Consider the following 65455-nt stretch of genomic DNA (forward strand, 5'->3'; position numbering starts at 1 on the left):
TTCAAATATTATCATACATATCATAAAACCAGTATTGTTACTTTTTTTGTAAACTGTAGTGTAAATGCTTCAACATCCAGCTGCACTATTTTTTACCTCATTTGAGCCGCGTCACAACAAAACCAACATAGTGCGTTTGCGACCAGCATGGATCTAGACCAGCCTGATCAGGATCCATGCTGTTCGCTTACAAACCCTATTACAAGTAGAGAAACTGATAGCGAACAGCATGGATCCCGATCAGACTGCTGCGCTGGTCTGGATCCATGCTGGTCGCGTTGGTTTTGTCGTGACACGGCTCATTTATAAAACTTTGCTTTTATAATTATACCCAGGAAGCAAAATATACATACAAACATGTATAAAAATCTTTTTACCTATTTTCTATTATAATCACTTGAGATGCATATATACTAAATAAATATTTAGTTATACCTGTATGTACAATTAAGTGTCTTTACTGAAACCATCCAGTTTAACTGAACTAATTGGTAATAAATAATAACAGCAAACTGAAACACACAATTTAATCCCAGATACAATAAGTTTCAAAAGAGTTATTTTCACAATAGCTTTCACAATAACTATCATCATATATAATATTTTCATTATTTTCACCACTTTGTAATACCAAAAATTAAAATAAAAATTAAATAATTATTTTACCTTTGCCTCTCTGATGGTCCTTCCAACAGCCTCTACAATGATATAAATACATAAAAATGTATATGATTTTAACACGACAGTCTGACATTTACACAACTTTATGCTAGTAAATTACATTGTTCAATACTATCTTGATGCAGCAATGTAAATGCATGTTAACAACAAAGAAACTATTCAGATAAAATTAAAGGTTCTACTGATTATTGATTATTAACAATGAAAGGGACAGATTGCTGATATATCAAATCAGTTTTTAAAGATTGATTCAAATTACAGACAAATACATGTAAGTTTGACTCTTGCAAGCCACCTGAAAGGAAGAAAAAAAAATGCCCCAAAAAATAAGCCTGGTAATCAACAGTTTAGCTGAAGGGATTCATCAGCAAAGCATTTACCCTTCATTCATCTCAGTAATCACTTTTCTTTTCTTTTTTTACAGTAGTCTTGTGGTTGTAATCTACATTTGTATGTGTCCACATAAGACTAAATTGAGACTAGTACTAGACAGAAAAGGTACCCATGTTCTTTCCCTATTTAAAAAGTTGTTCTCAAAATCATCATCTGCAGTTCTATTGGGTACAGTAGTGCGGGCTTGTAAAATCATGTCAGTTAAATTAATGTATTGGCTAGCCTTTACTGTGTGATTAAAATTGCAAAAGTAACATACAACACACTAACCAGCCACAAAATATGGTAGGCTATTCAGTCATCAATGCTAAACTTTCGTGCAGTCACTGAAAAAAGAGGATATAATACAATGTACATATTTTTTATCAAATGATTTGATGTCACATGTTTTCATTTTCTTACTAAAAATAACAATATATATATATAGTGTATTATTGTATACATGTATGTATGATCAATACAGCATTTATGAAATTTTATGTCAATACAGCATTACAAAATTTGTCTAAGTTTTATCATTTTGGAAAAAAACCATAACAGTAGTTAAGGAATGCTCTATCAATGGTCCGTTCTCAATGCTTGATAGCAAAAACAAGAAGATTAACAAAAAATGAAGATTTCATTGAAAGTGCTTTCATGCAGGTACGTATGTTTAATATACGTACCTGATTCATAGTAAAATTTTATGAGACTCGGATATTGACCAAAAATTTTTGTAAGTTCACAAAAGGGCCACATTATTCATAAAAATCTAAATGCATGCCAAGAATATGGGGGCCTTGGATATGACTTCCAATTATGATCCTGATGCTTATATCCAAATTTCAAATGGATGCCTAAGAATGAATGTTGGGGTTGCCCAATTTTCCAAAAATTTACAAAGGCCCTCGATTATACAGAACTGGCATAAAAAATTTTACTATTTCATTTTTGGGCATAATTGAGTCAAAATAATCCCTTAATTTTGAAAAGATCTTTAAAAAAAAACGCTTAAACGTTAGTCCTAAAACATAGGCTAAATTTAATGAAAACTTGCTCCAACAAATTATGGCAACATAATTTACATATTAAAAAAAAATTACTTTTATTTTATACTTTGAAAACAAGTGAATAATTCTGAACGTTTTTTTAAATAAAATAAAAAAAAATCAAATTAAATTTTTAAAAATAAATAAATTTTATTTTTGGGGGAAAAATTTAAAAATTTTTAAAAAAATATTAAAACAAAAAGTAAAGAAAATTAAACCCAAAGTAATCATCCCGAAAAAATTTTAAATTTTTCCAAAAAAATTTTTCCCAAGTTAGAGCCAAAAGAGTTTTTTTAGAACCCGTTAAAAAAGGAAATCCCAAAAACCACTTTTAAAATTAAATTTAAAAAAAGAAAAATTGTTTTTTTTTAATTTTTTTAAAAAGAAAAAATTTTAAACATTTTTTCCCCTGCACCCCTTTCTTTTTAAATATCTTCCGGGTAATTCGTCAATTTTAAACCTGTTTGACCCTTTCCGCCCATTTTTCACCCCAAAAAAAACAAATTTAAATAATCTTTGTCGTCGATTTTTTGGGTGGGGCAAAAACCCCCCAAAAAAGAAATTCTAAATTTGGGGTGTTTTCTCTTTATTACAAGCGTATTAATATTATATTTTTTATGTTTTGTGATAATATTTTTTTCATTTTTTTTTCAATCAAATCATCATATCAAACCCCACTTTTTCAATATGTAAAATTTCCAAACCAAAGTATTTGCCCAAAAAAGGGGGTTTTTGCAAAAAATTTGCTGCCCTTTTTTTTTGTATGGTTTATCTCAACAAAAAAAAAAACTCCTTTTTTTAAGCGCAATGCAAAAAAATTTCATTATTTAAATTTTAAAAAAATCCAACGTCACATTTTAAAAAAAATTTTATTACAAAATAAAAAATTTATTTTCTCATTTTCTCGATTTTTTGTTCAAAAACCCATGAATAATTTAACAGATTTTACCATTTGAAAAAAAATTGGCACCATTTCCCAACCCGGGTAAAAATGTACTTTTTTGATACCCAAATTTTCCATTAAACTTTTTTACCTGTCAAACAAGGTTTGAAACGAGAAAAATTTTTCCTGATTACCGGGTTTTTTTGTTGTTTTTCTTTCCTTCAAAAATCCATTCATATACTTTTCTGAAACTATATCTTAAAAGTCTTAAATTTTTAGTGTGGCCTTCATCTTTAAACGCACTCGTCACAAATTGTTTTAAAGTACCATATACATGTACATGACTTGTATTTAAGCCAAGTTATTACAAAATCTGTCATTCATTTGAATGACAAAGATTTTGACTGGACATGACTATCAATGCACTATCATGCACTATCATGTCATGAATTATGACATTGAAGTATGAACTTGACCTTTAGGCTGCATAACTAAATTTTGTTTACTACATGTCGTCTTAATAAGCAGCATATTTATGAATATTTATTTCTAAGCCCATCCATGAATAACAAAGCTACATGTATACAAAAGAAGAACATGCACAATCATGACATTTGACGCAAAAATGTAATCTTGACCTTTTTTGAACTAGAGACCTCAATAGGTCATCATATTGTCTAACAAAAAATTATGCCATGCTATTTTAAAATCCTTCCAGGAATGACAAAATTGTTTGCTACGAACTTTAAAAAATCATATTATATGACTTTAGAACACAAGTGTGCCATTGTCGTTTGAGCTGGAGATCCGATTCTTGCATACGACACGTATAGTCACCATGTACAACACCCTTATGTCAAGTTATTCTAAAATAACCTAGAAATGACAAACATCCGTACACTTTTACGAGAAAAATATCACGAAATTAGAACAGCAAGTTTGACCTTTGCGCTAGGAACCTGATTCATGCGCGCGACACATTGTCATTATGTCTTACATATTCATGCATACAAACGAAACACCTCGTACCAGTGTACTTCATATTATTTGCAATTATTTTAAAATTCATCCATAAATAACAAAGTTATGGACGGACACAAATAGAAAAATCACAATCAAGTCCACGCCCCAAAGCAACGGCTTTTAGCAGAACAAAGTTGGGTATATGTACTTAACTCACAACAAAATGTTAGAATGTATAGATTCATATAGCCCAATACAATTTATAGAAACAATGCTTTTTTGAGGGAAAGTTGTTGAGTGCATCATGCAGTACTGTACGTGTAGATGGCTAGCGCTACAAAATATGCATGTTACTACAGTTGGCGTCGCGTAAGAAGCGGCTAGAGCGGGGATCGCTTCAAAGAAACGACACGACCGCCAAGTTCCGGAAGCATTAGACGTCAATTAGCAACAAAGAAACCGCGTCCCAACGACATACAATGTATCATCATCCCCAATCAAAATTGTGGCATTGGCGAAAGTCTGTTAGCCGCTTACATTGAAGAGACATCAACTTCAAATTCCTTCGGAGATTCGGGCTCTTTGCCAGACAAAAAGGCCCCTGACATATCGACAACCAATCAAATTTCAGATGAACAATACTTATGTGAATAAGAAAAAAAAAAAAAAAAAAAAAAAATCAAAATATAATCGAAGCACAAATGAACCAAGTCTTTTAAAATGACACGCGTGCAGGATACATTGTGCCCATTAGCCAAAGTCAGGGATATGATTGGTGCTCGTGAGTATTGCCAGTGAAAACGCCATTTGGTTCATATACTGAAGAGCGACTGTTTTGTCCTGATATTTGTAGGGAAATTAATTGATACACGTCGTTTTCATCAGCGTCAACATCAGCGTCAAAAGGGAACAACAGTAGACTCTGTTCTTCTCCATCCAATGGCTTCTCCATCTTTGTTGAGAAACACTAAACATCAGATGTCAATTGTTAGCGCACAATTATTCAATTTTGGGTCCAAAACATTTTGATCTTTTTTAAATAACATTGCATAAAAGTTTTTCTATTTTGGTCTCAAAACATGCATGGCTGATGAAATGTCAGGGTCCGTGCCTACTAAGTTCTGAAAAGAGCGGAAGCCACTTGTAAAAAAGTATATTCATTGAAACACCTTTTGTTTTATGTTTTTAAGTTTATATAACCAGTTTTTATTCTTTCCCTCGATGTATTTAATGATGTTTTTTTTTTCTTCTCAATATGTACTTATAAATACAAACATATTGAAAGTCACTTCAGTTCATTATGGATGCATTATAGGAAAACAGTGAATCTAGTTTTCGGAGGAGCGTATATTTTTCGTTTTGTGAGGTACTAGTATATGGAATGGGTCATGTGTAGTAACTGTAATGCCTGTAGCCTTGGTTAATTAAGGAGTGTAGGACAAAAGCCCTCCCGGACAAAAGCCCTCCCGTCCAAAAATGGCTTTTGTCCGCCCACTGATTTTCACGGGAGGGCTTTTGCCGCCCTGTCTTTTTCACGGAGGGCTTTTGTCCGCCTTGTCATTTTTTTTACGGGACGGCTTTTGTCCGGGAGATCTTTTGTTCGTTTCTCTTAATTAAGATATACATGGCTGGCACATTTACATTTTTGGTATTAGTGTTTGTATTTTATACTATAATGCATCTTATTTTTTGCGTTTTTATATAATCGTGTTTAGCAAACTGAAAATAATGATTATACTTAATATAAAATATTGTTTCTTGCGTAGATATCAGCAGATGTTACACAAAGCATATTATAATGTATTTATTATCTAAATAGTGGACCTTTTAATACTATGCTTCTATACATTGTACAATGAATGACTTTACGTCATGCCAATGACCTTTGTTTTTAAACATGATACAAAGAGATTTCTCCTTTCGTTTTTTTAAAGAGACCAAATAAACGATTGCTCTTTTTGCGGCTTAAAGATCGATCAGCACGACATTATTGTTGTGCTTGTGGTAATTTAGTTCTTTCTATTCGGCTATTTTCTTGTTGGGTGGTTCCAGTATTCCTTACTTGAATACTGTTGAATCACCATTAGGATATGTGACCTGCTTTTTAAATTTGTCTTTGACGTCTTATCTGTGATATGCAGGCTTCATAACCTCTGATCCCCTTTCAAAATTCCATTTTATTTAGTTCCGCCCATTGTTTTCTCGTTTAGGGCAAACAATGGAATGGCACTTACGTGTCACATTGAAGGTTCCATGATAACCGCCAAATGAACACATCTGCGGATGTTTCAAAATTCAAAATTGTACCAATTCATGTTAAATGTTGAATTCTGCTTAAGCCGGTGCTAGGGGGCGTGGACTGTAGTTTGCACTTGACAGTACCGTCCATGAACATGCTCAATTAAACCGAGCCTGCAACATTTTCATTTTTGTCGTGTTGGGCTTTCTTTAGGGATTCTTATTTTCTCTATTTCATCGTCAATCTTTAAGGAGCTTTCTTGGCTATCCGGTTCAGTATTTGTACGGTTTCGAACTTCCGCCTCTCCCCATGGACATTTAAGTTTACAAAATATAAGGTATCCACCTTTAATTCAGTTATTTAATGTACAATATATATTTTTCTATTACCCGAGAATAAATATTGTTTGAATCCCTGAATGAACAAATGAGGCACATTAAAATGATTTATTTGATTTTGTTTTATTTCGTACTTTAAATAAAATATATCACATTTTGTTGGCATATGTAACACAAGACTCAAAAACAATAACGCCCGACCCTTCCCATTTCCGACCACTCGAAATAAAATCTGGACGAACAAAACGTCAAAACAGTGAACAATAAAACAATATTTTAAAAGTGATAATTAGTTGGTCATTCCTGCTACCAACACTGAAAGGTCAGTAAAGCATATATTGAAGTTTGTGAGCAGCATCTTTGCGTTGAAGTCTTTGAATGCTACAGTGATGATAAAGACACGCACCTGCTATCAGAATATAGCGAGGCGTGCACGCACCTGCTAACAGAATATAGCGAGTCCTACACGCACCTGCTATCAGAATATAGCGAGGCGTGCACGCACCTGCTAACAGAATATAGTGAGGCGTGCACGCACCTGCTGTCAGAATATAGCGAGTCCTACACGCACCTGCTAACATAATATAGCGAGGCGTGCACGCACCTGCAAACAGAATATAGCGAGGCCAGCACGCACTTTATATAATAAATGTATATAATTATAGCCTATGTCGTCATCTACGCACTTTTGTGCTTTGAACTTAGAGTCCCTGAAATAATTACAATTCCAAGTTGGAAGCAGGATGGATAACACAAGTTCAAAAAGGAAATATAGACACAGGAACTTGATGATACTGATGATGATGATGCTTTATCTTTCCTAGCTACTCCACCAATCCAATTGCTTCCATCACAACTGAAACAAAAAAGAAAAAAATGACAATTACAAGCTTGACCAGAATAATTATTAACCGGAATGTTAGTAAAAGAATATTCTGCCGGTTTGAATTTTTCATTTGTCGAAATGCATTAAAAGTAAAATGATTCTACCATTCGGTGGTCTTTTAAAAAAAGGATTGAATATTTGGTACTTTTATTCTACCATTTCTAGAACACATTTGCTCTGTATCATGTCAGAGCAGTGATAGAAATAAAATAAAATTATTTTTAGAATGTGTACAATAAATTTTATCATGTCAGAGCAGTGATAGAAATAAAATAAAAATATTTTTAGAATGTGTACAATAAATGTGAATACTCGCTCGGTTGACTTAGATTTCAACATTAATTTTACTGATATTTAATGGGTTGCCACAGTTTTGGGTAATCTCACATGCTATTTTTTATATGAAAATAAGCATAAAGATTGTGACGGACCACGATCCTGATTTTGAAAAATGAAAGGTAAGGAGTGAGATCATACATGAGGCTTGTTAAAATAAAACGCAGTCAGTGTAAAATAAACTAAATTCTCAATAAGCCAAGTTTATATCACAGACCAGTCTAAATACTTCAAATGCATTTTTATTGGTCACCAAGACTATTTAAAGTATTTACCGCATCGTCCGTGTATTTCCATGTTTTATATTGTATGGACGTTGATGTTGAAGTCCCTTTTCTAAACCATTTCCTGAAAATGAAATCAAAACATGTTAATGTTATAACAAGTTATAAACTATTATAATTTACTGAACATGACATGTCATTTTGTTTGTTGGAAAAGTGAGAGAAACACAAATGCTGGTGTTTTAGTTTAACTCGACGAACATTGAATTCTTTATTTTTAAGACTAAAACAATAAATACTTTTTTTTACTTCTGATGATCGTCACCACGAACGTAAAATAGTTTACCAATAAGCATTGAGATAAAACATTCTATGCACACATCAATTATGTGTAACATATAAATGGATAGAGACTATATATATATGATTCTTTATTTCATGATTATTTAACAAACTCTCAAAAACAATTTACTACATTGCAATTTCTTGCTATTATTTCCATTTTATGTTTAGAAAATCATAGATTTGTAACTTCTCGGTACCCCGATTATCTTATATTTTTGTAAAAGAAATTAGTCATCATATAAGAATGTGAGCACGTGTCTCTTAAGAAAAAAGATATGACCATATATCATCACATTGAAACTTAAATTTACTTACACTAAAGCGTTTTGATTGTTTGTCTTTGACAATAAATGCTCAATATATTAAAAAGTGACCTGAAACTTAATCCTTTTTCATAGAAGCGAAATAAAGAGAACTATCGCTTGTTTTTCAAAGCTTAAATCATCAAAATATGTTAAAAGATAGCGTGGCTATTTCTACTTTAAAAATCAGCATTATATTACATACCAATAATGACATTGGATTCTCATCTTATATAACACAAAAATTACAAAGCTAAAATCTATCATTTACTTTTCATACATATTGTATATGAAATTGATAAATTGAAACGTAAATAGAAAATAACCATTTTATGCTAATAATAACTGATAACAATTATGTTTGTAAATATGTTCGCGAGGTTACTGAACCAAACCACTATGCTCATGAATGATCGTTTTAGTCTAATCTACAACTACAACTACAAATATTTTATTGATAAATACAATTTTCAAAACAAATCGGTGACTGTAAATGATTGATGTATGAATTATTTAGATCATACATATTTGCATTTAAAGTGATAACAACAAACAGCTTTGGATATCGACAGCAGACGACAAAATCTTATCCGTGTATTAACCCAAATTTAATTTTAACAACGTCATATATTTGTTTTAGCATTTACAATTAATCGATTTGTTCATTTTTCGCTGACTTGTCGTAATTTTGATTTTACACTATCAATTATAAATGTATTGAAAGTAGAACATGTTCATATTTAGATAGCTATTTTTATTCCAAAAATACGGTAAATTCAATAAATATGCAAACGAACTTCTCAGATATCTATATAAAGTATGACCAGACAGATCGGATTTGTTTAGGGCTAGCTGCTTCATTATTACAGCGCGAGAGTAATGCTTCCGGAAAAATTCAAATTTGTGGCAAGCTGTTGCAGGTAATTGTACGTCGTACAAAAACAAAAATAACATATCATGAGCATGATACGTTGATGACATGACTCTTTATCAGACTCCTCCGGTCTTATTTACAAAATATAATCACATTTCTTCCTTAAACGTCCTGTAACTCAAGTTTTTTTTATGGCTTTATATCATTAATATAATGCTCAAATGAAGATTTATCACTGTTGTAAGTTCCAACAAGGTTAGCTTTTAAAAAAGCTAGTAGCGACTCGCTTCGTAATTTCATTCTAGGGGTGTGTTTAAATGTAAAAATGACAGTTCTGCAACTGAAGAGACTTCAGCGAACATCAAAATAAAAGTGACATATAAAGTTACGGAAGCCAGTTCTCTCAGTTTAACAAAGGGAAATATGAGTATATATGAAGATGCATGTAAACAGATGGAATGAAGTCCCTATGTCTATGCACATTTACTGTATGGCCTGTTGACCTTGACCAAAAAATGTTAGATAGGTAGAATTCATAAAGATGTCTCTTTATACAAAGTTATGTTGTAATATATTATTTAGTATTGGAATGAGTGACAGACACAAGTTCTATACAGGAATATATTACTGAAGAACTCTCTTGGTGTGGGCGAATTTAGATTCATGGGGCATGATTATTTGATTTGTACAAGTTCTCAAGTCTCGTAAATCCCGGTCAAAATAGACCGGGAGAGACCGGAAGCGACCGGACCGGAGAATAGTATATCCCAATAAATACATACACAAAATACCGGAAAGGATAAAATTACCGGAAAAAAAGAAAAAGAAAATATGCACAGAACCAGATGTACACTTATGTTAATTAACCAATTAATTGTTAATTATTTAACTTACTACAGATAAAATAGTTGAAATCGCTAAATCAAAAGTCAGTGTAAATATGATTTATTGAAAGGAATTCATGAAAACAAATATTTTATCATCATAATTATCTTTGCGCTCAAAGCAATACTTGTTCCTTTTTAAAAATGGCGTGAAAATTGAAGGTTTTTTGACGCTATGTAAGATCAAATTTGATTGGCTTAATTATTTTGGATTCCAGCCCAGACAGATAAATTTTGTAGAAAGCTGGAAGCCAAGCTTAGATTAATTTTTTGGATGGATTCGGAGTTTTAGGTTGTTTCTAAGTAAAATCCTAACGTAATACCGGCTCGCCGTGGCGAGCCGGCAAAAGCATTTTTTTGTAAAGATATTACCGAATTTACATTTCATGTTAATAAAGGGAGGTAATTAGAAATTTATTTTCTATAAAGTCCAAGTCAAATTTTTCAATAAAAAATGAATGCATATATTTGCAGTACATATTTTACATATTCTTTGATGTTTGAAAATTGTTTTAGAAGCATAATTATATACAGTACATATATAAAATTTCACTTAGGTGTGGTAACAACCTTAATTACCACATACAGGATCTATATCATATGATTAAAAAGAAGCAAAATACGTTTATGTTATCTTAAAGCGGTACAGCGATCAATATTTTGATAATGCGTCTCTGATTTATATATGTAAATTATCATTTAACCAATCACTTCTAGTTAACTATCTAAATGCGTTTGAATAATCGGTTATTTTCATCTTTTGGACCAACATTTACTATTAATTTAAGAAAGAGACATATTTAAGAAATACTTCAATATACATTGTAAACAATAAATATATAAATGTTTCTTACCTCTTTCTCGCCCAGAGTACACCAAAAATGACTGCTAGTATCAAGATTGTGACGAAAATTCCAATGGCAGCCTTCCCTCCGGCAGATGGACCGGATTTCTTCGTCTTAGCATGATGACTTCCTGCCGTTGTTGTAGAAGAGCTCGGTGATGGTGTTGTCGCACTTGACGAAGGCGTAACTGTTGAGCTTGAAGTTGGTTTGATTGAATCAGAAATAGATGAAGACATTGAAGACGTGCTTGAAGATGATGAACTTGTGCTGGACTCGGTTGATGATGATATTAGATGGCTCTTTCGAGAGGTAGATTTTGATGAAGTTGGTTTAATGACTTCCGTTGAAGACGGCTGTAATATACTCGAAGTTGTTAAAAATGTTGTTTCCGACATAGTGGAAGATAATTGTGAGACAGATGTTACCAATACTGAGCTGGTTGATACTGGTAAAACAGTTACTGATGAAGATACAGCCACTTCGGAAGTTTGTGTAGTATTCATTAAGTTAGAAGTTTGAGACTGAGGTACAGAGCTATTTGTAGATATTTGCGTTGTTATTGGTGATGTACTTATCAGTGATGAAGATGAAGAAAGTGCAGGCGTTTGAGTAGAGCTACTTTTTAAATTACCAGTCTGCGATGCAGCGCTTGTTGCGGAGGAATTTGCCATTACTGACGAGCTCGAATTAACTAATACAGAAGTAGATGCCGATAGAGCAGAAGAAGGCTGAATTGATAAATTTGAAAGCATAACTGACGTTGTGTCTAATATTGGAGATGTCGTAAATCTGGCCAGGGTAGACGTATAAGAGTTTCCTGTATTAGCCACTGCAGTTGATGCTATGACATTTGTTGAAGATGAAAGCTTTAGTGTAGAACTTGCAGATATCATCACAGTTGTTGAAGTTGTTGACGGTCCCAATAGGGAAGCTGTTGCATCTGAAGATGATGTTTCATTGTTGCCATCTCCAGGGGCGATTAAACCTGGATCAGATTGGTTAAGTCGTTAAATTTGTGCTATTTATCATTACATTATAATAACGCAAGAATCATCCTGACATTTTAGACAATTATTAATGCAATTTTAAATGCATGTAAAAAGAATTGCTTTGATATATAATTTTTCATGCTACAGTACACTCAAATAGAATATATTGATTGTTAAATTTCATATTTTAAATGCGGAAGATATTATAACTTAATTTTTGATGATATGAGAAGTTTTAAATTAGAATTAGAAGTTTTTTAAATTAGAAAATACACATACAATCATTGCCAACATACACCATCTTTACACCCCTACCAGTATAAGTATATCTAAATTCACAAATACAGAGGAAAACAAATGCAACAGTACCACTGACGTAAGCCATATTACAAGATGAAATATAATACACATCATGGTCATTTCATTCTACCAAACAATATCTAAGTGCCTAAATACGTGTACCCGGATGCAGTTTTAATTCGTTTTAGAATCCATTTAATTGGCCCGCTTGCTGTTTTAAGCTGAATTGTTATTTCGCAATAGAATAATTATTCAACCTTCAAACACAACATTAATATCATGCTATATTGGCACAGAACGTTTTTTATGAATACAAACGGACGAAAGCTTTGTGTAATACAAATACGCTTTAAGAATATATTAGCCATATTTATCCCAAAACTGGTTCATTTGCGGGTCTTATGTAGAAATTATTGACCTCGATCTAATTAAAAGCTTTGGCGTGTTTGACTTAAATATTTTATTATCTATTATCACGAAATTAAACAAACATGTACAAGTTATAGAATTATTCTACATCTTGAGATCTATAAAAACTCTGTAGATAATAGATTGATTCATGTAACTTGATTTATAAGGTTAAGTAGCATATTAAAAAGTCACTAATATAATTGTCAATTCAAGGTAGACTTTGAGAGAAGCTTTCTCTAATGAATGTTGAAATGCTATATCAGATGTTAAAAATAATTCGGGAAAACTCGATGGCGTATTAAATTAGACGTGCGCAAAAAATCTCGTGTAAAATCGAATGAACATGCATGTGGACATGCGCAGCATTATTAAAATGCTACTTTATATAAAAAAAAATAACCTTTTAACCACACTGTATTTCAATCTGTTTAAAGTCATCACATTTGAATTAAGGTGAAATGTAATTTTATAAATGTTCTTTAAGTTGCTTATATGAGATTATAGAAATATATCATTAAACTATTTAGATTTTTCCCTCGGTCTTACAGATATTATACTCATGACCATTTATGCATAAATTATAGTATTTTATGTGAAGGTAGGTAAGTGATCGATAGATCAATTTCATAATAGTCAGGTTTCATCTATGACTAAACTGACTCATCATAATGGTAGTTGTAAATCAATAATGAGCCGAGTCACGACAAAACCAACATAGTGGGTTTGCGACCAGCATGGATCCAGACCAGCCTGCGCATCCGCGCAGTCTGATCAGGATCCATGGTGTTCGCTATCAGTTACTCTACTTGTAATAGAGTTGGTAAGCGAACAGCATGGATCCTGATCAGACTGCGCGGATGCGCAGGCTGGTCTGGATCCATGCTGGTCGCTAACGTACTATGTTGGTTTTGTCGTGACGCGGCTCATTTATAAAATAGCAAGTTTACGTTAAAGATCCTGTATGTTGTAATTATGGTTGTAATAACTTTTAATAGAAGTTTTATATAAATATTTGTATATAATCATTCTTTTAAACCAATTTCCAAAAATCCAAGAATGAGTTAAATATGTACAGCAAATGTTAATTACACATAATTTAACATTGTAGTTAATTAATTCAGTTTTTATTGTAAAAATTGGCTTAGACTGTATTGATTTTTTTTCTAATTACCTCCCTTTATTTAAATAATGTTTTTTGAAACTTATAATATTGATATATCTTCTTTTGAGCAACAGATTGATAATACCCAACCATAAAAAGTTTGTGTTACAGGATCTTCAAGTAATATCAAACCTTTCAATATAGTATTTTCTTATTATATCAGTATTTTCTAATTATATCATACATTTCGATATAGTTTTTTTAATTAAATCAAATGTTTCGATCATTTCCATATTGTATATTCTAATTAAATAAAAACATTTAGATCGTTTCGATATAGTATTTTGTAATTACATCATACATTTCTTTTTAGTGTTTTCTAATTATATCAAACATTTCAATCATTTCGAATTACATCATCCATTTCGATATATGTAAGAAAGGATAACATTTTCTTGTCACACACTAGTTTGCACAAAGGGCAAATAAAGCAGGAATGTAAGCTTCTTTTCAGTTTTATTTTCAAAATGAGATAATATTTACACGCATTACAAAGAAACAAATGTGAAAGGATTGGTCTGTGGTTTTCACACCGGATTTTAATGTTTCTTAAAGATTTTATGATCAATTTGCTTTTATGTCAACATTCATGATTGTGTTTGTCATAAAATGTTTTATGGTTTATTTGTATATGTATACATGTATAAAAATAAATGACTGACTGTCAGCATGGTTTAACATACATAGTTTACATTTTTGTTAAAGAAGATCATTAAAACGTTTATGTAGAAATGTTAGGTTAGAAGTGGAACACGACAAGGTGATATATACATTCAAGAGTCATTTATTAAGTTGAATCTTCAGAAGGTTGCCAATCATACGTAGTTAATGAATTTTATATATCAAATAATGTCATTTTCTTTCTTTTCTTCAAAAAAAAAAAAATGGCGTGTAATCTGTGTATATATGTATGTTATTTGTTAAATTTAAAAGGGGGTGTGGTTTAAAGTTTTACAATTATATATTATCACGAATATTTATTCAAATATTTTAACACAATTTTTTTATGTTGGTAAATCAATTCATAACTACTATAATGTCATTATGGCCTCAAAAATGGATCAATTTCGCTTAGTTTTCGAAGTTGGTTAATATTCGTTTTATTAAAGAAAATCTGCCTTTAATTAAAGTCATCTTAAACAAAACAGATAATTCATTAACTCGGACGGTACCCGCTAGATTCTCTGTTGAAAAAAGAGAAATCCTTAAAATATTGAACACATATTCAGCACTTAAGATGATCTACAATATAAATTTAGGTACAAGTATCAATATATTTTTACCTGTCAACAGCAATATCACAAGATAAACCATAAAACTTTGAGCTAAATAACGAGTCATGGTCACACAAAGATTCACATATCATTTAAACCATACATCCATAAAATACCCACGTGTCCGCTTTTCTTTACCGAATGTGTTTAACTAAATAAAGGAATGACATATTTGCTGTTTCGCAATAAATTATTCAACCATGTAGACACAACATTTCAACCATGTATAAAATGTTACGAATTATATTAGCCCATAACGATCATTTATAATTGTGGACAAAAGTAATGTATACAGCAAATATGTTTATAAAGAATATATTTGTTTAAAGTGATTCATTTACGAGTGGTATTTACAAATAATTCAATTGCTTTGGCGTGTTTGACAGTAAAAGATGTTGTTTAGTAAATCAAGCGCAACATTTAAACCATGTAAAAGGTAACTATATTAGACCATAACGAACACTTGTACTAGACTAGACAAAAGATTTGTGCGTATTACAAAAAGCAAACAGGGCTCAAGCACAAAATCGATTGGTTTACGCGTTGTACAAAAATTAAGTATTGACCTTGATACAATTTGGCGCTTTCAACAAAAACGTTTTATTTATTTGTACACATATAGTTATATATAAGGGTAGATATCGGATCGATGGGTGCGTAGTTCGACTGTTTATGAAAACGTTTCAAGCGGAAAGCAACTTTAAATGAAATCAATATATAAATCAAAGCACAGATGGCGCTGAATTTGTTTGGGTCTCAGAATGCCACCAATGCTTTCCAGCGTTTTAATTGTAGTAAATTGGCTATAAGACTAATTGCAACACTGATATTCAATCCAATGTTTACTAGTTTTTGACTTAAACAATTTGAAAAAAAAAGAGTTGTCTTAACTGGATTTGAACTCCAGACCTCTCGCTTCCTAAGCGAGCGCGCAAACCCCTCGGCCACAATGAATTTATATGTTAATGGCCTGAAGAAAAGAATATTATTCTAAATTAGGGTTTGTAACGACGATAACTGTTGTTTAACACTTGTGTAAATAATCATGGCGCTTAATATAAGCATGTATATCTATAAATAATAAAACAATATTAATCTTCGACCATTCGGGAATTATTTTGCTTGAAAATTAATGCGCCTGTCATGTGACCATATTTACGCAGTGACCTCCCCTGAATTTTTCGGCCTTTGTGTTACATATAAAGGGAAGTAACCGCTTCAAAAAAGCGGACTACTTTCGGCATTTGCAATTAACAGCATTAGAGTCTGAAATTTCGCTACCATTATTTGTTTGGTCTGACGACCCAAACAAATAAAAATGAATTTAAATTCGGTTAATACTAAAGTGGACTACATATGAAAAGATGTCTTATTTCAAAATAGAGGAAAACGGAATCGCTAAAATAAAGAAGCCTTAAATTGAAATGTTGCAGACTCGGTTTGATTGACCTTGTTCATAGACGGTACTAGAAAGTGCAAGTTACCGTTCACGCCCCCCCCCCCCAGCACCGGCTTAAGCAGAATCCAACATTTAAACACGAAAATGATGAAATTTTGAATTTAGAAACATCCGCAGATGTGTTCATACGGCGGTTATGATGAAACCTTTAATGTAACACGTTAGTGCCATTCAAGACACTCGCATACCTTTTATACTTATTCATTGCAAATAATTAAGAGAATTCGCTTTATACATTTATATGGCAAGGAATATATTACTATAGTTAAATCGGACACAATTCTTTAATGAAAATTATGTAAATGCTTGTTGATGTTTTTTTATTACTTTTCTATTTTATGTCATTAATGTGATGGAGCCAAATTTATGGATGTTTAATTTGTCAGAACTGAAACAGGCCATTAGGATCCGTGTAACAATCTCATGGCATTGAAATGTCTCTATTTAAAATTTGTCGAATACATTTATAAGGAGACGCTCTTTAATGCATGATTCATTCATTTGTATTTGTGTTTAATAAAAACCTTTATTTGATACCGTGCTCGTATCATCGTATGTTATATAAAATAATGACAAGCTCATAAGAATATACATATGTTAAGAAATTGTCCACTTTTTCCCCTCTAACCTTTATAAGATTTACATAACTGACAATATTTATAATATATGTATGTATTTATTATGCTATTATGTGAATTATAAGTGATCGATACATCAGTAATTATAATATTCAGTAGCTATGTCTAGCCTAGTCTCATTATAGTTTATAAATTATATATTACAAGTCAAAATTTTCTGTAACTCACATAACAAGCAAAATATAGAAGTTTTATATATATTTTAATTTTTAACATTTATCAGAATAGCCAAACGACAATGTTTTTCATATTTATCAATTTACACAGAACTGCACAAAAGTTGTACAAAAGGCATATACATGAGCAGAAAAAAACATTTTGCCCCTCTCTTTCTTTTATATAAGCATATAATGTAGAAAATCAAGCCGTGTACAATATTGAATCAAAACATGAAATCACAAATATATTGTAATGACATTTCTTTGACATATACATGTAATCAAAATAACAATTGGAAAGAGAATACAAGACGAACAATATTCAAAATAACAACAATTAATCATACTTTCCTGTACAAATGTAAACTGTTTTCAAGACAAACAAAACTATACATTACACATCAAATTGGATTTCAAACTCATTATTCTATCAATAATAAAGATGCTAATATAAAGAACACGAAACGATATAAAATATTTTGACAACAACGTGGTTATCTCTACAGACCAAATTTCAAATAATTTATACAATTTTTTTTCAGTATTTGCAATAATATTTTGTGTTCTTGTGTGTTGTGTTCTCTCAGTGTGTTCTCTCATATCTGTCTTCCTAAACTGTATGTTGAATAAACAATGTTTCAGTTTCGTTTTAAGTGAGCAATCAGTTAAATTCTCGACAAAAGTTTACTTTAGTTTCACGTAAAACATGGACATGTTTTACCAATCACAACGGTCGTTTAGCATGCTATTTCGGCACAGGTTTTCTTCCCTTCTGCTTCCAATGACAGATATTATGCTAAAATACATAAAATAGTCCTTTGGAAAGAACCATTTTGATATTAACTTTTGCATGGTCTCCCTTTATATGCATACATTTTTGTAATTAAACGTAATTAACTATGTGTTCTTAGTCAGATAAATAAGATAAAATTATAAGAAGGGAACTTTAAAATTTGCAAGGTAGGCAAAAATAAAAATGTTGCATATTGATTAAGCTTATACATCGTTGACATTACCGTTCATGCCCCCCCCCCCCCAGCACCGACTTTTAAAGCATAATTCAAAATTAAGAATGGTGATCAAATTAGTCCCGTTTGCAACCATATCGATTAAACCCTCAGTTCATACCAAGTTTGTATCAAATTTGAATGACTATAAAGTAGTGATGCCATTAAACAAACATAAAACATTATCTATAATACAATTTTTATATCATATATATACAACAATATGGTGGTTACTTAAATTGTATTTGTAAATAAACCGCCCAGTCACATACACAATGCCTCTCACTCAAAAGGAAACCACTCGATATTCAATAAAAATGAAAAATAATCATTTTATTACAAGCGTCTTGCATTAATAATCAGTCTCTTTTTCAATCATTTTGTCCAATCGTCTATTATATGACACATAACAGAATGATAAGTAACATCACTCAATCATATCGCGCAACTTTCAATCACGATAAACGCCTCTCAATCACACAAATAGTAAACTCTGTGCTGCGGAATATAGACAAGTATAATTTGCACTTAAAAAGCACTTTGAAAATAAAATGCTTCATGCCTGTTTCATTTTGAATTGAGGCAAGCATTTAGCATTCACGTAAATCACATATTGTGCCATACGGTGTCATGTTTTAGTGTCATAGGTTGTCATGATTTAGTGTCATACGGTGTCATGATTTAGTGTCATATTTACAGTGTCCAGTGTTTCAACGTGTCCTCCTTTTAAATGGCAAACTTTCATCGTTGAATATTAACAGACTGAAAAGATAAATGGATTACATTTAGAGAAATTTGAAACCGACCAGTAAAATATTATCATAATATAATATCGCTGTTTAATTCGTCATTTTATCAAGCATTTATTTTTTAAAGAAAACTTTTGATGCTCAATAAAAGCAATGAATGACAAAATTTCAAAACATATTCATGAATGAGATCTGAAAATTAAACCATACCGTGTTTTCCCAAATATATATTGAAATATAATGATGTTAAATGTCTAGAATTAAAAGTTTGATTTGATTACGAATCACCATCGTGCTGATAATTATAACGTCACGTGTTTGCTTTAAAGCAAGTCCTGCAATAACTATCAGGGTTTTTAATAGTTTGTTTTCATAATTAAAGGCAGATTAAAGACACGTTATGTCTCAGAAATCCATATTTTATTCATTCTTTAGAAATGAAAAACATATGTTTAATAATGATTTAATAATGGATTTAAAGCATGTAACATGTTTAGCAACTTAAGAAAGTAGAACTGAACATGAAGTAATGTGGTAGTATTTTGACTTCCTTTCAAACAAAATACTTATTCACTATATGAGGATATATAAGGAGAAAAATCACAAAGATTTCTCTTAGTCGCGCCTTTTGTTTGTTTTTTACTATTATTATAACACGACCATCACCATTATTATATCATATCGTTATAATTACCACTACAATAAATTATTATTGGCAATTTTATATGATAATTATTATAATAATTAAGCCGTGCCATGACAAAACCAACATAGTGGGTTTGCGACCAGCATGGATCCAAACCAGCCTGCGCTTTCGCGCAGTCTGATCAGGATCCATGCTGTTCGCTATCAGTTTCTCTATTTGTAATAGGGTTTGTAAGCGAACAGCATGGATCCTGATCAGACTGCGCGGATGCGCAGGCTGGTCTGGATCCATGCTGGTCGCAAACCCATTATGTTGGTTTTGTCATGACGCGGCTCATATGTATATTTCATTTTCGTATCACAACGTTACAAACACGGTTGATATCTGTACAATCTTCACCAAATTAACATTTTTAACGTTTCATTTTACACCAACAAAACACTATATCTTATACCCGCATCAGATAAAAGAGATTTCCTTTTATGTAACTGAAATTTGATTGGAGGATGAATGATAAATTGTTCAATCAGTATTCAGAAGTTACACACAATTTTAACTTCCTGATATAAACGTAAACTCCATCCTACAACACAATTTCATTACAATTTGTGTAAGAAATATATGTACAATGAAATGTTATTAAGCAGTCATGACACAAACATAGAATCAGATCAGTCCGTACACGTACAGTCTGGTCATACTCTAAAATGTTGACCACTCAGATTTAGTACATGAATGTGATATTGAAATCTTTCAAAGCAAAAAGACACTGTTCAAAATTATGCAAAGGTATAAAACTCACCGCTTCGTCTGTATATTTCCAGGGTTTGTACTGTATAGAAGATGTAATAGAGGTTCCGCCTCTAAACCATTTCCTGCAAACAGAAATAAATATGTAAATCTGCATTTTTTATTCTGTGAATTATCAACAAAATGTTATGGAATATCAAAAGCAAACAACATTAGCTGTAATTAAAGAATTGCCACCTTTCTGCAGTGCAAAACAAGTATGAAAGAAATGCTAAAACTTCGGCCTAGAATAAACACTGACCGACTTTCTCTGAATCAAACTCCTCACAGTGTTAACCTCCATTGGCAGATTGTAATTTCTATACTGTTCGGGGGGAGGGGGGTCACTGCGTAGGAGATTGCTTCTGAAAGAAGACCGCACAGACAAAATGATAATCGCTTTTCAGCCTAAAACAAATGTATGGCAATAAAATCATTAATAATTTGCTACCTTTTTCTCATCCAAAGTAATCCAATTATTACTGCAATAATTAACACTGTAACAAAAATTCCAATAGCTGCTTTTCCTCCACTGGAAAGACCCGATTTTTTACTTTTGGAAGGACGGTTTTCTGGTGCCGTGGTCGATGTTGGTACTATAGAACTTGATGATGGAGAAACTGTTGAAGTGCTTGAAGGTTTTATAGAAGAAAAAGATGAACTTGTTGGATTCTCTGAAGTCACTATTGTACTTAACACAAAACTAGTCGGAGAAGGATGTGAGGTGACTGAAGAGGTTGAAGGTACTATTAAACTATCCGTTGAAGGTGCTATTAAACTATCCGTTGAAGGCACATTTGGTTGTGTTGAAAGAGAAACTGTTACCGATATATCTAAAGTAGATGAAAATGTTTGTGAAGTAATGATTATAGAAGAATTTGTGAAGATATGTGTTTGTGATACGCTGGTAGAATTAGTTGTCACGTTTATGGTAGAACTTAGGACGACTGAAGGAGAAGTAAACGTTTGACTTGGTTTCAGACTATTCGTTTTAGTAGATTTTGAATCTGAAACTAATGTTGATAGAGTGTTCGTTGCTGAAAACGAAGTGGAAAGAGAAGAATTAACAACTTCTACTGGTGATGAACTATCATTATTTCCACTAAATGTCGGTAAAATTGATGTGGAAACTCTCGTTGGATTGATGGATAATGTAGATGTTTGTGTTAACGAAGAAGCTATTTCTGTCACTGGTGTTGATGAGATTGAAGGCGTAGTTTCACTCGACACAAAAGCAATTTGCGCTAAAACAGAAAAAAAGATTATGAAATAAGAAAATACCCTGTTATAACGTGATGAGGAAATAAAACAAAACATGTTGATGATAACTGATAGATATGGTTAAGTATCTTAGGTTTGCCGTATCTGACAGGATACAAGTTACCTTACTAACAAACTAACCAAATAGAGAAAAAAACGGAATCCCCAAAAATCGCCCAAAACGACAAAATTTGAAATGTTGCAGGCTCGCTCAGTTTGATTGGGCCTGTCCAAAAATTTAGCTGAAATTAAAAACATCTCAAATATAACCACAATTATACAGATTCAAAAATTTGATGTAATTTATGATACGATTCAAGTTATAGTTTGACATAATATAAAAACTGTAAGATTTACACATTTAATTCTGAAAGTCAAAATAGGGATCAAATCTGCCCATAAGTAACAATATGTTATGGTAATTTGAGCAAAATTAAAAAAACTTGACCATGACGGTCAAGTCATTTTAAGGTCGAGGTCAAACTTGGACAACTTGGCTTTGTAAAAGGTGTTGAAAGTTGTTGTGTCAAATTATGAAAGCAAAGCCCTCATGGAAATACAATCTTTTGAATTTCGAGTGAAATTCATCTTAAAGGTCTTCTTCTGATGTGACCTGATGACGCATATATAATAATATATTATACCATTATTTTATGGCTGACTACTACTCCAATTACCCCCTACCCCGGTTCTCGAGGCGTGCTAGAGAAGGCCAATGCAGGTCAACGTTGACTCATATCCTTTTGGGGACAATTTTGTTGTCCCTTAAATTTAAGAGATTTTGTACATGTAAAGTTCGAAAGAAGAAAACTTTAAATAAAATTGTTATTTAAGAATATTTAGATTCCAGAACTTTGTTATTGGTTTTAAAAAGAGCAGACTACACCCAGTGCTCCTGTGCCTTCCAACGAGACATCATACAAGAGTCAGTTACAATTAACTCTAGTAATAGAAAGAGTACAGGGGGCGTAGGCCCCGAGTATTAATCAGATTGTCGAGTGTTTTGATGTTCTTTCTCTTTTGTATCATAGGCAAAAATAAAATCACGCACCCTGTTGTAACAATATGAAACCCCTGAAAATAGTAAAACTATTGAACGAGCATCCAAATATGACATTTCTCTCTGTGTTTAAGTCTAATTAGACACTCCAGACTGCTGTTGAGTTTAGTGTTCGTTGACACATCAGCAGAAAGGTCCCCAAGTAGTATGTTAATCCGTGCTGTGTCTACAGAAATAGAACTTCAACGAAGCAGATTGTTCCTACCAGTCCGCGTTATGTTGGGGAATATGGGAGAGTGCTCTATATGGAAGTTTATTTTTGATGTTAAGGACAATTGATACCTCAGTAGTAATATCTTGCGTATGATTTATACATGAATACACAAATACATTAAAACTCTTTAATTGCAAATTAATTTCTTTTTGTATTGGTTTTCACTTTAACACGTGCAGTATCTTTTTCGCCAAGACGTCCATTTAAATCTGAACTGCATGTATATCTTTTATCAATAAATACAAATTAATGTAGGTTGACCTTTTGACGTCATTTTTTATTAATTAATATGCAAAAGCGGCCCACGAAAGCGCATGTGCAAATTTATGCAAATGACTATTTTTACAAACGCGGTTTTTAGAAAAAACACTATGAGCACTGATAAAATCTTATAATATTTGTTAAAGTCTTAAATTAGCAGAAGTTTATCACATAATATGTTCCTACGCTAAATGGATTTGAAATGTATATTTTAATTTAAACTTAATATGTTTACGTTACTGTACATAAAGTTGTTTAATGATCAACATTTATTTTTTGTCCAATCACTTGCCAGTATTTTTCAAAATTTTTCTGCTAGTCTAACTTTGGTTAATGTGTTCTAACTAAATAAAAATTCACTTAATCTGTCGGTCTAACCGCAGTCTAATCAAATTTCAATAATGCATTATATTAGGGAGGAGTTAGAGGTATGGTTTGCACTCTGAATTGTAAATTATCTAGGTTTTCAAAACAATGCTAACGTTACTTTTAAAAAGGTCAGTGTGTTGATAAATCAAAGTTATTACACAGATAATACAGGGGGCACGCAGAGACAATGATTACATAGTAACTTTTTTAATCCTTTTAACTCTAAGAAAAATGTCTTATAAATTGTGACTTGTTTTAAACTCTATATTTTCCAATTCAGTTGATAGGAATGAACTGCATTAACAATCCTTACATTCAAAGAATACAATTTTACATTTTTTGGCTGGACAATCATTTAAACGGACCTGTTAACCTAAATTGACACTCAGAAAAATGAAAAAGTGAACTGTTTTTCAAATAGAAATCAGGGATTTTAAATGTTAGTGAATAACTTGACGCCAATAACGAATTTGTATCAATTCATAATCTTAATGTTTTTTTCTCGACATTTTCATTTATTTTAAAAAAGTATGTAACATTTTAAACTCCATTGTGTTTATCTAATTCATCATTTTCCTGACATATTTTATAGAAACAATGATAACCCGGTATAAAAGCTGTGACATTCAGTAAAAACGTGCCTGATTATTGTTGAAAGGGCCATTTAATTAGCTTAACATAAATTGACATTGTTAGAAACTTGACAAGGTGTAGACATCTTGTAGAGTGAAAGGGCGGAGCTATCAGTGATTTAGAGCAATGCCTTGTTTTTGGTTGAAAAAAATAATGTTGATCATTAAATAGGTTAATGTTTAATAATATGCATTAACAAAAATAATTGGTCGCCTGCCTGCGGCAGGCTTGACCAATTATTTTTGTTAATACATATTATTAAACACTAACCTATACATAAAGGAAAATAAATTTCATAATAATTCAAACAACATGCATGTTATTTCTAAGCCGCGTAGATCTACTTCCGGTACAACACGTGTAACATCGACAACGTGCACTTGTTAATAAAACACATGTTTCTTACACCAATTATTATGTTCATTGTTTAGACAGTTATGTGCTCGTTTTCATGTTCTTTAAAATTAACAATTTATTTTATTTCATTCCTATTTTTTATGCATAAAAATAACTGAAAAGTAGAAGAGATCGATATTAAATGCAGAAAATTACTGCTGACTGTCAAACATTTACAAATTTATGCATTAAAAAAAATATATACGGCTGATTTATAATCCAATTTCAGATAATATAAAAATATGTTTTATTGTTTGGGAATATCGGATATATATTTCGATATGTCTTAGATATGATTTTTCGAAAATATAAGTTCTAGTTGGTTTTTTTCTCTCAAAATATTTGAATGTTATCATATGTCAGTGGGGTATATTTCATATCTATCAGGAATAAACAAATTGCCCTTAATATATTATCACGTAGCTTATGTAAACATAACTATCATTTTCACAGGTCCCTGAATCTGTCATCGAGGTTGAACATTATGAATACATGTAACATGCATGGCCATTGGCTAAAACATAAGTGACCAATAATTAAATTTCAAAATGTCATAACAACACCAAAAAATCTAACGCCCCTGGGTATATGATAATGTTATCTTATCAAACTATTAATAATTTAACTTAGTCAACCACTACAGCTTTTAAAAACACCGATATATAAACGGAAATTAAATGAACATGTTACCTGATAACAACAGCACAAAACGAAAATCAACAACGTTAAGTAACGCCATGATTACAGCTCGATTTTTATTCCGGTTATATTAAAATATGTTTAAAATTACGTTATTAAATACGTTATCATTGCAGGATCCGCATGTTGTTTACGTGTTGTGAAATAATCTGCGGTATTTATAAATAAACGTAATACGTGTCGTTTACATGTACATGTAACTATAGCATTTCAGGCGTAACGAGTGAACGTGGGTATTTTATAACAGATAAATCGAAAAATTGCTTAAGAGTTATTTTACATGCGAATTCATTAAAACTCGATGTACATTTTGTTATAGTTTGGTTTATTTATGTAGGGATTCAGTCATTATCAAAATTAGTTATATCCGTTTTCTTAAAAAAACACATGACACGTGCTGTCGTTGAACTTAATATGTATTGCACAACAGATTCAAACTAACGAACACAGAGATCCATATACGTGTATCGCCAAAAGCAGACGGACTAAATCACCTTTGACATGTAATTTAATAATCTTATCAGTATAGTTTGATATATACCGACATTCTACGATATATTAAAGCTTTTGTCAATATTACTTCACCCACGTATTACGCTTAATTTGTTTCCAATTTCTAACGAGATAAGCATTACCAATCCCCATCCTGATGCCAATACAATATTTTATCAGGTTGTTTTGTAGCAGACGACATATGTTTGAAAACATCTTCATGACGAAAGTGATTTAATCTATGTTTTATCCCTTACTCACATGTACGTTGTTTGTACCTAGGTCTCTCTTGGATTACCCAATAGATCTTAACATATATGGTCAATTCTTATGTTTATAACAACACAAATGTCTTCATTTATAATCATTAATGTGCGTTGCTATGGTTTCCAATATTTTTTTTTACAAATATCATATTTCTCCCCAATATTTTCTTACAACTCATGAAACAGTGCGGTATAAACTCCTTTACAAAAACTGTTAAATCTTTGCCACGTATGCACAAAAAACAAACAAAAACCCATACCTGTTATATAAAGGAAAATCGTAAAATATTTCCGCTCCATTATTTTAATGTAACCGAATACAAACAAAGTTTCCTCAATGTCACTCCGTCATATTCTATCAAATGCCTCTTATCACTTCCTTTAAGTAAAATCGACTCGTTTTCAGAAATTCACTGTACACGTCGTTTGCATGTAACGATAAATGCAATATTTCCTTATCTACGTTTTCAACACGGACACACCTTAAGTTGACCTATGTTTAAGAATAAGGTGTTATCATTTCTCCTCAATCTTAAGGTGGTAACTTAAACATTCAGTGTACCAACAATTATCTTTATAATAGCATGAGAACCACGCACTTGTGAGTGTGTGCCGTATATAACAACCATTAAACTTGATAACAACCTTTTTATTGATTTTCACCATTAACGTACTATATGTCGCAATCCTTTATAATTCTAGAGATAATGAAATTCTTACGGAAAGAAATCCTCTTTTTTTCGCAAATTGGTAAACATATTGGACAGTATTTAAGATGTTTTGTTTACTAATATAAAATATTCCCTTTAACTGAACTGAATAGCATGCCATCCACACTCGTTAGTTTTCATAACTCAATAGCTTAAACTCACGACACGGATCGTGAAGTGTTTGCATAATTGGTTCTTTCCAAAATTTATTATTAAAAATTTGAGGCAATAATTTTTCTACACATTTGATTGGAACGAGGAAGTGTTTTTCTCATGTATGAAATATTATGATAATTTCATTTATCATAGACAATTATTTACGTACATACAGAATAACTTCACTTTATAAAGTACACTCATGGAAAGAATGGAATGTAATTTTAGTCTTATTTATCAAGTAGTCTCTCAAGAAAATGCCTTTTTGTAGTGTTTAAATGTGATGTTTAATGGAAGTTTTCCACATATAATATAAGAATGATTGACAATTACTAAATTTTTTTTACATCAAGCAAGTGCGTAAATCATGCGAATATCAATTGATAAGATATATTTTAGATTGAGCTGAATGAATTAATAACAAGAGTTTCTATTTCCGAAATGAACGCGTTGTTTTCATAGTCAAAAATAGTTAATTTAAGCTCGCTCTGTGTAACATATTTTAGACTCAAGCTGGATATTTCAATTATCTAAAACATAAAATGAAATTGGCTTGTTTTCATGAAAATAGTTATATATTTAACTTTTTAGTGTTAACATTTTAGTACTACAAGCTGGTGAGCACATTTGTCTCGTTTCAAGTTCTCGGTGATTTGTGATATATATTTACACCAAAAAGTCAATATATGTTATCTCCGTTGTTTTATTTACGCAGTTTTGGTCATATTTCGGCGCCCGATTCACCTTACCAGCTTTCCTGGATATCTACCGGCAAATACCAATGTCTCCGCAAGTGATCAATTACTTATCCCGCCACAGATGAGAAACAAATTAGAGAATATTATAAGAAACATTAGACTTAATTTTTGAGATCTATTTCTACAGAGATATTTCGCCTCGTCCAAGAGAATCGAACCTGCGACCATGGATCACCAATCCGATGCTATGCTCTCCCTATTGAGGTATGCCGGCGGACCCCTTGTATTGTAACGAGTTTATGTGAGAAATCGAGACCGAATCTTTGAAATGCAGTATATAAATCTGGCATGAAAATATGTACATTTTGAAGGGTGTAAAATCATTCGAGTAAGCTTCAGTGAATATAAGCTTTATAAGTCTCCTGTCGCTTATTTCAATTAGATTAAAACGAACCAATCTATCTTGCATTCATGAAGTGGGCCGCCACTTTAATGAAAATATACATAACAAGAGCTGTCCGTAAGACAGCGCGCTCGACTTTTTTATTGCTTGCCAATAAAAAAAGTTTTTGCAGTAAAAGGCAATACAAGAATCTCTGTATTTTTAAAGTGAACAATGGCCATGAGCATTAAGATATTTAGTGAAGAATTATTTTACTGAATTGTGTGATACCCTTGAACACTGCAGCAAAGTTTGAAATGTTTAAGTCAAAAGAGGGCTGGTAAGAAAGAAAAAAAAACTGAGTTGAGCCTTAAATAAATTTAATTCTAAGTCGATAAAAGGCCTTAATTTTTAAAACAAATCCTTGACAGAGTTACCTTCTCTTGCGTACAGATGGGGGTAATGATGTGAAATAGCATTAAAAGTTTCAAAGCAATATCTCCAAAGGGTTAAGGCAATAAGTGGATTTTACCCATATTCAATGTATTTTTCTAAGTCAAAAAAGGGCATAATTCTGTCAAAAACCTTGACAGAGTTATGTCCTCTTGTCTGTTGATGAAGGTCGTGATGGTAAACAAGTATGGTCAGTTTCAAAGCAATACCTCCAATGGTTTTTGAAATAAAGTGAGGTGGTACAAAAAACTTAACCAAGCTCAATACACTTTCTAAGTCAAAAAAGGGCCATAATTCTGTCAAAAACCTTGACAGAGTTATGTACTCTTGTCTGTAGATGGAGGTTATGATGGTGAACAAGTATGGTAAGTTTCAAAGCCATACTTGTAATACTTCTGAAATAAAGTGGGGTGGTACGAAAAACTTAACCAAGGTGTGACGCCGACGCCGACGCCGACGCCGGGGCGAGTAGGATAGCTCCCCTTTTCATAGAAAAGTCGAGCTAAAAAGGACAGACGCATGTTATAAGATTAAGGAGTATTGATTTTGTCTAGTGTTGCAGCAATGAACGAGTTCTCGTGTCATTTCAAGTTACATTTAGAATTATTATCAGATCTCTGAGACAACCGCGAAATTATATTTCTGTAAGTGATATAATTTTTGCATTTTCTGCATGAATATCCAGGGAAACGCTCACAGCTGTTCATGAATTTTCTTTCGCAAGACATTGTTAAGTGACGTGAGATTTTTGAATGTTCTTTTATTACAGAAATTGTCATGATAATACGAACTGGTTATGTTTTGCCATGAATTGTTTATAGATTTGTAATGTTTTTCATGAATTTGACTTTAATATATCTTGAATTCAGTGCTATTAAATCATAATATTATGCCTTGAATTTGTCATTCTTTGTTTTTGTCATTTCTCAGTGCTTAACACGATCACAGAGTGTAAAGTTTTAGTACTTAGTTTATACCGTAGTACTTCATATATATTAAGAAAACAAGTAATTCCAATTCATATGTATTACTTATATCACTTGTATCACCGCTTCTCGGAATAAACCAGTCCTGGTGTCATAGCAGGAAACGTGGTCGTAAAGCTTGAACCTACAATACCCAGATTGGCAGGCAGACGCCATAACCACTAAGCCATCGGTTCCAAACTTATCATCACAACATCTTAGAGAAAACTAGACCTTCAGAAGTTCTTTACAAATATGGAACACGACAACTTTAAAATGTACATGTAACTTTATTTAAATTTATGAACAACAAATGATCACTTAAGACATTTTGAGCAAGATGAACATGGTATTTGGAAGAATATATTACATACAAGTATAATAGTAACACAAAAACCATTTAAATAACACAGTCTATTATGACATCACACATTTATCTAAAACGCAATAGCCGCTAAGTTTGATATGTATTTCCAAAGCCGTAGCATAAAGTTTTTTCTGTCATATCTTTGTTCATGCCAGGCTACTGTCTTAAACATAGCTCTTTGTATGCGTTTGTGTCCATCTCTCCGAATTATGATATTAAATGATTTGACTAGAACAAATACACCCCATGTCTTACTATTATGCAATTTTGTGTATCACAATTGAATGTCTTACGAGAGTTTACTATGTTTTCATGAAACGTTTTATTTAAAGGATGTTCTCGACAGAATGTCCACCAAAGAATATCACCAACTTGGCAAGTATAATATACAAAGAAGAATGACATCCAATGCATGGGTTATCTAACAAATATCATCATCGAAATTGTCACCCTGAGAATATCAATTACCTGGAATATCATGTACGGAATGTTATCAGGATAATGTCACCCAATATTATTTTACCCACATAATGTCATCTACTGAATGTCACCAGAAGAATTCAGTAATAAGACACAGAAAGTCACAAACAGTACACCATCCAAAGAAATCTGTGGAAATATGGTCATGTGAACTTTATTCACAAATTGTCTTTCCGTAAGTATCACAAAAAAACATCGGATGACTACGCATATAGAATAACATCCGGTCAATGTCATCTTCAGAAGAATATCCCTCCATCTGTTTTAACAGAAAACCAATAGAAAACCATTTCCTCATCTTCGATTTATACCTGACGACTCTCCCTGCAAATAAAAGTTATCATACATTCCATGGACTTATGGCATTTAATTACACGGAACTCATGTTTTAACAGACAACTCAGTTTTACTGACAGAAATTTAGATCTTAAATTTTTATTTTAATTCCCATTTTTCTCTAAACTAGGGATATTTTCCAAAAAGAAACATCTTGGAACATCTGTATATGAATATATATTTGCAATACGGAAAAATAAAGCAAAAATGACATTGCCTAATATGTAAATATCGTACGTAGAAAAAGTCACTTGCTTAATACATAGTTTATATTAATTACGAGAATAAACCTCATTGACATGAGTTGCAAATATCTTATCAGACTAAAAAGACAAAGATTGTGCAATATTACGTGATTACCCTCGTTATACCGAGACAAAGTAAGACAAATTGTTTTATACCTCGTCCTCACTTAGGAAACTTGCGTTACTATATCGCCATGGCATGTAATCCACGTCACGTGTTATAATCCAGTTTCCCCGGTATTTTCGCCTGTAACATAGATAGCATACATTTAGGTCACGTGACGACACCAGAACCTCGTCTTTTAGGTTTTGTTTCCTCCCAAGGTAATGATTATGATGGTTAAAATACCTAGAGTCTTAATATAATTTTTTTTGTTATATGGTTTTATCGAATAAGGCATGATCTTTTAATATTTTGTCAATGTGCGAATAAAATACATGTTCATGATTAAGCTATTTTCGTATGTTTTATCAAACTTTTATTATCTTCCGGTTATGCAATAAAGCTCAGGCGAAAACATTATTGAAGCATTAAATAAAACGAAAATGTTTGAATAATCTGTTTGTATTCTAATACATTTAACACACTTACCTTCTGTGCAACCAGAATGCAACGCCTACTAAGAAGAGGATGAACAATGGTATACATATACCGAGAGCTGCCTTCCCTCCCGTAGATAAACCATTACTTTTTAGAGCACTTTGCTGTGGAATATCTTCGGTACCTTGCTGAATTGCTATGGTACTTGATGTTTCTACATCTCCATCAGTGATGTGATTAATTTTTATTGTTGAAAAGATATTTCTTGTCTCTGCATTTGATTGTTTCCTTGTCGTGATTATTGATGACGTACTAGATGATATATGTTTTATTGTTGATGCGGATACATCTGAAAATGTTGATGTTATTGCAGTTCGTTTGGTAGAGGATTGGCGAACTGCGTTTGTAGTTGCTGATCTCGTTACCTGGCTAGTTGGAATGTCTAAAGTTGCTGCTGTCGTCAACAAAGTTGTTATTACTGTTGGTGATGTTTTGGTATATTCTGTTCCTGAATGTGTAGCTGTCTTTGATGATTGTTTGACTGAACTGCTTTTTGTGGACGTCAATGGCAGCTTTGTTACTGTTGAATTTGAAGAAATAGATATTACTTTATTTTTTGTTGAATACGTTGCGGAGCCTGTCGATGGATGTTTCATGACTTTGGTTGTTTTAACAGTTGATGTGCTTTGATTATATATAGGCGATACTGATGTTTGGGTAGACGTTGGAAGACCACTCGCTGTTGTTGCTTGAGTTTTGTTGGTTAACTGTGTTGCTGTGTAACCAGTTTGCATTGTTGACTGACCGGTTGAATATTGTGAAATATTTGTGTAAGTTGATGTATTCATAGCGTGTGAAGACGTAGCTGATAAATTCGTAGACGTTATTGTTGTTCTACCAGTAGAAGATTTTGATTTTGTATTCAAACCTGTTATTGGTAAATCTGAAGAAAATGGTGTAACTCCAATGGTTGATGCATTTGGTGAAGTAGTAGTGAACAGGAATGTGTTACTACTTTGTGATGTATTTGTGTTTCCTGTTTTCGTAACTGGTTCACCTGATGTGGTGTGATTCTTTGAAATAGTTGAATATACCATCACATTTAACGTTTGAGCACGTGGTGTAGTAGACGCGGTATGCGAGTGTGTTAATGGTGAATTAGTAGTTACATTTGACATTTGGACAGGTGATGCAATTGACGTTGTGATTGGCAATATACTTGACGTTTTCGCGACTGGGGTGCTTGATGTGTTCAATTCGTTTGTGACAGGTAAATGTTCAGTTGCATTTGATATTAGAACAGTTTGAGTACTTGACATAGTTTGTTCATATGTTAATGGTAGATTGGTAGATACATTAGACATTTGGACAGATGAAATATTTAACAGCATGGAATGTTCGTATGTAACTGGTGAATGTGTCGTTAGATTGGTCGTTTGAAAAAGTGAACTATTTGAAGAGGTTAAGTGTGACGTAGTTAATTTCGTGGCTGTATTTGATGTTTGTACAGACGAAATGCTTGACAAAGAAGATGATTGTGTTGTTGGTAAATTTGAAGTTGCATTAAAAGTTTTAGCTTGTTGTGTATTTGGTGTGGTGTATTCAAGTTTAATTGGAAAATTCGTACTTAAATTTGACGTTTGGACAAGTAAAGAACTAGAAAATGTGGTTTGTACATGTGTTACATCCAAAGGTGTTGTTTTAACCGATGTTTTAACAGACGAATCAGAACTATATCCCATATTATGCGAGGATGTAATCGTTGAATTGATAGTTGATTTTGATGTTTGGAAAGGTGAAGAAATTGAAGAAGTAATATTTTCGTATGTATTTGGTAAGCTCGTAGGTAAATTTGATGTTTTAACAATAGAAGTGTTTGACTTAGTAGATGAGTATGTGGTAGGTAAAGTCGTTGTTGCATTTAATGTTTGGACAGGTGATGTGCTTGTTGACAGGGTATATTCAGATCTTACCGACGAATTCACATTTGTATTTGACGTTTTACCGGACGGGGTAAAACCGTGTGTAACTGTTGTTTGTTCGTCTGTCGTATAAATATTTGTGTGTACGCTTGTTGGTAATGTAGAGGATGTTGATGAAAATGTTGGCTCTTTTGTAGTAGTATGTGTAGACGAATTAACGGTTGATGGTGTTGCTTCGACAGAAGCGCCTGTTACAATACCAGTATTATTATTTTTTGGTTTACGTGTTGATGACAATGTTGGCAATGTTGACATCCGAGTAGTTTTTGTATTCGTTGATGTATCAGTGATCCTGGAAAAAGTAAGCGATGATAACTTGGAGGCTACACCTGTTGTTGAATTAAAAGGGGTATATGTGGTTAAGTTTTTTGTCGTTACATCTGATGTAGTCAGAGCTAGATTGGAAGTTGAATCAGTCACTGTTTTTTCAAATGATTTGGTTGTTGTAACCGTTGATGTACGGAATGTTAGATGTTTAGAGGTGTTTGCTGATTGATCAGGAATTGTGCTTGTTAACGTTTTTACTTTTGTCACGTGCGGTGTGCTATCTGAAGCACGAGAAGATATGCTTGTTGGTTCGTGTGTCATGATTGTTGTGCTTGTTGACTGGCTAGGCGAAGTTGTTATAAATTTGCCTTTCATAGTGTTTGTTGATTGTGAGAACGTAGCGTTTGTTGAATGATACTGTGTACTGCTTGTTGACTGATAGGGCGGAAAGCTTGTTGACTGATGAGCTGTTACGCTTTTAGATTGATAAGATGTACTTGTGGAATGATCAGATGGAGTACTTGTTGTTTCATAAGACGAAGTATGTCTTGAGTGCTGAAGAGTAGTGTTTGTTGATTGGTGTTGTGTAGTGTTTGTTGATTGGTGTTGTGTAGTGTTTATTGTCTGGTGTTGTGTAGTGCTTGTTGACGGGGAAGGCGTTGTGTTTGTTAACTTAACTGTTGAAGTAACTGTCGATTTGTTTGTTGGAACATGCGAAGAAGCTGTTGTCGTCTTTAAAGGTGAACTGCTTGCAAAAGGTGATGTGGAAATCACTTTTAGTGTGCCTGTTGAGTTATGGAAAGAGATGTTTGTTGACTGTTTTGGTGTTGTTAATACAGTTGTGGATGGTACTGGCGATAAGCTTGTTAGTTGCTCATGTGGTGTACTTTTAAATACGTTCGTGGAAGTCACTGGTAATGTGCTAGTTGAATGGTATGTCGGCGTACTTGTTGAAATATCGTATGAATCAGTAGATACGTCTGTTGCTTGGAAAGTTGGTGGTACTGTCTCTATGACTGTTGGTTGAAGAGAATGCGTTGATTTTGACTGATTATTTAAAAGATCTATAGTGTTAATTGTTGCCATTGTTGAATGTGTAGAGGGATATATCTTATAAGTAGGAGATGTACTCGTTGTCGCCACAGAAGCCGTATTAGCATCTCTTAAATGTGTTGTTTTTATATCTTTCTTTGCTGCCACTGTCTCAGTGTAAGATGATGTTGTTGAAGCACCGTTTGCTGAAGTCACTGCACTTGTATGTTTGTTCGATGATTTACTAGTAATATATGTTGTATATACTGAAGTCTGATAGTTTGATACGCTTTCAGTTGATGTTACAAAAGATGTCTTTACTGTTGATGATGGATAGGTGGTATAAGTTGACGATGCGATTAATTGATTACTTGTCGTTTTATAAGATGGTATTGTGCCCGATTGATTACTTGTCGGAGCAAATGAAGGCTTATGCGTCGTAGGTGTAGATTTATAAATTGCTTCACTTGAGTTAAATAAACTTTTTGTCACTTTCGTATGGCCAGTTGACAGCCGTGTAGTTGATGTTGTTTTGGTTTGAGCAGATGCGTCACTTGTAGGGAGATTGGTAACAGTAGTTTGACTCATTGGCGATAATGACCGTGCTTGCGAAGATACCAGTGCTGAAAATGAAATGTCATAAGAACATAAAGCAAAATGAAGATATTGATCATATATATTTTAAATAGTAAAGATGTTATGTTAATGTTTAATTCGCGGTAAACATTTTAGAATGTCACCAGAATGAGTATGTTGCACAGCGTTTTTACAACGCAGGTTTACGTTTGAGACTTAATAATTATGTTTCGGTGATTATATAGCCATACTCAAGATAACTCGATGTATAAAGAAGAAATCCTCCTCAAGTTATTGTATAAAAAACATCTTTTTTTAATTGGTTTATTTATGTATTTTTTTTGCGATTTTTTTGTTTGTTTATTTTCCTTTCCTTATTTACTTTATTGCATTAATTTTCTTTTTTATATAAACATTTCATTGACAAACATCATCATGCCACTATATTCAACTTATAAATGCCAGTTTTGAAATAGACCATATAATAAAATTATGACTTAAACATATACCAATAATGAAAGAAATTATATATTTGATGGTATATGACGTTGTAACCAACCATCGATACATTATGGTAAATATTGACAACTTATAAATATATGACATAATGGTAATTTAGACTTAAAATTAGTAACTATCGTAGTGACATGTGTATATCAAATGAAGTTTTGACAATTTTGAAGGTTGATCGTCTATGACACTGTTATGAAAATGTCAAGTATTATAAGTTAATCGTTCAAATAAAAATAAAATTCACAAATAAAAATAAAATTCAAACAGGAGAACCGTTTGCACAATACATTTCGTTCATACTTTCGTGTTTAAGTGAAAAATTAATGTATGGGTATATATGTATGGAATCGTTTTCGTTCCAATATTATTACATGAATTGCAGAAAACTGTCATGAAGCATGCATATTAATAAAAGATGTGAAAATTTAAACATGAATAATCAGAAGTACTGACATGTTTTATATAATTTCGGAACAAAAACGTCAGATGACGTGCATTTACAAAATACATGTATATGGATGACTCACATTTCAGGCGGGTGTGATGCATCGTGTATACAAATAAATCCTAATGGATGCGGATCCCACTTTGATAATTAAGGAAATTACTTCGACTTCTAAGCAGACGACACAAATATTCCGTCTTTGTAAAGCGTTTAATTATAGTATGCTAAATGTTGTTGAAATACTTGATAATGAGTGAAGTAGATTGACAAATGCCATATAGTTCATGTTATTGCCCATTTTTCGTTTATTCCAAGAAATTGAATATCAAACAGTAAAAAAAAATCATAAATAATCACATAAACACATACAAGCCATATACATACGGACATACCATACTAAAACGACATTGTGGTCATTATTGAGCTTTATTGCCTATAATTCGAAAGATTGACTGCTAAAATGGTGACTGACCAACACTTGATATGGGAAAATGTTCAGGATAAAATATAAATTTGCCTAAAATATAAAAAGACTGACCGAGCCTTATGATAATTTGAACGTTACAGGTAAATTGATTTTTCTGAAGATTCTAAGGGTCACGTGATTTATTTATAGTTCATGCGAAGTAAAATAGAAAAATTAAAGGATTTGTGGCAAAATGTAAACTTATTTTGACGGTCAAATGTTCACTCCCTTGGATGGGCATGTCACTTTAATATATAATTCATGCACTCTGTACAAAATTGGCATTGCTGAAAACTATTTATTCTTTTACATCGAGTGCAATTAAATAATATTGTGATAATTTAACTAATGTAATTACAGGTATAATAAATAAATCGAAGTCATAAATGGGTGCCACAATGTATTTTTCACTTGCATGTTAAGAGTAAAGTTGATAATTTATGGTGATATATACGCCAGTTCTCGGGAGAATAAAACTAACTATAACTGGATGAATGAATTTTAAATCATTTTATTTTAGATCACGTAAAATTGTGTATGCAACAAATAATAAAGAATAAAGCGGTATAACCTATTATTATTTTCTTCCTTTTTATCCGTTTGTAAACATAATGGTATACAGATCGTTAGGAAATTATTTAGTTCTCATTAGAAATATAAAATAATGTAGGCCTATTCATCTACAAAAAGTCTAAATGAGCATCAAATATACATATATATATATGTATATATATCACAAAAAACGTATGAAAATACCAAAAACGCCAAAGAAAACTCAAAACAAAACATGTCGTTCAGTTTCACACTGTGCCACATAGTCTCGCTGTGTCATGCACTTAATTTCCCTTAAGCTCATGAATATATACATTGTAACAAAGGGGTAGGTGTGGGTCTGTAAATCATAGAACATGGGAGACATATTGTATCCCCATCTAAAGACATTAGTTAACGACAGAAGCCATTTTTCTGCCTTATAATAATTATGATAGTCTAGTTTGATATAAAAATAAAACTTACCTAAAAATATCATGAAAACTGCCGAGAAAGGTCTTATAAATTCCATATTTCAACGTTTTGGATACCCGTTTACTATTAAAGCACTAAATATCCCTGACATAACATCGATCGACCATTATAGATAAGCTTCAAATTGTTATCATTCAAAATCCGAACACAACCGATAAAACTTCCATTTTATCTGACAAATAATTTACGAAAACACTTTAAATCCGTGTTTTTCCTTGATACGCAAAATTATTTCAGAATTTTGATAGTCGGGTACATACATGTATACATGAATAACGCTTGACGCACGTGTACAAATATTTGAGGCTTGCTAGGTGTACATAGCAGATTACAAGCATCAGTCAGTTGATGACATGTTAGACATAATGGATAAATATTTAAGATGCTACGATGTAGATGTAAGTCACCTTTGACCTTAAGCCCTTCGTTGTTATCTCCATGCTATTAAATCTCTTTAATATGGAAACAATTAATCTATAAAGTTACACTTGCAGTATTTTTCAAATTCCACAACAAGTAGAAACATTGCGTTTTTATGTTTATCGTTAATGAATGAGTACAAATGTTTAACAATTTAAATGTGAAACACGTCTTGATTTAGATTAATTACAGTTGTGAAATAATCAACAACAGTTGACCAAATTAAACTAATTTAAACTGATTTCTAATTTAAAACATATTATCGTTTACATTACATAATTTAAAAACTTCAAAACGTAGCTCTTATTTGAAGCGTACATGATGTTCACAAATATGGCTTTATAGTAGAATGATAAAAGTAAGATAATTATTATAAGCTTTAACGCTTATCTTGAAAGTCCTTAAAGATCAATTGATTCGTTTGTTCAATCGTGTTTTATACGGGTATTTCAGACTTTTCGGGCACTGTGAATGCATGTTTACATGCAGACTATGAGCACAGTTAAGGGATTAAGTTGTGAGAAATTATCTCATAACACAAATTTCACAAAATATATATCAGCCATACATATATACAGAATAATAAATGGGTGACTGACTTAGATATTATACATCAACGAGAGATGGTAAATTTGTAGGGAAAATGATAATGTAAGCGCCAATTTGAAATAGAATTCGAAAAATGTTAAAGGGAGCTCGCAGACACTTTACGGTTACTTTTTTATACAATTTACTACCCAGTATAGAATGGTTCCCCTATCTGAAAAGGTGATAGACCACCCTCTAAAACATCATCAATAACAACTTCAAAATCAACTAAATATAACAATAACAAAAAGCAGAAGAACATATTAATTGGGATTTGCAGACATACATGTATAGAGGGATTTTGCAGACAATTTAAACAAAGAAGGGTTTCAGATTTTGCAGATAATGTATAGATTATATTGTAGGTGTTAAATCTCTTGTCGTAAGGTGTGAATGGGAAAGGATACTAGAAAATATTATAACATGTATTTAAAAAAGAACAAAATTTTAATTGATAGTTTAATGATATCTTAATAAATATGTGAAGTAGAGTTGAACATGAGATTAATAATAAAGATTGAATTTTGCAGACAAGTTAAATAAAGAGCAAAATTTGAAAAGATGGATGGGTGAAAATAGGCTAAATCTGTTGGTTTTTTTTTGCAAACTGAATGTTGAACAAAATATGAAATCATAATTGATAAAAAGGTAAATCTGTATTTTGCAGACATACAAATGCAATTGATTTGGATTTGGGACAGAAAGATACACTTTTTTGTCCCAGTTTGAATTAAATTTTTCTGACAGGTTTTGCGTAGCTTTGGTCCCTAAATATCTAATATAATTCATGATTTGATCTACATGTATATGACTCTGAACCCCGCAATTTTAATACGCATTTACGAACATAATACGCGTTAACTCATTCGAATACCTTTGACTATTATCCCAACAATTTAACTGTCCGAGATAATGGGAAAACTATGGGAAGAAGTGAAAGTAAACAAGAAGTTTGAGTGTTACAAATTTGTTAATGCTAGCTGTACTTAGTGAACAATTTGGTTTGTTACTTGGCAAATAGTTAATATTTCACTTATGTTTCGTAGAAATATAAGAAAATGCAAATATTTCTGTAATTTGTTAATGTTTTTTGTGTGCATTCGTCCTTGTGCCATATCGTACTTATATAAACAGAATAAATTTTCAAGCAATTTTTTTAAATAGAAAAACTGTCTGCAATAATGTAAATGGAACAAGCTGCTACCATATTAATCAATCAAATTCTTAAAGGTTGATTCATTTAAAAAAAATATCAAAAGGTAATTAGTCAATTTTGTACTGGTCTTGACTCTTGTACACAGATGTCTGGGGCAGTGGGGTCAGACCCTGTCCCCCAACGTGATATGCCCCAGTAAACACTCTATCAAAAATATTTTAATATCTAAACACGAATGTTACAACAATAAAACTGGTTTTCAAACAATTGTCTGTTAGTACGTATACCATCAAGAGACTGAATGGTATACGGTATTGGTTTCAAAAATGTAAAGCAGACTCTCCACTTTATTCCATAATAAATGATGGAGTTTCAAAAGTTATTGAAGAAAATAAATTCCTAGACTTCAGTAGACTGACCTTATTATTTGTTTTTATGCCCAAAAAGGCTCATTGTATGGGCATTTTGGTATCCAAGTCAGTCAAAATCACATGAAATAGAACTACATTTGTATTTATCTTTCTATCACAGGTCAATTTCTTCCCTTTTCCCAATGATGTGAAGTTTTGATGAGCTTTAAGATCTCACCAATATGACATCACTTCTCCTTAGATCTCAAACAAAAGATGTCTTCTGTAAATTATGTTGTGTGAGAGTTTCTAGATATAAAACAACCCAGGCTATCAGAGAGGAACCGAAACATGCATCCCATACTGAGGCAACTCTCTATGTACATGTAAGTCATGCAATATTACAATTGTTACTCAATAATATGAAGTATTTTCTAGTTTATTTATTGCAAGTTTAAACTTTTAATTACATGACATTCCTTGTCGTAATTGTATTGTAATCATTATGTACTTGTATTTATTTATTGTATTACAAACGTATGATATGAGTCTGCTTAATATTTTTAACCATATGTAAAGGTCAATGGTTGAGGTAACATTACAAACAAAAGTATCTCCGACAAAGAATTTACTTTTTCCAATATATTTGTAATACCATATGATAGAGAGAATCTTACAGATAAGTCAGTCTTATTATTCCCCCACCACAAAATGGGGGGGGGGGGGGGCTATAATGGATTCAATTTGTCGCGTAGGTCGGTCGGTCAGTCAGTCGATCAATCCGTCCGTCCATCTCCATTTTCGTATCGGCTCTATAAATCCTATACCATAGAAGGATTTTCTTCAAACTCGGCTCAAATGTTCACCTCAACAAAGAGATGTGCAGAACTCATGTTGCCCATGTGTCAGCTCAAGGTCAAGGTCACAATTGAAGGTCAAATATCAAAAAGTCAAATATTAGACAGTATGTCATGTCCGCTCTGTAAGTCCTACACTAATTGAAAGATTTTCTTCAAGCTTGGCTCAATTGTTCACCTCAACAAGGGGATGTGCAGAACCCATGTGTCAGCTCAAGGTCAAGGTCACAATTGAAGGTCAAATATCAAACAATCAAATATTAGACAGTATGTCATGTCCGCTCTGTAAGTCCTACACTAATTGAAAGATTTTCTTCAAACTTGGCTTAAATGTTCACCTCAACATGGGGATGTGCAGAACCTATGTTGCCCATGTGTCAGCTCAAGGTCAAGGTCACAATTGAAGGTTAAATATCAAACAATCAAATATTAGACAGTATGTTGTGTCCGCTCTGTAAGTCCTACACTAATTGAAAGATTTTCTTCAATCTTGGCTCTAATGTTCACCTCAAGGCTCAACAAGGTAATGTGCAGAACCCATGTCACCCTTTTGCCGGCTTAAGGTCAAGGTCACACTTGAAGGTAAAAAATTGACTTAGAAAATATTCTTAAATTTTAACATGTATTTGAATATTTCTGACACTAGAAAGGTTTTTTGCTTGAAACTTAAAATATATATGAAGTGTCACAATTAAGATATGCTGGTCAAGTTATGATCAGTGCTGCATTTTAACAAAGGTGTGCCCCTTTTTAAGTCTTCAAATTTACATACAATCAAATATTAGACAAAATGTCGTGTCCGCTCTATAAATCCTATACTAATGGAAGAATTTTCTTCAAACTTTACTCAAATGTTCGACTCAACAAGGTTATGTGCGGGCATGTTACCTTTGTGCGGGCTAAAGGTCAAGGTCACACTTGAAGGTCAAAAATTGACTTAGAAAATGTTCTTAAATTTTAACATGTACTTAAATATTTCTGAAACTAGCACAGGTATTTGCTTGAAACTTAAAAGATATATGAGGTGTCACAAATAAGATATGCAGGTCAAGTTTCATAACTCTGTATTGCATTTTGACAAAGTTATGCCCCTTTTTAAGTCTTTAAATTTACATACAATCAATACTAGACAATATGTCGTGTCCGCTCTATAAATTCTATACTAATGGAAGGATTTTCTTCAAACTTGACTCAAATGTTCACCCCAACTGGGCAATGTGCAGAACTCATCTTACCCTTGTGCCAGCTTAAGGTCAAGGCCACTTTTGAAGGTCAAAAATTGACTTAGAAAATGTTAAGTACATTGGGAAAATGAAAGGTTATTTGTAACTGTTATAAACATGATTTGACAATATATATTTATACTATGACCTGTACAATTAGTCTTTCTTTTCACCAGAGATAATTTCTTTTTATGTATATGTATTTGTGCCACTAAAGTTATTCCCTTAACCACCTTTCCCAGTCATCTTCTGTCAAGGACATTGGCGGGGGTATGAATAGCATTCAGCGATGGTTCTAGTTTAATTTGACCGAAATATGTACTAAAACTGATTATATTCACACCATAATGTCCCAGATGTCCAGAATTATGCCAGAAATTGGGTATTTGTTGTAGAGGTGTCCCAGGAACGATCTTTTTTTGAAAAGCAAATGGATGTAATAATTTAATTCAGATTAAGCCTTTTCTTTTACCTCCGTTTGTTTCGAATGAAAATAAAAATTTGAATGTAATCATTAAAATTTTGATGTTGTTTTTTTTCAGTGGCCTTATTGTGCCAGAAGATGTACTTATTGTAACTTTAATAAATACATTAGGTAAGAAATTCAATTTAGAAATATTGTAAATAAAGGTAACTTATGAAAATAAGTATTTTCACAGTTCTCAGACTGCATGTTCCAGTTTATAAACTGGTATTTATTTAATTGTTTGCTTTTATGGAGTGTCATTGGTTAATAATCATTTATAGATGTTATAGTAAACTTAGCATGCATTATTCATGATTTCTGTTACTTTATGGTCATAGTGGTGTAAAACCTAATTTTATTGTCTGCTATAGAAACTATTGTTAAAATGGTTGTCAAAGGACTCCAGATATGATAAATATTATTTTACTACATGTAGTATATTGAAATTATATTTAGTTTGTCATTTCATATTTTTATTGAAAAAACTTACTCTATGAGAATATTGGGTGTCTGCTACCTATTTTAAAATTGTTCATTATTTCAGTAAGTCTGTTGAGCATTCAAGGATGGCAGACTGTTTGAAGAAGGAGACAAGCACCTTGTTACAACTAAGTGGAGTTTCTCAAATCAAATCCATCTTCTTTGGTGGAGGTAAATTACATGACTTGTTTCACATGATTTGTATTCTTTTAGCCTTTTTAGCTCACCTGTCAAAGTGACAGGGTGAGCTTTTGTGATCGCTTTTCGTCCGGCGTCCGTCCGTCCGTCGTCCGTAAACTTTTTCTTTAAATGACATCTCCTCATAAACCACTAAGCCAATTTCATCCAAACTTCACAGGAATGTTCCTTTGGTGGTCACCTTTAAAAATTGTTCAAAGAATTTAATTCCATGCAGAACTCTGGTTGCCATGGCAACCGAAAGAAAAAACTTTAAATATCTTCTTTTAAAAAACCATAAGAGCTAGAGCTTAGATATTTGGCATGAAACATCTTCTAGTGAGTGTCTACCAAGTTTGTTCAAATAAAAGCCCTGGGGTCAAAATTGGCCCCGCCCCGGGGGGTCATTGATTTTCCCTATATGCATATAGTAAAAAGTTAAAAAATCTTCTTTTAAAGAACCCAAAGAGCTAGAGCTAAGATATTAAGCATGAAACATGTTCTAATGGGTGTCTACCAAGTTTGTTCAAATAAAAGCCCTGGGGTCAAAATTGGCCCCGCCCCGGGGGGTCATTGATTTTCCCTATATGCATATAGTAAAAACTAAAAAAATATTCTTTTAAAGAACTCAAAGAGCTATGGCTAAGATATTGAGCATCAAACATGTTCTAATAGGTGTCTACCAAGTTTGTTCAAATAAAAGCCCTGGGGTCAAAATTGGCACCGCCCCAGGGGGTCATTGATTTTCCCTATATGCATATAGTAAAAACTTAAAAAATCTTCTTTTAAAGAACCAAAAGAGTTAGAGCAAAGATATTTAGCATGAAACATGTTCTAATAAGTGTCTACCAAGTGTGTTCAAATAAAAGCCCTGGGGTCAAAATTGGCCCCGCCCCGGGGGGTCATTGATTTTCCCTATATGCATATAGTAAAAACTTAAAAAATCTTCTTTTAAAGAACTCAAAGAGCTATGGCTAAGATATTTAGCATCAAACATGTTCTAATAGGTGTCTACCAAGTTTGTTCAAATAAAAGCCCTGGGGTCAAATTTGGCACCGCCCAGGGGGTCATTGATTTTCCTTATATGTGTATTATAGCAAAAACTTAAAAAATCTTCTTTGAAAAAACCCAAATAGCTAGAGTTAAGATATTAAGCATGAAACATCTTTTAGTGAGTGTCTACAAAGTTTGTTTAAATAAAAGACCTGGGGTCAAAATTGGCCCCGCCCCGGGGGTCATTGATTTTCTTTATATGTGTATAGCAAAAACTTAAAATCTTCTTTGAAAAAAACTCAAATAGCTAGAGTTTAGATATTAAGCATGAAACATCTTCTAGTAAGTGTCTACAAAGTTTGTTCAAATAAAAGCCCTGGGTCAAAACTGGCCCGGCCCCAGGGGTGTCATTGTTTTTAACTATATGTGTATAGTAAAAAACTTTAAAAAAATCTTCTTTTAAAAAGCCCAATGAGCTAGAGCTTAGATGTTTAGCATGAAACATCTTCTTATGGGTGTCTACCAAGTTTGTGCAAATAAAAGCCCTTGGGTTAAATTGGCCCTGCAACATTGGGGGGGGGGGGGGGTTGGGGGGGGGCCTATATACAGGTGAGCGACCTCAGGGCCATCATGGCCTCTTGTTGAGATTTAGTCTTGATTTGCCTTATTGGGAAATATTTCATTTATGTTATTGGGGGAAAAAGAAATCCAGTTGCTTATCCTGGAAATTGGGAATAGGTCCATTTGAAGAACCTTTTCTAAAGAGAAAAGAAGTAGAAAAAAAATACCAAAAAAAAAAAACACTGTACAAATTCATGGTAAGATTTTATTAGAGGCTTCAAATATTACAGCAGTGATAAAGAATCTACTTCAACAATTATTACTGATAAGTTCCTAACTGTAGATAATAAAACAGTAACAATAAGATACAATGTATATACAAATCTTTGAAGAAAGATGCATGTCTTATTTAATAAAAATGTTTTCCAACCTTACTTTAGAAAGCCATTAACAGGACTTTTATTTGACTGAAAAGATAAAAAAAATTTCAGGTACACCTAGTTTAGCTTTACCCAGTACAATTGAAAAGGTGATTGGTACAGTAAAAGGACATGTGACCTTTTCAGAGAGGTCAGAGGTCACCATGGAAGCTAATCCAACACATTTAGAGACAGGTAAACTCAGGTATAAACTTGTTTACAACTTAACTTTCATAGTAGCTACTACTCCAAATAAATTTCTAAGGTGTCTCTTAATGCTGTAGGTTTGAGCTAAAAATCTATCCAGCTAGCTTAAAGAACATGCGTGGTTCTACTTAGGAAATAAAGCACAAAGGGGCATCTTAGATCTTCCTCCATCAGTAAAGCTGGAAAGTTGCAATATGACCTAATACTGTGTTGGTGTGACATAAAACCCAACCAAAAAACTAAATTCCTAACTGATAAGTCAACTGTCCCTCTCTTACCCCTGTTGGCTCATTTCTTTCACCTCATAATGCCTTTAGGGCTGGGGCTTCAATTGACTGGTTCATATTTGTGTGTGATTAACAAAGACAGAAAATCAAAGCACAGAAGGCGCTGAATTTGTTTGGGTCTCAAAATGTCAGAAAGGTGAAGGTTGTGAGATTATAAACCAGTTTGTTTTTGTATAGTGCCACCAATGCTTTCCAGCGTTTTTATTGTAGTAAATTGGCTGTAAGACTAATTGCAACACTGATATTCAATTCAATGTTTATTTGACTTAAACAATTTGAAAAAAAAAATGAGATGCCTTAACTGGGATTTTAACTCAAAACCTCTCGCTTCCTAAGCGAGAGCGCAAACCCCTCGGTCACGGTGAAGTGATATGTGAAAGGCCTGAAGAAAACCATATTATTCCAAATTAGGGTTTGTAAACCTTATTATTTCGAGGCTAACTGTTTTTTTCGCTACCATTATTTGTTTGGTCTGACGACCCAAACAAATAAAAAGTGAACATGTCTTTTGAAAATATTTATTTTTGGAAAATGAAAGAACAATCCTGTTTTGAGGAGGGCTTTTATGCACTGACATGATGATCTTCAGTAATTGACTTAAATAAGATAAGAGCTTGAAATATTGCATTTCAAAATAGCTAACAGTATAGATTAGGGTCATTATTGGTGTGCAGACTGGCATGGAAAAGTCAATATTTCTGTTAGCGCTCAAAGAAATAAATCAGCTTTCTCATTTAACAGAATCTATATCATTTTCATTTGAATGATGAAATCTCCTTTGATTTTAATAAAACAGACTTTTTACATGATTTAAACTTCCCCATGACTTAGGTTAACTTTCAAGGAATTCAGTTTGACATGAAATTATTGGTAACTGCAGAAATGAGCAGAATTCTGTATTGATTGCTATGATATTAATGCAATAATGCAGTACAAGTAAATTTGGAAATGAATATTCAATGAAATTTTCCTAATATAAGCTGTCACACATAAAAGCCTGTTTGATTAATTGAAAGAAGAAAAATAGTTCTTGTTACTATTTTGAGACATTAATTTTGTGATTTTGTGGCACAATATCATTTGATTCTTGTTACACCAAAAATGGCACTTTCTAAGATTAAGAGTTTAAAGGTGAAAAAATGATATTTGTTGGAAATTTGTAATATTGAATGAACTGGTTATGAAGAGTTTACAAATATGTTTAATAAATCTGGAAATATTGATAATTAAATTGTCAACATCAAACAATACTTTTTCTTTACTTTAATAAAAAAAAGTTGCATTTTTCTACAAGTTTGGCAATTTAATTTTTGTTATTGATATATTTTTAGAGATTTTCACGAGGCAGGTGTGAACAGATTATCTATAGGTATTCAGGTAGGTTCCTCATTTAACTTTAATTTTCCAACCCTAGTTCGAATACTGACTCACCTACATGTCACCAGTATATAGCCATGCCGTACCCTGTCCTTGCAGTCCGACCAGATCTGATATCATTGGTATTAAAGTGACATTATGCCCATTCAAGAGTATACGTTGAGTCAGTGAGTGAACAGATGAATAAATAAGTTTACATTTTCCATAATTCCTTTCGGTTTTATTATATTTTTCACATGAACGATAAATAACTTTCATGGCCCAAGGAAATTTCTGTAAACTTTCATCAGAATATACATGTAACATTCAATTTATAAAATGAGTAAGGCAGTCATTTTTAGATTTAAGGCAGATTTATATTTTATCCTAAACATTTTCCAATTCCAAGGATTGGTCAAGTGCCATAATAATGGTCATTCTTTTGAAATATATTGTCAATTCAGCTCAGCAATGAAAAAAATGAGCATAATGTCACATTAACAAGGTACAGTTCAAAAAATAAAGCAAGGAGTGAAGTTAATGTTAATTCGTAGTCCTGATTTACGCCAGCTATAGATCTTAAGAAAATTATGCATTTAGAATCATAGCTGTGTTCATTTTACATATCTACAGTAGCAACATTTTGGCTTTTGACTTTGATAGGCCAAAAGGAAAACTTCAGTAAAAAGCAAATTCTGATTTTCTAAAAAAATACTTTTTTCTAGTGGGTGAATTGTACTGTATTGTTAGAACATATGGTTGTTGTTTACATATCATTCTGATTAGACTTGATTTTATGTGTGTGTGCTGAATAATTGACTATTCCTTTTATGTGGATAATTACTAGGCCTAGGCATGATAATTATCCACATAAAACATGAAATAAAATAATTCTGTGACAAGACTTAAATTTCAAGGTTAGAAATTTAATTTGAAGCTCATTCCAATCAAAATATACACTGATCTTGTGTGATTATACAGATTGAGTTTACAGATGTAGTAAATTTTACGTCTGCAGTGTGACATGTAAGCAGTTCTATGACTTCATTGTTTTATTCATTTATTACAGGCATTAAACAGTGAAGATTTAAAGATATTAGGCAGAGATCATTCAGTGACAGAAGCATTAAAGTTAGTACTTTATGGAAATCATGATGTGATAGAATTTTGTGTACTATCCCCCAAATATATAACATCACTTGTGTTCTCAATGCATAGATCAATGACCTGTATTATTCTAATTATCAGATTAGTGGATTACAATAAGAATTTCACCACAACATATTTGTACACAAAAGAGCACATGTCAATGTTTGTGGTTAAATCTATTGTTATTCAAATAAAATGTCAGAGTGGGGATCTATCAATACATGATTCTGGTGACTGTAAATAATTTTGCCAATACACACATGCACTTGAGATAATAAAGTGCCTGTCTTTTAATTTTCACAGGTGTGTAGAAGAGGCTAAATATATATTTCCTGGGAGGGTGTCCGTGGATTTGATATTTGGTAGACCTGGACAGACTGTTGAGGCATGGAGGAAAGAACTACAAGAGGTTTGTTTACCATTTGTAGAAATACAGATAGTTTTATAATGTATAACAGTTATAATTGTAGAAAGAAGTGAACAAAAAAAATTTCATTGAAAAATAATAATCTGTAGTTTCTTGTTGGTAATGTTTCATATGTACATGTATTATGTTGATGAAATACACACAGGTTATATTATTGAAAATGTTGTTGCTTTCTTTTCTTCGGGCCCTAACAATAAGGATGACACCATTTATTAAAATTATTTAATAATTTGCTGAGGCCCACATGGAAGATCGGGAAACCGAATGTGTAAGCCTCGTTAAATAAAGTTGTTACTTACTTACTTACTAATTGTCCTCGTCCAAATTATCAGTATGAATTGAGGGACCATCTCATACTGATCTTATAAAATCACATTTGCATACACATTTACAGCAGCTTTAAAATGACAAGAATTCATGATTTCAGTAGCATTTCTTGAGCACCAAAACACTCATTTTTATTGCCTGTTTAGCATAAATATTTGAATAATAAAAATTTTCTCTCACTTCAGGTGACAGGTATGGGTGTGAACCATGTATCCCTGTATCAGTTGACACTAGAGCGCGGCACTCAACTCTTCAAGTGGGTGGAGAGTGGTCAGATCTCACTACCTGATAATGAGACTATGGCAGACATGTATATAGCAGCTGTGGAGGTAGGTAATGCTGGAAAACCTCTCTCTTTTCTCTAGGGTAAGATCAGTGCCCCGATCAGTGCAATGTAAGAACAAAGCACTGAAAATGTACTATACATGTATATTTATTATTATAAGATAGTAGATTTTTCTCACTTAATTGGGAAGAGGCCTTAATTTATTAGCCTCTTGATATTGGGAAAAATCATCACTAAAATTACTAATTTTGGAAGTAAAAAAGCTGATGTAAGTTCAGATTTTTGGATAAACTGCATGATTTAAAAAAAAAATCAGTTGTGAAGAGGCTTTTTATTGACCTCTGTTTTATAAGGAGAAAAATCACTGTTATGGTAGACAACCTTTGTTAATTTTTTCTAAATCATCGCAAGATTAATATTACCAAACTGTACCTGAAGATGAGCTGCTGGTGTCCTGGCTGAAGCAAAACTTTTGACTGATATACAGTTTGATGATAGGGGGAAACTATACAGCTATATGAATGTCAGCCAAGACTGTGAGAGGTGTTAGCTTGAGTTTTATCTACAGAATCCTGTTGGGGCCATTCATAATGTCGCCGTCACATTTGCATGGTCGTCACACGACAACATGAAATAACATAGCGATATGATGAAGTGACACCCGACAATCGCAAATGACGGCGACAACCTCAAACCACAATGTTGCGATATCTACATTAAAATGTCACCTATAAAAGCACGATATATCACGATGTCACTTTGCATTGTGGATTGTCATATCGCATTTTCCCTTTGTCACTTTGTGTTGTCGCGATGTCACTTCGCGTTTTCGTGTGTCAACCCTGCAAATGTGATGGCGACATTATCAAACAACACGCAACAATCTCAAACGATGCTTGACAATGCAAAGCGACATTTTTCTTATGTCGTATCTTCTGTCGCGTGTTGCGGTTTTGTTTGAGGGTCATACAGTTGCAGGTTACTTGACTTTTACATTCCATTGAGACGTGGTACAGTGACTTACTTTTGAATTAGAAATTCTTTTGTTTCCTGTATACTCTATGAACATAGAGCAGTGAGAAATATCCCTCCAATTAGTGCTTTAAAATAAACTGTTTACTATTAAGATCAGTGGAATAACATATTCTGACTTGGTATTTTTATGTCTTTATTTCAGATACTTCAAGAACATGGATTAGATAGATATGAAGTCTCCAACTTTTCTAAAAAGGTCTGTTTTAACAATTAATTAATGGTTAGATGTTTAAAGGAAATGGTCTTGAATACTTTGAGTCATTTATTGTAGTTGTTAAGGTCTTCTTTCTTCTCTTTGTATCACATTTTGCTCCCCCCCCCCACCCCCAAGAAAAAAAGAAAGAAAAGAAAGGAATTATGAAATATTTTGCTTAAAATATTGATTATTTGTCAGGGAAGTTAATAGTATTAAAAACAAAATGCATATATTTACTCTTAGATACTTAGAAAACTTACTGTCTAAAGTTATAGAACTTGTTTTCAGAATTGATTTGATAATAAGTCATTAATATTCTCTTCAATGAATATGACAATGAATTATTTTAAATTCAAAGGTTTTTATACACATCATCAGTGCTGGAAATGAGTGTATTTCATGTTAGTAACTTGTGTTAAAAGTGAAGAAATAGTCTGTAATAAATTTATATATAAAGATTTGCACCTTTTTATATTGTAGGGCTCAGAGAGTGAACATAATCAGGCCTACTGGCAAGGCTCACAGTATATAGGTGTTGGCCCAGGTATGTTATTCTATTAAATCAATCTGACCCCTATATAAGCACTGAAGCATTACTTGAAACAATTTTGTAAATTTATATATAAAGATTTGCTTAAAATAACAGTTATGCTACTATACTAAAAATGGGGTGAATGCTTTACTACAATAAAAAAAATCGTCTAAATAATGACAGGCAATGTCAAATGGAACAGTGTATTATATGAATTTTCAAAAATAAATCTTAAACTTCTAATCTTAGTACATATTCTTAATAAAGAGGGGAATCATCTTTTATTATTTTATATTAAGTGGTTTTAAAAATGAGGAACATTTTTGTAAAAAAGTGAAATTTGCCACTTGTAAAAAAAGGTCACTTAAGATTCATTGGTACCCATTCATTAAAGGTGCTCATGGCAGATTTATACCAACAAATGTGAACCAGTCTGAAGGTGATGAACTTGTTAGAGAGGCTAGGATACAAACACTGGAACCAGACAACTGGATGTTTGAGGTGGAGAAATATGGACATGCAACCAGAAAAATTGTGAAATTATCTGTTAAAAATAGGTATGAATTAGAAAATACATTGAACGTTTTAGTGTTTGGTGACTATAAGTTATTCATGTTTGACTGTCACATTTGTTCCCTCAATTATGTAGTGTATGCAATGTGAATATTATGTAGTAGATACTTTGTGAAAAATTATGTAGTGTATACTATGCGAAAGAATTTCTTATATATCTGGTACCATCAAACAATAATTTATCCCTGAGGAAGTGATGAAGTATTAGTTAAGGTGTCTGCCTCTCAACCCAGGGGTCATGGGTTCATACCCTTCTATGTCTTACCAATGTGTCCTCATCAGTCACCTGCACTGATAACTTCTAGGAGAGGATCAAATAAATTTCAAGCTTTCATCTCAATCAAGATTACAGGAACTCCTCTGATGCCTAAAACCATGAAATTTGAAATGTTTACATAGATATAAAACAAAAAACATGCCAAAGATAATAAAGACATACACTGAGAATTGAATTTTATTTGTAGGGTTCTTGGTCCAATTTGAGTTAAAGCTATTTAAGTGCTTTATTCTGGGAAGATGGATGGTGCTAATGATATTCCTTTATTTCATTGTAGACTGGAGGAACTTATATGTTTAGGGTTAAGAACCAGAGGAGGCATTGCAAATCAGGTCAGAAATCATTTAAGTTTTCTACACTGTAATTGTAAAAAAAGACTTAAAAATATTATGGCATATTTTCTTGTTCATTTTTAAAAGTAATTTGGAACTTCTTTGATTTCTAGGATAACATTTACTACTTACCTGCGTTACTTTATCCATATAGTTATAAAAACTATATAATCTTAAGTGTTTTTAATAGGTTTTTATTATAAAATGATAGCATCATTAATTTCACTGTCTCTATAGACTCTTCAAACTGTGGAATGTTGGGTTGAATCTTTGTCTTACTGACACATTTCTAGTTGTATCTTATAATGACCGTACATCACAATTACAGCATTCTGTTTTGAACCATTTGTCTTAATAACATGTATAAAATGACAGGACTTGAAGTTTATCTTTTTTTGTTTACAGACATGGGAAAACCTAGCAGGAAAGAGTTTACTACAAAGTTTTGGTTCCTCTGAAAGATGTGCTCAGTTAATCGAAGATGGACTCCTTTATTTAGATCACAGGTAAAACATCTCCTGTATGGTACACCAATGTGGTGAATATTTATATGCCTTTCACTCAGATCAGTTAATACATGTTATAGTGAACACTGAATAAGTCTGTTCAACATGGCTTAAACATTAATTGACACATTATCCATATTTTATATAGCATTAAAGTATTGGAAAAGAATCATTACAGATGAAAAAGAAACAAGAGAAAAACTGGAATACTTGGTTTTACCATTTGTCTACTTATTGGTAATTTGAGTTAATTGCATACAGAGTTAACTTGCTAGAATAAGTTATATTTAGCCTGCTGAGGGTAACAGATTCTACCCATGCTTACAGTACAGACTAAAATTAGCCAGCATGTCCTTGCTATCTTATTTTTAAATCCTCTTCCAAAATTAATGAATGGTTTTGCCCAGATTAAAAAATAGACAAACCTTTTTAGCTCACCTGTCACAAAGTGACAGGGTGAGCTTTTGTGATAGCTTTTCGTCCGGCGTCCGTCCATCTTTTACTTTAAATGACATCTCCTCATAAACCACTAAGCCAATTTCATCCAAAATTCACAGGAATGTTCCTTTGGTGGTCACCTTTGAAAATTGTTCAAAGAATTTAATTCCATGCAGAACTCTGGTTGCCATGGCAACCAAAAGATAAAACTTAAAATATCTTCTTCTAAAAAACCCAAAGAGCTAGAGCTTAGATTTTTGGCATGAAACATCTTCTGGTGGGTGTCTACCAAGTTTGTTCAAATAAAAGCCCTTGGGTCAAAATTGGCCCCGCCCCAGGGGGTCATTGATTTTCCGTATATGCATATAGTAAAAACTTAAAAAATCTTCTTTTAAAGAACCCAAAGAGCTAGAGGTAAGATATTTAGCATGAAACATCTTCTAATGGGTGTCTACCAAGTTTGTTCAAATAAAAGCCCTGGGGTCAAAATTGGCCCCGCCCCAGGGGGTCATTGATTTTCCCTATATGCATATAGTAAAAACTTAAAAAATCTTCTTTTAAAGAACCAAAAGAGCTAGAGCTAAGATATTTAGGATGAAACATCTTCTAATGGGTGTCTACCAAGTTTGTTCAAATAAAAGCCCTGGGGTCAAAATTTGCCCGGCCCTGGGGGTCATTGATTTTCCAAATTTCCTTATATGTGTATAGGAAAAACTTAAAAAATCTTCTTTGGAAAAAAACAAATAGCTAGAGTTTAGATATTAAGCATGAAACATCCTCTAGTGATTGTCTACAAAGTTTGTTGAAATAAAAGCCCTGGGGTCAAAATTGGCCCTACCCCAGAGGTCATTCATTTTCCCTATATGTGTAAAACTAAAGCAAAAATTGAAAAATCTTCTTTGAAAAAACTCAAATAGCAAGAGTTAAGATATTAAGCACGAAGCATCTTCTAGTGAGTGTCTTCAAAGTTTGTTCAAATAAAAGCCCTGGAGTCAAAATTGGCCCGCCCTGGGGGACATTGATTTTCCTTATACGAGTATAGCAAAAACTTAAAAATCTTCTTTTAAAAAACCAGAATAGCTAGAGTTTAGATATTAAGCATGAAACATTTTCTAGTAAGTGTCTACAAAGATTGTTCAAATAAAAGCCATGGGGTCAAAACTGGCCCTGCCCCCATTGTTTTTAACTATATGTGTAAAGAAAAAACTTAAAAAAATCTTCTTTTAAAATTCCCAACAAGCTAGACCTAAGATGTTTAGCATGAAACATCTTCTAATGGTTGTCTACAAAGTTTGTTCAAATAAAAGCCCCGGGCTTTAAACTGGCCCTGCTCCGGGGGCCTATGTACAGGTGAGCGACTTTAGGGCCATCATGGCCCTCTTGTTAAGATATTTAGGTAGGTAAGGGTCCATTATGTACAATTGTATTTGTATTATATTTAGCTTAAGATAAGATGGCAAGTTTTCAATTAAGTCATAAATGGATTAATTCAAGAATTTTCTCATTCATATAGATGTTTTGAAATATTTTATTTCAGTGGAATAAGAGCAACATGTAAAGGGATAATAATTCTTGACTCTATTATACCTCACCTGTTATATACATTGGATCAAGAGTGGAAACAAGAAGGTGTCACATGACCCATTAGCACAAATAAACTGAATACATTATATATGATACCGCATAATATAACAATCCAAGCCGTGGATAGATAGAAATCTACAAGACGTTAAATAATGGGTTGTGACTTGTAGTTTTATTAACATGCCTGGTTGAAGATTGATGGATCTGTCATGGTAGAGTTGTCTCCCTTACTTGAACCATTGAAAAAACACCAGTTGAAGATTCCTTATTTTTAATACAAAAGGATTGAGAACATAAGTGTCATCATTATTAAATGTGTGTAGGAGAATATAAACTCAAATGTGTTAAGATTGTGAACTTTTAATTCGTTTTCATATTGAAATAATGTTAACTTTTGAAACTTTTTATTTACATGAAAAATGTAGTAATAACTGTTATACTAGTTGTACACCTGATGGGAATTTAATCTGAAGTTATTGAAAGCAAAACAATGTTTAAACAATGACTGATTTGTGAGTTTGTTAATTTATGTGTGAAGTTGTCTTAAAGGGCCCCGTTCTCCACCTAATCATCCCTGACTTTTGCACCTTTGTACATTAATCTTAATCCCCATACTTCTATTCAATGTACAGCTGTGGGAGAATGTTGTTATTCCTAAGGTTACAATAGAATTGTTTTCACCAAACAGTATTTGAATTGATATAGGTCAAATATTTTCAAACAGAACATTTAAATTGTTGTTATATTTTGTTAAAACAAAATTGGTAGACACCCATTAGAAGATGTTTCATCCTAAATATCTTAGCTCTAGCTCTTTTGGTTCTTTAAAAGAAGATTTTTTAAGTTTTTACTATATGCATATAGGGAAAATCAATGACCCCCTGGGGCGGGGCCAATTTCGACCCCAGGGCTTTTATTTTAACATTTATTAATAAATTTTCTGTGTTTTAGATTTCACCAATGGATTTCGTGTATAGTAATCATGAAGTTATAATTTTGCCTTAGATTTGATGATATTGATCTTACTTTCATTGGGGAAAATGCTAATATAATTTAGCAGTAAGGTAGCACACTTGTAGTCGCTGCTGTGAATTGCTGTTGATGACTATTTAGATCATGTAGATATAGTGACTTATGGATTTAAATGACTTTAAATATTTTTAAATGCATTCAAATTTTATGACTGTAATAGGAATTATGGCAATGGAAACAGGGCTTGCTAAAAATCAAGCATTCATTATGTATTATGTATAACAATATTGCAATAAATCAAAAAAGGATAGTTGTAAGAACCTATTTCTTTTTTTGTTTTGCAACAACTTGATTTGTAATCATGATTGAAAATAAAATAATTTATAAACCGTTTATGACTTGAGTTATTTTTGACAAAATGAAAATCACGTTTTGATACCATAATCGATGAATAACTCTATCGGACGTATATTCTGGATTAAGAATGAGTTATTTCCCTTATACCAGTAAATTACAGTAGTTTATTCGGGTATGTGTGACACATTTTGATCAAATGAAGATTTTAAAGAAAACCTGTAAATAATTATGTCATTTGATGTAAGATTATCTATGAAAAACGCGTAAAATAGCCGGCGGAAATGATAATGTTGAGCTCGAGAAAATGACTTTTTCTCCATTTTCATATATTTTACCGCATAAAAAGAACACATGCACATAAAAGTCGATTTTATAAAATTGCATTTAGGCCTGTATAAGTATTTCTTTCCTGGATCTATGTGAAGAAAATAATTGAAAGCGAATAGAAACAATTAAGCAATCATATTTATAATAACATTTATTTTATATTGCCATCATGTAATATTGGTACAGTGCCTAGCGCCTCGTACAATATAGATATGATAGCTGTGTCGTCGTTCTATATAATGCAGTATTGTACTCAACAATGTATAATAACCTTATACATTTTTGTATTATCAGCACAGCCATAACCAAATGTGAGAGGCAGTTTCTTAGAAGAACAGCGACACAATCGTCAATACTGATTCAAATATCCTTTTTCTTATCTTGAATGCCTGCTACCAAGAATTAAACATAAATGATCTCTTTCTAAGAATATAATAATCACGTGACTCTCAAGATAAATTGCACTGAAATAATTCGTAGAATTGTATAAGAATGACAATTTAACGGATCTTTGAAGCAACGAAAAAAAAATTATATTTGAATGATTTCTTAAATGTTGTATTTTTCTTGTGATTTAAGCAGTTTGGAGAAAATCTAAGATATTATTATATATGAACTGTTTCTTTATAGGAGAAAATAAGAGACGTTTAATATGTATGAACTGTATTTTTAGATATTATTTTTCAATATTGTTATACTAGTACAAATGTACATACAGTAGGGTGAACGTTTCGGTTGTCAAAAATAGCGTTTTTCGTGCGTCCGTTTTTTGTGTAACGTGCGTGCGTATAGCGTGCAACGTGCGTTTGCTGAAACGCTTTCTCAAGCGTGCATCGTTTACAAGCGTTTAACGTTTATCGTTTTTCGTGTATCGTTTTTCGTTTATCGTGCGTCTGAAAGCGTGCGTTTCTTATTCCCAGAAACAATTAGCGTGCGTCTGCGTTCGTCTAAGCGTTTTGCGTCTCTTAACTTACTATTGGGAAGTAAAAGAATATCTTAGATATATTATGTAAATTTCTTGATTCTTACACATGTAAGAGATGTTCTGTGTCCCTGTCAAAGAATAGAAATATTATATAAAGAAGTATTTATATTGTGATATTTACATTAAAGTTTTAAAGTTTGTGACCTCGCGGTGAATACAGGTCAGATTTCTACATGCTTTACGCCTGGGACATATCTTATGTCCCAGTTTACGCCGACGATTAATAAGTTTTAATATCCTATTTTACATACGCATAAGATATAATTACTAATTAATTGCAACATTTTTGATATTCAATTCAGCAAACAGGTGTTTATATGCGTACCAATATATATTAGATATGTAGTTCGTAAGACATCAAATGATGGTAATCAGACTAGCACCCCACCCCCATTACAAGTTCATCTTCTGAATTTTTATCAAAGACTGTCCGAATCCTATCCGAATACTATTTAGGGTGATAATTATTTAGACAGTTCCTTCCTATTTTTCTTGACAGATTTATATTCATTTGTAACAGGCTGGCAGGGACTCGAACCCCTGACACTCGGAATACGATTCCGCGGCTCTTGAGTTCCTCTGAGCTATTCGGCCGCTTACACGTTTTACTTGTTGAAATACTGAATAGTTATAAACCTACTGTGTATGCAAATATTTCCTCGAATTTCCCAGGGTTACTTAGCATTGTGAATTAATTTCTAGCTGGGCTATACAAATGTATGTCAATCACAAGGTGAGAAAAAAAGTGCATCCTGACATAGACTCGAACCCGTGACCCTCTAAATACCGTACCGCAGCTGTACCGACATTTGTCAATAGTTTCATTATTTGTACATGACTATAATGAACATTTTAATAATTAAACATTGTACATTGTACTATTTCTATATTTTTGTACAAATAAAAATAGCTTGATTTTTTTCTAGATAAAATTTAAAATTCTATGATGGCTAAAATATACCATGTTGTACTTTTTAGACATGTAATCACAACAGACAGGCTAAGCCACCCTTTACAAAATTCCCCTATCTGTCAGCTCATAATCAAGGCATAGACTACTATTTTTGTATGTGGCGTGAGCTTTTACTGTTCACTTACAAACCGTATAACACTGATAGCGAACAGATGGGCAGTCTGGTCTGGATCCATGCTGGTCGCAAACCCATTATGTTGGTTTTATCCTGACGCGGCTCAAATATATCTTAATCTTATATGAGGTCCATAATATAACCCACTTTGATAAACATATATAGCTTCCTTGATTTTTTTTCTGTATATTATCTAAAATCACTTTTAAGGTTTATCAATCCGTAATCATTACTTAACATAATACCCCTTTGAGATACCCGAGATGAGCCTGTGTCGCCCTTTTGCTAACTTAAAAGTATATAACCTTTCCATATATAACCATATAATTCTTTGAAGATTTTTCTCAGCTGAGTTAGATAGGTATGCTGTAGTCCAAGTAACTTGTTTAACTTCCCTCAAGTAAGTTATAAACCCCATAACTGATAAAATTCTAACTATAATATACTTAAATATCACCTATGTATTTATATAAATTTACAAAAACCCATTTTGCATACTAATATATCTTTAGTGACCTGTACAATTTCAATTGATTGTAATTTTAATTTCCTTCAATATCAATTTTATGCTTCATAGGTAGGTCAGTTCACAAGATCCCTATGAAAAGTAATGTAATTGATAACTCAATCCAAATAAACTTTATTAATTAAAAGCTTTAATAAGATGACTTTAAAAAGAAGATTTCAATAATTGTCCATGAAAAATATAAATGTTATAGTAAATTCTATGTGGACCCCAACTATTAACGAAAGCAGTGCCACATAAAATGTTGATACACCGGGTTATTTTACCTTAAACTTAACCTCTTAGGAAATGATACAGAATTTTTTTTATATAACATAAATCTATTATATTAATTAACAAACATATCTAATTGACTAGAATAAGGTAGTCCTAACAAATTTCATTACAAAATATGAGAATTATGGCAAATCTCCTAAGATGCCTAAATGTCCAAGAATAATGCACTAAATCACTACAAAATATGAAAATTTTACCTAGTTATAAGAGCCTTGGAAATTAAACAAAGCTATAAGAGGAACATTAATCTATCATATTAATTAACAAACGTATCTAATTGACTAAAGTAAGGAAGTCCCGCCAAATTTCATTACAAAATATAAGAGTTATTGCAAATTTCCTAAGATACCTTACTGTCTTAAGATAGAACACCAAGTCACTACAAAATGGGGATTTTTACCTTATTATAACAGCTTAGGAAATAAAACAGAATTATAAGTGCAACATAAATCTATAATATTAATTAACAAGCATATCTAATTGATTGAAATAAGAATATCTCAATAAATTACATTGAATATTCAAAAAATTATGGCTTATTTCCTATGATGTATAACTTTACAAGCTTACACACTAATTCATTAAAAATGGGAGTAATATTACTTGATTATAACCTCATGGTAAATGAATCAAAGATATATAAGCAACATTATTATATTAAGTTTTACCTACATCAAATTGACTTATATAAGAAAATCCCAACAAATTTCATTGAAAATAATGGCTAATTTTCTATAATGCCTTATTAATAACTTTACCACACTAAATCATTTAAAATTTGGGTAAGTTTACCAACTTATAACCTTCTGGTCACTGAAACAAAGTAAGTAAAGCCAAATAATGTTATACTATCAAGTAACTACTACATCTAATTGACTAAAATAAGAAAACCCCATTGAATTATATTGACAATGAAGAAAGATAGGGCAAATTTTTCTATGATGAAGGCAAATACATTACATCTTTAAAAATTTTACCTTATTATAACCTCCTATTGAAATGAAACCAAGTTAGTAAGGCAAAAATATTACTATGATATTGAGTAACAATTACATCTGTTTGATTGATATGGAAAAAATCCACCAAATTTCATTGAAAGATAAAAAAAAGGTATGGCAAATGTCCTATAATGCAGACAGAGGGGTTCAGATCCACTATCAGTAAGGAAGTGTTCCCTTCCCCGTCAGGGGACCATTACTGGCATGGTATATGGAATCACAAAAAAGATACTGTAAAACTGATTTTTTCATTTTTACAGCTCAGAACTGTTCACTATTGAGGGGAGAAGATGTGCAAGCAGACTGATAGCTTAGCCGGTAGTCAGCTTCGACACTGTAATTCAAGGGGTCCCTGGCTCAAGTCCCAGTCAGGCTGCATATTTTTTCTCACCCTTTGACATTTGACTCCCAACAGTTTAGTAATATAAAATAATGTGAAATTGGCCTTGAAGTTTCATACCATCACCTATTCCAAGGGAACTGTGATGGATGGTATAAAAATCAAAGTCCTATTTCACATTGTTCACTGTACCCATTTCAAGGATGAATTTCAATAAAGCAGAGGAATATGTAATGGTTCCGAAACTGTTCACTATATAGGGAGATGATGCGTAAGCAGCCTAATACAATATAGTTCAGTCGGTTGAGTGGGCAGAACAGTATTCAAGGGTCCCGGGTTAAAGTCCTGGTGAGGCTGCACCTTTCTTTTTTTAACTTGTGACAGTAACAAAAAAGGAAGGTATTAGGCATTTAATGTTCCTTAATAATAATAAAGCATATCATAACATATAGTGCATAAAATGTCATAAATTTCATTTTCACAATGCTATGAAACATAATTTTATTTTCTGATGCGCTGCTCTTTTGGTAAATCCATATACTTTTACGGTTTACACATGATTCAAAAATTATTGGAGTCCAACACTCCTCCCCTCCTGGCACTTATGGATCGAGGTGCATGAGGCTGACAAGTTTCTCCATTTTCCTCATTTTTTTCTCGCTTACAGTTTCGGGCCCAAAATAGAAGTTTATTCTTAATATAACACTTTAATTCATTAAATTTCATAAGGCTTTTCATAATTCTATAATCGTTCTTATCTGTTATATTAAAACATATTTTATCAATAGATCTATCTTTTTATGGAATTTAATTTTTTGAAAAAAAAAAAGAATAAACATAATTATGCATGTAGTTTTACAGCTGATAATTTTTTCAGAACTCATATAAAACTCAAATTCTAACACAACCCACATTTTTCCCTATTGAACAAAGAAGAACAGAAAGTGTGTGTTATTATGCAACAGATGCACAGTTTGACATTCTATATTTAGACATGTGACGTAATCATTAAACACGTGACGTAACCACTAAAAATCCGACGCCCGGAAAATAAGTACGGAAACAAATAAGGCTCAATTTTGCTTATCTATCAAGTACGGCAACATATATTTGTTGATGTCGTGTTAGAACTAAGAATTGAAAAAATATATCCAAATCGGTGATTTTATCGCTTGATTACATCACTGTTTGTCGTTCGGATGCGCATCATTATATCACTCGGGCTACGCCCTCGTGATATAATTCATCGCATCCGAACTCCAAACAGTGATGTTTTTGAGTGATAAAATCACTGTTTGGGATATATTATTACTTAATTAATATTTATTTTCCCAGGAAAATTTCATTATAATATACGTTTTATAACCGGAAATCTTTTTTATATCAATCATGTTTGCAAGTATGTTTTATATTATATGTATTAATAAAAAATAATATATCCCAAACAGTGATTTTATCGCTCAATAACATCACTATTTCATTTACGCTAACATTCAGCGCGTCTTTACACAATGTTTGTATAATGCTTAAATGACGTCACGTCAAATTATATGCACGGATGTGCAATACAATGTACCATATTTACTGAGTGGCAAAATCGGCACCGGTGTGTGATAGAGCATATTAATACATATTAAGCGCATGTCAATAAATTTCAATTTTAAGTGATATGAAAAATATTTTCTGTTGTGCTGTCTTTGTAAATCAAATAACTTAACATCACAACCTGAGTTTCCTTATTTTCCTCATTTTTTTCCTCTCAATTACAGTTTCAGACCTAAAATAAAATTATGTTCTTAATATTATATATACTCATATATTGTAATGCCCTAGAAATTTTACCTTTTTTAGTGATTTCACTTGATTTCAGTATTGTTTATTTCTACTTTCACTTTCGTTTTGAGACGCTTTTACTGGCGACAACACAGTAAATATTGCGACGTCCCAATGAAACATACAGGACATCAACTTAAATCTACGTATTGTGCCAGCAATTTAATCATTCTTGATTCTGGAAGCTTTTCCTTTAATGTTATCCATTTCCCTGAATGTTATCCGTGGTAGAATCCTGTGTTTTTAATCTGTTTTCGTGACTTCTGTCAAAATAGTTAATTCCTTTATTTTACACTCAAGATTATATAGTTCGATTGTTTATGATGCATCCTCAATTAATATAGATATAGATTTGCCTCATAAATCCACCTGAATTTAATTGTTAGCACTGTATATTTATGAAAAATCAAAGGGGTACGGCTCATTGAATGTTCACAAAATATGTATTTGATGGTAGAAAACATTTATCCTAAGTCAGAAATGAATTCTAAGTCCATTCCCATTACACTATATACTAATATATAGACAAGGGTAACAACTCCCATAAGAAGGTGTCTATGTCCAATCAGGGTTTTTGCCTCGCAGTTTTTTACACGATACAGCATAAATAAAAAGGAATTATGCTATTTGTAGTAGAATGATTTATCTATCGAACCAATGTAAAACTTTTCTTATATCTCTTATATTTAACGAGTACTGGCCGTCAAAGTAACAAAAAAATGTTCATTTTCGCGAGGTCGACATCGATCGTGGCTAAGCAGGAAACACAAAGTTTATTACGATAGAGAGGTTCGAAATTATATTGTAGTTTTCTCAAGTTAATGCCAGGATGGACGGTCCTTCAATAACAGATGAAGGCAAAGCAGATAGACAATCATAAATACAGTACTAAATATGTACTGCACCGGTAGTACTAACTATCTACTGCACAGAGATGTATACTAAAGGAAACATTAATTGCTACCCGGAGAGCTGTACCAGAGAGTTAACTTAAATTGCGACTGTAGCTAACCGTTGTGCTTTATTCGATGGGGGTGTTTGTGAATATAGGTACTCGGGGAGTTATATCCGAAAGGAAACGCAAATTGTGATTATTTCTATCTAGGAACCTGATTTCGAAAGAAGATTTAAATTGCGAATGTAGCTATTTCGAAAATGACATAACTTGATAAGGAAATATATTTTTCTCGTTTTATTAGAAGGTAATAATTTGATAAATTTAGCAACCAGTAATCCGATATATCTATCTTCTTTGTTACTTTTGTTAAGTTGATTAATTTAAAATATGATATTCGTTTTTGAAGTGGCCTTTTTTCTTGTCTGATCTCACACGCGAGCTTTATATCACCTGTCTCGCGTGACAAAATATTTTGAAATTTAATATACATCCGGGACGTTTTCAATGAATAGAAATTAAAACTATATTGGTAATCTGACAGAATGATTGTTTGACGCAATGAATTGTAATATGCGGTTATTATTTCGAAAAAATCTTGGAAGTTGTAAATGATCTGTATGAAATTAATCAACACAATTATTGTACACAATTCTAAATTGAAATTTAAGACGTTTTTTAGCACAAGCGACCAATAAAAAATAAATATTGCGTAAGTTTATTCATACTAACTCTTGGAAGACGAGTCTAGTAATTTGACTATTTTGCGGGCCTCCCGGAAAAATTAATTTTGAAAGAAAAACCGATTATAATCAGGGGCTTTCTTATTTTACACCAATGGGATTGGAGAGTCATTTATAACTGCAACTTCCCGAATCGGAATGTATTTGTATTTTTGTATAAATAAAATGAAATGAGCAAATCTTAACATAGGGAACGAAATACAATCTTCCTTTTTCAGAAACATTTAACTTCATTTAAATTGCTAATTAAAAGAAAGGAAGAGTTTTATATTTCAAGTTTCGTCAAAAAAGTTTGGTGACAGCACATTCAAATTTTTAAATGTAGATGAAAAATAAAACTGTAACCATTTTTGTTGATATCTATCTATTGTTATCTCTTAGGTAATAGTAACGGATGTCTGAAGTTGAAGAATTTACTTCCCTGTCCCTATTAAAACCTGAAATTGTAGTCATTTTTCAAAAAGTGCTAAGGAATGAATAACTTAACCATAACCTTTCTGGAAACAAAACAAAATAACTTTTGCCACTAGTAGAGATTCAGGCCAGCCTGTTTGTCCGCATTGTCTTACCAGGCTCTACGCTGTTGACTTAGCAACTTTTTATTTGCTTTCCCCCAAAAAATGGTAAGGGACAGTTCCAAACAAATTGTAGCCGTATTTGGGAAAAATATTGTTTTTTTTTTGTTTAGTTTTTTGAAAGTGTGTTAATAATGGTATTTTCAGCAAAATACATGTATATTACAATTGTTCGTATTGAGCACTTAGACAAATGACAGAAAAAAGATTAATTTGCCATATTTTTTTTCAATTTGTTAAAAATC

The 65455-nt window shown here is 32.3% G+C and overlaps 4 protein-coding genes across 7 annotated transcripts; 1 reads left to right on the forward strand and 3 right to left on the reverse strand.

Annotated features, from left to right (window-relative positions):
- Positions 1-6623: 6623 nt before the first annotated feature.
- LOC132743737 (uncharacterized protein DDB_G0271670-like) lies at positions 6624-15801 on the reverse strand. Of its 2 annotated transcripts, XR_009627611.1 has the most exons (5): positions 15367-15801; positions 11231-12206; positions 8023-8095; positions 6965-7381; positions 6624-6931 (listed from the first exon to the last, which is right to left on the reverse strand). XR_009627611.1 is itself a non-coding variant. In XM_060732298.1 (4 exons), exons 1-4 carry the CDS (start codon positions 15422-15424, stop codon positions 7376-7378), a joined length of 1113 nt encoding a protein of 370 aa, XP_060588281.1. In that variant the 5' UTR covers positions 15425-15801; the 3' UTR covers positions 6624-7375. The 2 variants fall into 2 exon arrangements, 1 of the variants encoding a protein (XP_060588281.1); XM_060732298.1 differs by having other exon boundaries at positions 6624-7381.
- Positions 15802-19054: 3253 nt separating this feature from the next.
- Positions 19055-27162, reverse strand: LOC132743738 (uncharacterized). 2 transcript variants are annotated; one of them, XM_060732301.1, is made up of 4 exons: positions 26714-27162; positions 21255-22047; positions 20817-20889; positions 19055-19381 (listed from the first exon to the last, which is right to left on the reverse strand). In XM_060732301.1, exons 1-4 carry the CDS (start codon positions 26751-26753, stop codon positions 19361-19363), a joined length of 927 nt encoding a protein of 308 aa, XP_060588284.1. In that variant the 5' UTR covers positions 26754-27162; the 3' UTR covers positions 19055-19360. The 2 variants fall into 2 exon arrangements, with proteins under 2 accessions (XP_060588284.1, XP_060588282.1); XM_060732299.1 differs by lacking the exon at positions 26714-27162 and adding an exon at positions 25687-25893.
- A 2818-nt stretch (positions 27163-29980) lies between these two features.
- On the reverse strand, positions 29981-38536 carry LOC132743748 (mucin-2-like). Its single transcript, XM_060732309.1, has 4 exons — positions 38085-38536; positions 31838-35690; positions 31402-31492; positions 29981-30988 (listed from the first exon to the last, which is right to left on the reverse strand). Exons 1-4 carry the CDS (start codon positions 38128-38130, stop codon positions 30959-30961), a joined length of 4020 nt encoding a protein of 1339 aa, XP_060588292.1. The 5' UTR covers positions 38131-38536; the 3' UTR covers positions 29981-30958.
- Positions 38537-39965: 1429 nt separating this feature from the next.
- On the forward strand, positions 39966-55387 carry LOC132743749 (radical S-adenosyl methionine domain-containing protein 1, mitochondrial-like). 2 transcript variants are annotated; one of them, XM_060732311.1, is made up of 15 exons: positions 39966-40102; positions 40789-40993; positions 43230-43282; positions 43698-43804; positions 45856-45988; positions 47609-47654; positions 48703-48764; positions 49086-49191; positions 49722-49865; positions 51000-51053; positions 51534-51597; positions 51980-52142; positions 52713-52767; positions 53173-53273; positions 55249-55387. In XM_060732311.1, the coding sequence occupies exons 2-15, from the start codon at positions 40850-40852 to the stop codon at positions 55349-55351; spliced, it is 1335 nt and encodes a 444-aa protein (XP_060588294.1). In that variant the 5' UTR covers positions 39966-40102; positions 40789-40849; the 3' UTR covers positions 55352-55387. The 2 variants fall into 2 exon arrangements, with proteins under 2 accessions (XP_060588294.1, XP_060588295.1); XM_060732312.1 differs by having other exon boundaries at positions 40010-40040.
- The last annotated feature ends 10068 nt before the right edge of the window (positions 55388-65455 follow it).

This window comes from Ruditapes philippinarum, unplaced genomic scaffold, assembly GCF_026571515.1.
Source record: "Ruditapes philippinarum isolate M1 unplaced genomic scaffold, ASM2657151v2 ctg772_1_1_1_1, whole genome shotgun sequence".
In the NCBI taxonomy this organism is placed as follows: domain Eukaryota; kingdom Metazoa; phylum Mollusca; class Bivalvia; order Venerida; family Veneridae; genus Ruditapes; species Ruditapes philippinarum.

Bases quoted from the DNA above. Each gene is read 5' to 3' on its own strand.
- LOC132743748 (XM_060732309.1), bottom strand. From the start codon at position 38,130: ATGGAATTTATAAGACCTTTCTCGGCAGTTTTCATGATATTTTTAG. The intron at 35,691-38,084 runs GTAAGTTTTATT...TTTCATTTTCAG, and splicing joins AGTTTTCATGATATTTTTAG to CACTGGTATCTTCGCAAGCA. The intron at 31,493-31,837 runs GTAAGTGTGTTA...TCTATGTTACAG, and splicing joins GCATTCTGGTTGCACAGAAG to GCGAAAATACCGGGGAAACT.
- LOC132743738 (XM_060732299.1), bottom strand. From the start codon at position 25,735: ATGGCGTTACTTAACGTTGTTGATTTTCGTTTTGTGCTGTTGTTATCA. The intron at 22,048-25,686 runs GTAACATGTTCA...TTTCTGTTTTAG, and splicing joins TTTTGTGCTGTTGTTATCAG to CGCAAATTGCTTTTGTGTCG. The intron at 19,382-20,816 runs GTGAGTTTTATA...TTATCTTTTCAG, and splicing joins GGAAATATACAGACGAAGCG to TCTGTTAATATTCAACGATG.
- LOC132743749 (XM_060732311.1), top strand. From the start codon at position 40,850: ATGACATCACTTCTCCTTAGATCTCAAACAAAAGATGTCTTCTGTAAA. The intron at 51,054-51,533 runs GTCTGTTTTAAC...TTTATATTGTAG, and splicing joins TCTCCAACTTTTCTAAAAAG to GGCTCAGAGAGTGAACATAA. The intron at 53,274-55,248 runs GTAAAACATCTC...ATTTTATTTCAG, and splicing joins CTCCTTTATTTAGATCACAG to TGGAATAAGAGCAACATGTA.
- LOC132743737 (XM_060732298.1), bottom strand. From the start codon at position 15,424: ATGACTCGTTATTTAGCTCAAAGTTTTATGGTTTATCTTGTGATATTG. The intron at 12,207-15,366 runs GTAAAAATATAT...AATCTGATCCAG, and splicing joins TGTGATATTGCTGTTGACAG to GTTTAATCGCCCCTGGAGAT. The intron at 8,096-11,230 runs GTAAGAAACATT...TTTCATTTTCAG, and splicing joins GTACTCTGGGCGAGAAAGAG to GAAATGGTTTAGAAAAGGGA.